Source organism: Nannobrachium achirus (assembly GCF_963921795.1).
Source record: "Nannobrachium achirus genome assembly, chromosome: 19".
Taxonomy (NCBI): Eukaryota; Metazoa; Chordata; class Actinopteri; order Myctophiformes; family Myctophidae; genus Nannobrachium; species Nannobrachium achirus.
The window spans coordinates 36371286-36443374 of NC_137826.1; the positions used below are offsets into that span (position 1 = coordinate 36371286).

The following is a 72089-nucleotide window of genomic DNA, read 5'->3' on the forward strand; positions in this document are numbered from 1 at the left end:
CGCTTGGTCCCTGGAACTAAATATTTTCCTTGACATAAAAAAGTGTGAGAAGAACCACTGACAGAGAAACATAGGTCTTTCAGAAAACTGTTAGGATCTAGAAGAGTCTTGGGCTCAATATTTAATTAGCTTCAATGCAACAATAAACAGGGTCTCTGAATGGAACGTTTGTCCGACACGAGAAACAAAACAACAGATGGAGCGTCTACTCGAGACAAACAAACAAAAACAATGGCAAAAGCAGAACTCGCCGAAAGACCGTTGGCTCCCCTGATCGAGATGGGGGAATTTGTGGGTGGTGGGGCTCCTGATAGAACATGCCACAGGGGGAGAGCGCACACACACGCCGAAAACAACTCCTGTGGTTTGTCAAGTTCTTATTGGAGACAGCATAGGCCCTGGCGTCTTGACTCTTGGTCATCCTCGGAGAGTGTATAGGCCTAAAGGCTCCCTAATCCCAACCACCAGTCATAACGGAATGGACAAGCAAACACAGAATAGCTGACGATAAAACAAAACCAGCCAGGCCTCCTAGTAGCACAAAGGGCTGAATCGCAAGCCATGTGTAGAATATAATGGGACTTGGTGTCCAATGTCCTTGAGTCGGTCCTTGTTTTCGAGTGGCCTAACATGGAGCTCACTTAGAATAATCTTTACGGCAACTCTGTGTAAAACATTTTTGTCTTGTTTTGTTTGTTTCAAATATCACAGAGAGCTCAAGCCACCCAAAAAGCTCTACCAGAGCCGCGGTCAGGCTGAGGAAAATGTGAAAGTGATAACCCGACTAAATTAACTCTAAACCACATTATTACTTGCTATTATTCGTTTTTTTTAAGCATCAAATATAGTCTTGTAGTTGATGCGTGTAGATTTCAGCAAAGACGTATTACACTGATGTAAGGTAAATGACACAGCATAACGTCTTTTCAACTAAATAAACCAGAAATCAGGATAACTGGCTTTTTATTTATATTGGTGGTTTGCTGGCCGTATATGGTAATCACCAAGTTCATGTTTTCTTTTGCCACTTTTTCATTTAGGCCCATGCACCGCCACATCGCTGCCAAATGACAGTTTTATTTACAAAGCATGTGGAAAGGGAATCAGACCAGTGCCATTGACAACAAACACAGCATAATGATAATAAAAACCAGCGCATGCCGCGCATCCTCATCAGAAAGAGCGCTTGTTAAGTTTTCTAAGCATGCAAGTGAGCTCCAAACTCCAAACAACCTGACCCGGTGCCAAGGTCAAGTGTAGGGAGTGTGGTACAGAGAAAGACGGAAAACATCCTGAACGTTTTGTTTTTTCTCTCCCCAACAAGCTGGCAGCTGCTGTGGAAACAGAGGGAGAAGACAGCTAATTGACTACTTCAGTGGTTCTCGAACCTTTACATTTTAAGGACCCCTGGAACTCTAAAAGTTACACACCCGTAAGGGTCCGTAACCCCTCAAGGAACTCTGAGGGTCCCTGGACCCCGCCTTGAACCACTTAAACCCAATATACGTCCGGGAGGTCCCCCAGGGGGCTACACTTGTTCCCGTCCTTTTTCCCCCTCAACACCAAATCTCAAATAACAGATCCTCACACAACCGACATGTTGTGAGATTGTAGCCTGCATCTGCTATTTTTGCTGATTGTTTGCCTATTGTTGCGGATGGCTCGCCTTTTGTCTGCTTATTACGTGCCCAGAATAAGGATGCTAGGGTTCATGTGGTTGAGAGTGCTGAAATGCTCTGGGCCTGATGATGCATGTGAGCAGGGGTGTCGCACCAAATTCTGGGCCCTGGGTACGTTAACAATTGAAAAATAGCAGATATACAAGCTCACAGCGCGGCACCGAGTGCTGTGCTGCAAGCTTGTAGATATGCTATTTCTGAAAAAAAATCGTGAAAATGTGTGCAAGTCTTTGAATATTTCATTTTTTTTAGTTTAAAAAAAAAACTATGCTTCTCTATGTCAGTGGTGCTCAAACTTTTTCATGTGAAGGACACCCAAAATGATATATATTTGGCCACTGACCCCCATCTCAAAATATTTAGTTCCAGGGACCCCCCAGAAGCAAAATTTGAGTTACAAATGTTCGCTTAAAAAATACATATATTCAAAGATTTGCACACATTTTCACAACTTTTCAAAAAATTGCAGATCTACAAGCTTGCAGCGCGGCACTCGGTGCTGAGCTTTATCTGCTATATTTCAATAGCTAAAGTATAAAATAATTAAGGCCCCTCCACCTTGGGCCCTAGTAACTCAGTCCCACTTTCCCCCCTCTTATGACGCCCCTGGAGTCCTTTACTCAAAATCTACAGAGGTGGTGTTTCCTGGGGTTTTCCTTTTCTTTTCTTTACACTTCTATATTGTATTTTTCTAAGAACAAAAACACATGTGGGGTCTGACACATAGCCTAACTAACTCAATCATCACAAGGGAAAGCACAGGTACCTACAATTCATAATACAGTTACATGTCTATAATGATATGATTTCATAGTCATATCCATAGCCACAAGTATTCTTTGGAGAGTGAAGAAGAGTGAAAGCCATTTTCTCCATTAAGCAAATGGAGTTGATTATGTTTATAAGATGTACAGTGTGGTTGGAGGACTCTTCTGAAGCCAATATTTGATACATTTATTTATTTGTGTCGTTATTATTATCTTCAAACGATGGGTTTCAGATTTGTTGAGATCTTTAGGAATATTTCCAAGGTAGAAAAAAAAAACAGAAATGCAAACGTTAATCAAATCTCAGTTCCAAAACTCTCCGAGATGAATAGGCCCACTCCCTTCCAGAAAGACTGAAGTCCAAATGATGTGTGCATGGTCTGCCGAAAACCCATCCACAATCCCTCCAGCAGCAAGCACTGAGACCCACTTCATTTAGATGGTTGCGGGTACTAAAGAAACAGATCAGATTTTTTCCCAGCAAAAATCTCTCCAAAATAAGAAGTAAACTGAGTTTCCCATGTCTGATGCCACAAGCTGGGTTTTACTGTTCACTGAGAGATTCACGTGGAATCTCCCTCTGAAAGAATTAAACTAAACAGTTTATTGCTGGAGCTCATGCAGAAGATCATAATGTTGTTTTAAATATGTGTATCGTCGATGTCGCGTGTAAACCAAAACCGTCCAAAACGGTTACTTTTCAGGAAATGGAAAAAAGAACCGTGTGTCCGAATGGATCCAGTGTAGTTATTATTTAGTCACAAGCTATTGTTATTTATATAACTTTTCATTGATTACATATTTGTATTATCTTTCAAAAAAAAAAAGAAGAAGAAAAGAACGAATTTAGCAGATCTACAAGCTTGCAGCATGTAACATTTCGATGCATTGCAAGCTTGTAGATCTGCTTTTTTGACACCACGCAGCGAAGTATAAAATAAGGCATTAATAATTTCTGCCTGACAGCACCGATATGAGATTGAGGATGACATGCTACCACAAGGCTACAACTCTTGCAATTTAATTTGGAAAAATAATAATAAAACGACACATTTATTCATTCACATAATTGGTATTCTTTGACATTAGGCTTGTAGAAATTTGAGGCAAGGAAGAGTATATTTGAACATTATTTTAATAAAGTTACATATTTGAAAGTATACTTTGAAAGCATACTGTAGCCTAATCTGAAGAAAATGCATGCTCTCACCTCACCCTGCAATATAGGGCAAATAACACAAAAAGGAAATGAATCAAAATCAACTCAGATCACGAGCAGTATTTGAATTAGTTGCATCACAATTACGTCTCTTTCTGACTATAAGAACTACGAGATCCATGCTGTGCTGTGAAACACATTTCACAGGTTCTGGATTTGTTTCCATGCACTACAGCTCAGTTTCAGATACTGCTCTCAGAACATAGTTTGGACCCTACCCTGCTCAGGAGGTGGTAGAACCCCTGAGTTCTGAGTTCTGGTGGTCTTTCAAACTTGTTCTAATTGTGACACGGTGTGAGCTTGTTGGATGGCTAATTTATTTTCTTTATTTTTCTACTCTTACCTTGCCCTTCAGATATGGAAGGTTTCAGGTTGTGGAAGGTTCTGGTTTACCAGTGGCGTCAGTTCAGCAAAAGCTAAGGCATGGCAACATGACTGGTGTCTTGCACGTGCGCCTTCGCGTGCGTGCAAGACACCAGTCATGTTGCCATGCCTTAGCAACAGGCATGATGAATTTATTTTAAGAAGTACATTTTATTTGTTTCCCCTGTAGCCAAGGTATGGCAGCTGCCATACCTAGCCATGCCCAATTGACGTCTCTGTGGCTTACTGTAACCCTAAATAGTTGTGAGAATTAGATGTGGATGTGATGAGTGAGCCAGGGGTCATCCAGAAAGGTGACCTTTCTGTCCCAGTCAGTCCCCATGGCTGCCCACCCTGGATGGTGGTCAGTCAGTGATGTCAAAGTGAGTTAGACTGACCTCTTGAGGAACAAAAAGGGAATTACGTGACTGCGACTTGAAGCTGGCACCCCTGGCCTGCTGACGATCAGTAAGACACGCACACCCACGGCACGCGCAAACGCACACAAACGCACACACGCACGCACGCACGCACGCACGCACGCACGCACGCACGCACGCACGCACGCACGCACGCACGCACGCACGCACGCACGCACAAACACACACACACACACACACACACACACACACACACACACACACACACACACACACACACACACACACACACACACACACACGCACACCAGCAGGCCTGGGGTCTCAACTGCCAGGCTGAGCAATGTGAATTTAAATCAATATCACAATTATTTCAAACATTTGCCTCAGTTACAATTAATGAATGAAATGAATGAAAATAGCAGATCTACAAGCGTCGCGATCGAATGCATTGTGAGCTTGTAGATTGGCTATTTTCTTTTGTATGCCACCATTTTACAACAAAGTATAATAGTGGTTCATTTTGGTTAATCTAACGAATCAATTTAAATGATTATAAAAAATCTATTTGAAGTTGTTTGTGTCAATTTGTTGATAAGACATTTCTGAACATAATATATAAAAAACCTGTTGCTCGATTATTCGATCCTACATGAGCAAGATTAAGTCGCCCTTCGCTCTAAATATGGGTTTTGATAAACTGTACATTTTTTATTAATTGCCCAGCCCTAGTTGGCAGCGTATTCAAAGACAACAAATTGGCAATGGGATTCGTTTTAAAGACGACTTAGGAAAAGAATATACTGCACACACACGGATAATCATTCCATTGAGCTGTAATCTCAGTTCTTTTGGGTGTTATTACGATAATCCCATTAGTGTTCAACTGGGTTGTGAAAGAAAATAAGTGCACGGATTCTGTACAGTAAAAGTTGAGATACTACATTGATGGATTAGTGTTCTGATTCTCCATTCATACTGTATAACGTCAATGTCCGGCAGAAACCATGTAACCAAGTTTCAAATGTGTACGTTTTTTAGTTTAATAAAGCCCTGCTTCATCATACAACGACGCACAAAACTAGTGAAAATAGATGGTATGCGCGTGACATCATCATCATACCCGGAAGTTATGCAGGAACGCCTACTGAGTGGCAAAAAACTACTTTCTGGCCTTGACATTCTGCCCATACATCCAAACAGAAAAGTCCTATCTGATTGCATTAAACAACATTAAACGACGCTAAACTCACTTTTTGCCATTCACTTTATACATGCGCATACCCTCTATAGCAGATCTACAAGCACAGTTAAAATCATTTTTACCTCTGCTTTTGACATCCCTCTTCTGAGCATACATTTTTATGGCTGGTGGGATGTTTTAGCCCTGCTTCTGGTCATTGTCTGATATGTTTGATAATTATATCACGATTTAACAATTTAATGTAATGACATTTTAAATAACTGTTTTCAATTAAAACATTGCGAAAATGGCAAATCTACAAGCTACAAGACGTTGTATATTGTTATTTTATTTTTTATTTTTTTACAAATTGAACTCTGCAATACAATCCACCATTGAATGTCCCCCAGCATCCTAAATGTTTTTTTATAGAAAAGCTTTATGTTTCTTTTAGTGGTATTGTAGGAAATGTTTTTCTTTTTCCCCCCTCCTTCTACTGTGGCATTACACAACTTTTCTCTCCATGCAACCCAGACACACACACTCTGTACACTGTACATTAAAGCAGTGGAGGACATGCGTTCGTTCATGTTTTATATAAGTCACTGTTTTTATATAACAGTCAAACTTGGATGCTGACATGTTTACAGCAACACGATGAAGCCGGTCCTGGACGAGGACAAGCCAACTGACAAGCATGTTTTTTAGTAAAACAAAGTGTCAGTATCATGGTTTTTTAAAAAGAAAAATTGAGTAAAAATTCATATGATAGTGATCATACTGTATGTTAAACAGTGTTACACATTGAAACAATGGCCTTCTTTTATATGTCTATTATGTTCTGCTGGCTTGAGGAGAAATCTCTCAACTAATACAAACATATGTTGAATCAGAAGCCACGTTATACATCATGCCACACTTTGAAAAATGATTGGTTCCCATCTGGCTCTGATCGTCGATTCACGGCTACGTTCTTCCTTTTTTCACATTCTATAGCCACGGTGGGAGATGCAGGGTATGAAATCGAAAACCCCCAGGATTTATGGGACATTTTACTACAGTTGGAACCCTAATGTATTACATACTCGCATATCATTTCTATCATGACTTCTGTCATATGAAAACCTATTGACGCCAGAAGAATTATGCCTCTTAGGCTCCTCGGCGAAGCAGCGACGAGTCGACTTTTAGATTTGTCTGCACCATCCTACATTTTCTATTACGATTTTGTATGTATTTGTTTATATTAGAAAACGGCAAAGGCAAATGTATTTTGTTTTTGTATTCAGATATTTGAATAGATTGTCTGTCTCTGAGAAGTTGAACCTAATATCTATTCTAATACCACCACTTTTTCTTCTTTCAAACTGATAAACTGTAGGAGTCACACTGCTTCTTTAGGTCACAAAGGTGATTTATAGCAGAGTTTGCCAAACATTCTTCTGCAGAACCAAACTATTCATCAAGAAACTTGATATCCTATCTATTTTATTGTTCAGAACTACTTAAAAGCTTACAAAACTTTCTATTCATCATTACAGTCAGTGCCACTTGCAATTGTCTGCAGAAAGCTTTGGCAAACAATTTCTTCATAATACATTTAAATGTAATCTATCTGGAAACCCAACCTTAAGTCCGTACTTTTTAGTGCACATTTTATTTGTTACTCTACTATTGGACTTTTGTCCGGTTTACTTCATGTGTATAGGCCTGTTGAATGTCCTTAAGAACATCTGTGACACTATATACTCAAAAACTATCAACTATCTGTTTGTTCCAATAGTACCAGAAGTTCTTTATCTCTGCCATCTGGACAGTGAGGGGTGAGTTGATGTGCTCATGAGAACTGTCAAAGGGCGATTTACATGTCATGCTGAAGCAAAATATTATCCATTGATATGAAATCTGTGCGCCGGGGCGGTTGGGCTGGATATCTGAGAAGCGCGGGGGCCCTTGTAATCTTTTCACTGTGACTCCTGGCTCCTCCGCGCGACACTGGGAAAGGCGGGGTTAATTACATTAATCCAAAACAAATAAACGTTTGGCAGACCATGAAAGGCTGCGGGAAAGGGTCGCAGATTGAACCGACTTTGGAGTCCCAAACCTCAAGCTTTTGATGGTTTTCACTCGACTCAGAGACGGAGAACGCAGATTGGGTATCCCAACTGGAGCTGAACTGGTTTCTCCTCCTCTCTTTTTTTCTCTCCCTCTTCAGTCTCTCTTTTCTGTCTTTCTTGCGTTTTTTTTATTGTTAATCTTAACTCTCACTTCTCTCTCTCTCTGTGTGTGCCTTCATGTAGCCTACATCTTTCTCACTCTGTCAGTCTTTCGCTTTCTCTCTTTCTGTTCTATCCAACTTTCTCTTTTGTTCTATGTTTCATAGACTATCTCAGTCTTTCTCACTTTCCTTTTCTGTCTCTTTCTCTTTCTTCCCTCCATGCCTGTCGTCTCTCTCTTTCCTGTGGCACACTTCATTTAAGTTGTTTTAAAGACATTAGCAGGCAGATTCAGTTTCAATTCTAGACTATTTCAGAGACGTTTGGTTGACCAAAAAAAAACAAACAAAAAAAAACAACACAAAACAAACTGGATTTTAATTCAAGAACTCCCCTTCAGCATATAATAGAACTGATGCTAGATTTGCTTGCAATGAATGGAGTTAAATGCCTCAAAATGCAGCTGATATTGATCTGGTGCATTCTTACTTGCTTATATTCCTTCCTCTATTTCTTCGAGAAATTCCTTGACAGACCATCCTCTTCAGAGGCTAAAAGCTGTTTGTTGTCAGTAGATCCAGACAGTTTGATAAGGTTGCAGTTATTTTGTTATTTATTATTTATAGAGAGACATTTTCAAGATAATTCTTCTTTTGAACCAAGTCTCACTGTTCTGAATCATTATTTTGCTTATAGCACAAATACAACACAATTGTAGACTGAAAATAAAATGTGTGAAGTTTTATGTATTAGTAAAGGATTTTTGTTAACTGGGTGCACTTGGTTGTTGTGGTAAAAAGAAAGATTCCACTTTGCTGGACATTGCTACAGAGAAAAAGAATAGATCATCTTTGATCTTCTGTTCTGGACAATGGCCTGCTTCCATCAAGAGGAAGCACACCACAAGCAATATATATCTCAGATCTCAATGGCTCGGTGATGATGATGATGATGATACAAAAGCCTTCAGAAATTACTTGTTTTAGTTATTAATAACCGTATTATTCATAACCACTACACCTAATTATCCCATATTCTGATTTTCCTTGTGTTTAAGATATTATTACATTGTCTAATTGTGAAGCATCGATATGCATCAATGCTTGGGCACTTTGTCTTAATTGTTTGTTAGGTTGTTATATGCTCACATCGGGAGTAAACAATCACGCTGTCTTGTCGAGGGTGGTTCACAGTTAACAAACCCTGTAATAGAAAAGGACAAGAGGCCAAACCGAAACCCTTACAGCCCTTGTAACCTATGATTGTGAAAGAATTCCACTCCACTATACTATAAGTGTGTGAGAACTGGCTGTGAATGGCAAGCTTCTCACAGTATATCATCCATTGCTTGTGTAGCAATCTTGGGAACAAACATTATTCTCCCAGGCCTTGTTCTAGTGTACCCTCGCACCGGATCTTGACGAGGATTTACAGTGATGGCACCATGGAAGCACTGCGTGGCCTAATTTGTACTGGTCGTCCCTGATTGGGAAGATTATAGGCCTTGCCATGGCGGCGAAAAGTGTCACTGCCACAAGCCTCGAGTCGAGCCTCTTGATTTTCACAAATAAAATAAAATACGATCGGAAACATTCGTTGATGTGTGGTAGAGATAGGGCTGATATGGTATATGGGATTTCAGTGGGATGGCGCAACGTATAGCTGGGTTCTGGGGCTCCTCCAATTGTTTGGTTTGGAACTGTTATTTGGGGGTTTTCTGCACACAAACGGCCTGGTTTTGTGAGTGACAACATTTATTTGTTTGTTAAGAGCAATTAGGGTTTGAGGTTGCCTCATCAGAAATTATGCCACAGAGATTGGGGGAAAAAGCTATTGGTCTTTTCACATTAAGTGAGCTGGAAGATTTACTGCTACAGCACAGCTAAGCAAGTTTTGACTGAATGGGGATTTGATAAACTGATTAACTGAATGATATGAACATTGACCATAACATCATCTAATGAAAACCAACATTTCACTGTGATATGTGACACTGATAGAGTTATAAATGAAGTGATGGAACAATTATTTAGTTATTAGTTTAAGGGATGTGGGAATACAGCATACCCCCTATGAGTTTGAACATCTCCAGAAACATTCACACTGTAAAGTCTTGGCTTATCTCTTTGTTAGAATCCAAAAGAATTGCTGCCATTATAGGAACAAAGTTGGATTTAGAATTTCTATCTGCAATGCTTATTCTGTGGTGTGATGTGATGTTAGGACCAACTGAACCACTTAAACTATTTAATCTAAGCAGTGGTGGAAAGTAATTAAGCACATTTATTCAATTACTGTACAATTTTGAGGTAGTTTTACTTTACTGTAGTATTTCCAATTTCCTATACTTTTACACTATATCAGGGGCAAATATTGTAATTTTTACTCCATTATTACAATTATTTGAAAACTATAGTTACTAGTTAGACTACTTTGTATATGAAGAAATCAGAAAACTGTTACCTCTTCTGAGCATAAACAATTGCTGTAGATTACTACCCGTAATTGCCGGACCATGAGCCACAGCTCTTTTTCCCATGTTTTGAACCCTGTGGCTTATACAACGGTGCGGCTTATATAAAGATGTTTACAGCTAACGGCCAGTTAGTTAATTTTACAATGGTCTTTAACAAGGATTTATATGTAGATTTCTTACAGCTAACGGCCACCAGGGGCGCTCTAGCGGGAAGCAGGAATAGTCAGGCGCTTATAGTCAGGTGCGGCTTATATACCGTATGTAAACATTTGTTTTTGGAGCTGTGTGAAGCACAGGCTCCCTATACGTGGCCGTGTGGGTCTGTGTGTGTGTGTGTCTGTATGTAGCCTGAACTTCCTAAACTTCGGCACGCTACTAGTCCCACAGTTTTGCCACCACACACTCGCGCCATATGTCAAATCGACCGGCTTACTCGGGAATAGTCGGCTAGTAACTTGCTAAGAGAAAGGTTCAATAGTTTAATTGATATTAATTTATTAGTGAATTAATTTTCCCCATTGACTTATAATGGGAATCGCAAAAACTCACATTCAATTATTTGTCTCTCGCAAACCATAGGGGCTAGAGTTTCAAGACTTGGAGAGGAGGTTCATAATGATTTCAAGGATTAAATAAAAAATAATTGTGTCATTTGGCCGCATGGTGGCGCTATAACACCCCACTTTACGTTTTGGCCTGTAACTCTTGAACCGTAGGTCGGAAAATTAAAAATATTTTTTCCCTGGATTCCTTGGGTCATGACGCATCTCCCCATATAGGCCACGCCCATTTGCGCCATGATAGATTCTCCGCCATCTTGAATTTTCTCCAAAACACACTTTTTGCTCTTTTTCCTACATATTTTCTTCAAATGTCACAAAAATCGGTACACATGATCCACACACACACACACACACACACACACACACACACACACACACACACAGCTCCACTTCACACGGGTGTGATTTTTTGTTTTAAATTTTGCTGGTGCAGCTTATATTCAGGTGCGGCTTATAGTCCAGCAATTACGGTATATTAACATTAACCACTTCAGCCCTATTGAAACTTTGGGTATTTGAAAATAGCAGATCTACAAAATTGCGACTTTTAATACATTGTATCTGATGCCTTGTGAAACGGGACATTCTGCATAATGATTACTTTTACTTTTCGTACTTTTAAGTATATTTTGATGCCAATACTTTTGATTGCTTTTACTCAAGCAAATTTTGATTACCTGGAATTTTACTTGTAATAAGAGTGTTTCTACATTCCAGTATTGATACTTTTACTAAAGAAATCGAGTACTTTTTCCACCACTGATTCTTGGTGGTCCCCAGGGCTCCATGTTTTTTTCTCTACACCAAATATATATGCAAAAAATAGCCTTTACAACCCTGCAAGTGTTCTGAGCTTGCAGATCTGTTATTTTCACTAAATCTTTGCCCAAGAATAGCGAGCTTAGTATGCATTTTCACTTCCAGAAGTTTTGCTCAATGAAAACAGGGCATTAGAGTCCTTGTGGCGGCAGCAGTGCACAAACGTCTTCAGCAATGACTCATAAATATTGATTGTCACGACCCAACCCAATGTAGTATTATTCAGTATAATTAATTTACACTTAAATGTTTGACTGTTGGCGACAGTCATGTTGTTAATAATAATAAGTAATAATAAAAAGCTAAATAAAGGGCTAAAGCTACTGTGCAACTTTTTGAGTGCAAGAAGTAAATCTTTTTGAGGCAAACAAACAAGCAACCTGCTTTGACCACCAAAGATTAGGTCTTTCACAAACTAATGTACAAATAAATATACAGTACATGTATATAAATTATGTATGTAGGCCTACAGTACAGTAGGCCTATATATAAAATACATGATAGAATGTAACACGTTGGCCTACAAGTAAACAACATTAGTTTTTCTTCTCATAAATCAGTGCTATTGAATACCCTTTACGTCTGTGTGTTGGTTAAAAAAATATTGAACCAATGGAAAGTAGTAAAGGGTGCTTCGGACAAAACCTCCTAACTCCACTGGATCCTCACACTTTCTGCCAAACCAGTTAACTCCACCTGTTTGGCCTTTTTCTTTTTCATAAATACAAAACACTCTTTACGTCTGTGTGTTGGTTAAAAAGATATTGAACCAATGGAAAGTAGTATAAAGCACTGTGGCCAAAACCTCCTCCTAACTCCAATTGAGCTCCATGTTTTCTCATTTTCTGGAAAAAGAACATTTTGGAGTTGGCTGGTTTTGGCCCGACAGCAGAGATATGATGATCAGATAATTCAGTTTGAAAAAATAACAAATATATGTTTAAAAGGGAATGTTAAACTAATGGTCTTGGCTTATTACTTTGCCATCCTGACAGTTCTGTGACCGAATAGCTATCTCCTATGACCCAAGTCTGTGTTCCCGTTTCTGTACCACTGTTGTAGGGTTTTCTGGGGTTTGAGAGGCTGTATGTACTGCTGTATGTGTGTGTGCGTGTGCGTGTGCGTGTGTGTGTGTGTGTGTGTGTGTGTGTGTGCGCGCGCGCGTGCGCGTATGTGTGTGAGGATGTGTAGACGTAAGAGATGCAGCAGTCTTCTTGGCATTTAGAATTTCCTGTCAGCGCCTCAACAAACACAGCAATTGTTTATGCTCAGTAGAGGTAACAGTTTTCTGTTGTCTGATTTCTTCACATCTTTTCCGTTGAAAGAACTTTTCCAGATCAGTTTGTGTTCATCTTACACAACAGTTAAAAGATGGCAGTGCTGATCGCAAAAAGCTGTCCGGAAAATGTCTTTTTCACCACCTCATATCTCAGCCTGCAACTGCCTTTCTTGGGCAATATAGCATGCTGTGATTTAGCAGGAAGAGAATGTTTTACAATGAATGTTGGTGTTTTGAGCATTTTCTCTACCAATATAATTCTACACAAAAAAACAAAATCTTCACACAAGGCCGTAGTATACCGTAGTACAGATTCCTAAAAACTTAGAAACACAAATATCAATGCATTTTTCATAATCAACCATTGTCATTTTCTCTTTTTGACTGTCAGAGCAAAGAGTTCTTTTGCCGTTTGGTCGTTTGGTGATGAGACAGGCTTCCAAGATTCCAAGGACTACAAAGTTACTGATTTGAAAGAAAAGAAATTATGCTTAATTGATTACTTTAAACCATGCCTGTTATTACAGTGTACTGCATAAGAGATGCAGAAGGAGACATAATGAGCAGCTCGATATATAGTGTCAATCGCCTACAATGGACATTTTGAAGTTTATCCTCTTAAACCTTATATATTTCACTGACCCAAGTCCCCCGTGGTCAGTGCTAAGCCTCTTTAATTTTCCTTCTGAGGTTCTCAAACTATGGATTGGGACTCCTAGTGGGGCCATGGGAAGATGGAGGGGGATCTCACATTGATAACTGAAAATATAAAAATGTAGTATTAAGTTTCTGGCAACATTAGTCTATGCTTCCGTTTACAAATAACTCTTAACTATGTTGATAAGACACATTATCAGCAGGAATCACAGCGTTGTACATGCTTTTTCTGATAAATACTTTCATTCAAGCAATGTATGATTTATTATTTATTTCATCCGAAATTGTAGGCTACTATAACTATATAAATCATGTGTGGGGTATTGTTCTGCATGCATTCTCTGCACAAAATCTATTCTCCGTAAATAGCAGATCTACAAGCTCGCAAGAACAATCCCAGTACAAGGACGGTATGTGGTTAACTGTGTTGTGAGTGCATACACTAGCAGAAGTATCAACATAATACGTCTGAGGTACAGCCCATTATTAACAAATGATTTCCACAGTTCAAATAAAAAAGCAAAACAACCAGCTGATTGATGGGTAGACTGCACTGCAGAATCCCTGAAACACAGAAATATATCACAAAGCAGTCTTCCATCAGATCCTGTGTACTGCTTTTACTCTTTACTCAAGCTTGGCTTTGTTCCACCCCCTCTCCCACCCAGGTGTGAGTCAAACCTACAACCTACTAAACACTTAAGTCTGAGCCCACATTTGCCAGGTAGACTCATGAAATTCAATTTCCTCGGCTGCCTCCCTGCCCGCGTCTCGAGGGCTGAGAGCCAGTGTGTTTTGTGTACAGTAGAAGAAATCATGGCCACACAGAGATACCATTCCGTCCTTTACCTCCTTTGATGTCTAGAAAAGCGCCCGAGGGGGAGTATATGAAGAATTTGTTGATTACAGGATCACATATTCAGTACACATGTTGCCGCTGGATGCAGTGAGGTGTGTGTGTGTGTCTAGCTTTGGTTGCATGTCGAGTGTGACTGTTCAGTGTTCAACAGTTGCCAGTGGAAGCGATGCCGGTGCCAAGCCTCTGCCCTCGTCGCCAAGCCTGAGGTTTCTCATGGTGATTATCAATGGCAGATGTGAATCAAAAAGGTTTTTTTCCTAATTAACTTCGCTAAATATATAGACATAATAAGTGGCATTTGGCAGATGGTTTCATCCAGAGTGCCTTACAGTGCTGCAGCATGAGTGTACGGTACATTTTAGTATGGGTGGCCCCGGTAGAAACGTGTTAATGCCATGTTCTACACAGCTATACAGCCATACACCCAACATTTACATTCAAGTCTGTTCCCATACGGAAAGTAAGTTGTATCATTATGTATGACCAGAATTGTAACCACCCTCATCTGCAGTATCCACACAATGTTATCAGAGAGCGACTGCGGCGCTGATATTTGTATCATGAAATTCGGCCATTAAAGCCATGATGATTCATTTTTCTCATCCTTTCTTTTCTTCTTTTTTTTTATCTTATTATTATTATTATTATTTTTTTTTTTACAAATGTTCAAATTACAGGTGGATTATGCACCTTAAGATTGGACATGTTGGCTGTGTCAAAAGGTTGTCCTTTCCCGCATGTTCCTCTCTTTATTACCTAAATCTAAATAAAGCAATAAAAAAAGTTTCTTATATACCATATCGTCACTGTCTGGCCAAAACCTCTTAACTCCATTTTTGAAGTTTTTGATTTTTTGGCATAAATCAGGGCTATTGAACACCCTTTACATGTGAGTGTTGGTTAAAATAATATTGAAACAATGGAAAGTAGTAAAAAGTGCTTGGGACAAAACCTCCTAACTCCAAACTTTCTGCCAAACCAGCTAACTCCACCCGATTGGCCCTCTCTTTTGCTATTGAACACCCTTTACGTCTGTGTGTTGGTTAAGATAATAATTTGAACCAATGAAAAGTAGTAAAAAGCCCTTCGGTCAAAACCTCCTAACTCCAGTTGAGCTCATTTTCCCGAAAATGAACATTTTGGAGTTAGGAGGTTTCGGCCCGACGGCAGAGATATATCATAGCCCATCATTCTATGTCTCTAATCTAAAGTTACTGTCCCATTCAAATGGAGTTTTGAGGAGGAAAGGTTTGGGGATTTTATTCTCTAACCACACCAGTAATTACTATCCACACAATTTAGCATCAACAAGCCACGTACCATAATACTCTGGATAAGCAATCAGCAATCAAAATAAATATGGGTAACAGGAGCCATCTCAAATGTATTACCCTGTCGATTCAACATCTTCTTTTCTACAGCCATACTCCCATACATAACGTAAACAATCAATGAACATGTGCATAAGCCAGCAGAGACCAACAGTATACAGTACAGATGCATAAAGTGCAATTAATAGTCATAACAATTATACAACAAATAATACATTATATGCATTATATAACCATCATCATTTCATTACATATAAACTATTTATTCAAATCTGAATGTTTGAACCGATATTACCACATATGTAAAATATACTATGGCTATACACCATACTTATGTCAGCTTAAATAGGTGGATAAACTGCTTCCCAGACGGTTAGGGTCAGGGTTGGGAGGGTCCATTTTACTCTGATACAATTTACAATTTGGGCATTTAGCAGACGCTCTTAATCCAGAGCGACTTGCAATAACCAAGGACAGCAAAGGGTAATACATTAAAGATAAACAAATGCTCAGGATTTCGTTGCATAGATCAGTTTAAGCCTCTCTGCAAGCTTGGCTATTGGGCAATACAGTTTCCACAGATCACCTCAGTTTCCAAAGAACAAGCTGTGCCTCGAACCCACTGGCAGCAGGTGCTCAAGGTACATTTGCTCAAGTACTGTACTTAAGTACAGCTTTGAGGCACTTTGAGTATAATTTTTTCCCCCCAATATTTATACTTCTACTCAGAAGCCAATATTATACTTTTTACTCCACTACAAACTTTCCTCTTCCACCCCGGATATGAATCCGTTTTCCTGTTCAAGGGCTATGAATTGAATCTTGGCCATCAGGTCAAACTTTGTGTCAGATCCTGTGTCTATAGGTGAGACACGACCTTTGATACGATCTAAATGTCTCAATAGAAGAGCAGGGAGGAGACAAAATACAGCCACCCCAAAAGAATAAGTTATATTGTATTAACATAAAATAAAGTTACATAGTGCTGCTTGAAGTCTTTTGTAGGCTACTTTTAAGTACATTGTGGAATACAGTATCTTTACAGTATGTTTTCTACTGTTTGGCATTGATACTTTTACTGAAGTAAAAGTAACAATAGCTCTTCCTCCACAGCTGGAAACAGGTGGCAGGGGGTTATCAGCAAAACATCTCCCCCTTGGCAGATACTGAGAAAATGACTGTTAACTAGGTTTACGCTGCATTTCCTTGGACGCCACTGTACATATATACGTGAGATAACGATCTCTGACTCTCACATGCTTGTAGTACAGCGCGCTACATGACACGACTACCCGTGCTCTGTCTTTGTCTTGGTACTCCCACCCATCACCCACGTGCAAAAATACAAACCCATCCTCTACAGTGTACAAATACCGCACGCAGACGCACACAGACACATGCACACACGCACACGCACACACACACACACACACACACACACACACACACACACACACACACACACACACACACACACACACACACACACACACACACACACACACTGGCAGACACGCCGAGTGAGTCACTGCCTGTCGACTGTGTGTATATGTGAGAAGACAGCAGTCTTCTGACCACAGTCAAAACTTGACATTTTCTCATGCCTCCATCTAATTTATCAAAGTTCAGACAAAAAAGGGCCCATGGGCTTTGCTTTTTCTGCAATCTCGTCTTGCGTTTGATGCCCCGAGACACAAAAGGCCCAGCACAAACAAACATTTGACATGGTCATTCATTCTGCGTGGCCATTTGAAATGTGAAAACAAAAAAACAAAAGCTTGATTCATTTTTATTTATTCACTCTTATTTACGTTTCCTAGGGAGCTTGCGTCTTGACAATTAGGCTATTCCGCTGCACATAAATGAAATGGAGGAACCCGTTCAATTTAAAGCTATAACACCCTCTCTTTTGGCCTATCCCAGGATAGTGGCTTACATCAGTGCGTCTCAAACCTTTTCCAGGCAAGGACCCCCAAAATGTAAATGTATTTGGCTGCGGAGCCCATCTGAAAATGTTTTGTGCCAGGGACCCCCAGAGGAGAAGATTTATGTAATATGAACTTAAATCTAATATCTTTTTTAAAGATTTCCCTGGAATTTCCCCCAATATCACAACTGATGAATATAGTGGGGACGACAAGTTGTGCTTTTATCTGCCTTAATGCCTAATTGGGTGGGTATTCAAGGCAAATGGTACAAGAAGAGCTAATACAGTCAGGTATGTTCAGAAAATTACATCACTTTACTATACTGTATGCAGGCTTTAGAACCAGGAAAATACACTTATTCCATATTACAATGTTACAATGTACAAAATCCCAGATGATATCTATATCCTCATACATTGATATCATCATTTCAAGGCCGAGCCTATAACAGAATGATTAGAGAAAGATTTAAGTTTAATCCTCAGAATGTTGCTTCATGTGTTTCAACATTGTGTCACACCTTGTGTTATATTTCCATTTCATTATATTGCTGTAGCTGGTATCTACTTTAAATATTATCGATATATCATCTGTGATTTTGGATATTGTACTAGTCTATCATGATATGACACAAGTGTTGTCCGATCCTGGTTTAAAGGCTACATTACAGTAATGAGATGTCATAGGCTGAACTTACCTGACTGTTCTATTCTTACTTGCCTTTGCCCACTTAGTTTATTACATAGACATACTGATGATTACTTATCATTGTGTAACTATTTTAATTCATCCCATCAAAACCGTCACACTATCAAATCAAGGTTTGATTTCGATTACCCTTTTGTCCATATTGCCCAGCCATAAAGACAAGGCAGTATTTGTACTGCTACGCCCTTAGTCCTGTAAATTGCGCTCAACATTCCCGTCTTCCAACCTGTATGCGTATCATTTGAACAAAGTTCACCACACGCCGCACATGAACTGAATTGCCCCTTCGTTAATGGTTTTCAGTTTGATACTCTTGGATGGATGTCTCTTGGGAGTGATTTCATTCAACCTTTCCGATCTGTCATTCCCATTGCCACACCATTTAATCACAGAAATCCTGCCAAATTTGAGGGAGTGGAAACTCCAAACCTAGGCTATAGGCTCAGGGGCGTCAATTGGGTATGGCAGGGGTATGCAGCTGCCATACCCTGGGTCCAGAGGGGAAAATAAAAGTTACTTTTAAATATAAATCCATGAATATCTCTTTGTCTATCTGTGCTGGTTATTATGTTATCATGAATATCTCTTTGTCAATCTGTGCTGGTTATTATGTTGTTAAATTACAGTAAAATAACTACAAATGCAAAATGTAACAAAATGGTCACTTTAACAAGGTATCATAATTATATTCTCCACAACTGTATTCTCCCCATCTTGACAGAATAGTATATTCCCAGGTTCCGCAGGTCAGCTGCACAGGTGCAATTAATTATTGTTAATTGTGGCACGTTTACGCCCGGTTTAGCCACAGTTGAACAACTGTTCCAGGCCAAGAAACCATATAAATATTTGGGGGAAAAAATAGAATGTACTTCTTAAAATAAATGTATCATGCCTGTTGCTAAGGTATGGCAACATGACTGGTGTCTTGCACGCGCGCGAAGACACCAGTCATGTTGCCATACCTTACCTTTTTCTGAACTGACGCCACTGTATAGGCTACATCTTTTAAAACGCTCCTTTTTCTTCTACTACTACTTTTTTTTTAGTTTAAACCATAATCAGTTTTAGCTGGTTCTACAGAACCTGAAGGTAAAAATGTCTTTGGTCTCGGGCTGTTTGAATAAGGGAACATGAGCAATATGATTTATATCCCCATATTAACCCAACTTCCACTCCATGCTGGAAAAAGTGGCAGCATGCAGTGAAGTCATTGACTCAGTGACTCCTAAGAAGATTTTGGGATGGATGGATGGCTGGATGGATGGATGGATGGATAGGATGGAAGGGAGGATGGAGGGCTTTGGACCCTGATTGAACCGCAAAATAAATAGAAATAAAAAAAAGAAGCAAAGAAAAGAAAAAAAGATGACATAGTGCTTTATTTACCCATATGTTGTAAATTATGGCATCTGTTTACAATTTCTTTTATTTACTCTGTAGATGCGGGCTCCGGGTTGATTAACATTTTCTGTTATGTTTGTCGTCTTCGGGAAGAGGTCGTGATTGGCAGTTGGTGACGGCTGTTTGATGTGAGCGTATAGGGTTGGCTTTGAAGCGCGGGGATGAAAGGACGACATCCAGATATGACTTGAGGATAACCTAAAAAATGAAATTTGGCTGCGCCGGGGAGGCGACCGACAGGCGACAAAGATGTTACCAGTTGTTGATGAAATGTTATTGGAGATACGATGATGCAAGAACCCATAAAAAGATGGAGATGGAAACTTCCCACCGCTCATCAGGAAATTGAATGCGTTTAATGACATCAAGCTGCGGATATTGGTGGAGAATGGTGTAGCCATATCTGTTCTTCTCAGCCCCATGATGTGATCTGTTTTATAATTGTATCTATGTTTAAATCAATTTAATTGCACATATTAAATATAGTTAATTGCTCTCTCCAGTGTGGTTGGTTTCAGTTGTTCTTGATAAACATTAAATCCATCAAAGAAGTAGTAGAGGCTATGCCCATAATAGGGGCCTAATATGGGCCTATAGCCTATATGTCATCCTAATGACACAGCCTATAAAATGGGTTTGAGCTGAGGGGGACAAAATCTGATTAACCAATCATGAGACATAGATGGAAAGAACAGGCTATACTGTATGCATTGAAGGATAATATTAAAGTATTTAGGCTTTAATCCATAATTAGATGGGACCACCTGTCCATTTGCGCTGGCATGTAGGCAGGCAGGCAGACAGGCAGGCAGGCAGGCAGGCACACAGGCAGGCAGACAGGCAGGCAGGCACACAGGCAGGCAGGCAGGCAGGCAGGCAGGCAGGCAGGCAGGCAGGCGGGCAGGAAGAAAGCTGATTCTCAGCAAAAAAAATGCAGCAGTTCAGCTTTTAAAGTCTGATTTATTTGTCGTATGAAGGCAAAAACTATTTATAGCAGCGAGCGATATCGGCATGCCGGGTTCAATTGCAATAGTTGTTTTCTCCTTTTAGAGAAAGTGATTACAACTTCATGCAATTGCTTTTTAAAATATAAATGTAGGAATAGATTATGTGTGCTTCTGTATTCATTTATAATTTGTATATAATTATACAAATATAATTTTGCTCGTAGTGCAGTAAACAAAACTAAACCCCAAAATTTGAAGAACTCAAAGTGAAAATAGCCTATGGAATATGGAAACACATATCCCTTATTCAGAAAACAGGAAGAACTATATGACATATATAGAATATAATGTTATCGTCATTGTTTGATTTCTTTTCACTTTATGGACTATAGTGTGTTTTGTTCGTTTTCAGCAGGAGAAATGGCCAATAGAAATAGAAATCTAGATATGTTGAACAATTATTTACAAATAATGTGGCATTTATGTACAGTTTAAAATGGCTTAGGCATAAATTAGACCATTAAATGTGTAAAGCTGTGAAGCAGGAACTCAAGGAGTGAATTTTGTCACTGGGAAACTGAGGAAACAATAAATCAATTAGGCTTTAATGTACTGTGTATAGCCTATATCACTAGTTATAGGAGTAATAAATTAAAATATTTAACAGATTTTTAAATGCTCCACAGCTCAAAACGATTAAAGTTGTATCAACTTAAAAAGAGAATATTTTCTATTATGGTCCATAATAAAACTGCTAATGGGAGACCGATTGTGACCAGATCCCCCATCCCTAACAACACTGACATCTAGTGGCCGAAACCGCTCAAGACAATGAAGACATCTCTCAGATGGATGCCTTTATCAAAAAACTTTATCATGGCTGCCTAAAGCGTTCAAATTTCTTGAGAAAAAAGAAATTAAATTCATGAGAAAAACTATGCAACTAGTCTGTAGCTGCAATTTTTTCCAATGCACACTGAGACACAATTTAAAAAGTCGTTTTGACAAATTGGCCAATGAGGGAGGGGACAGGCAACTTGAAAATGTTCACAACAAATTCAATGTATCTACTGTATATTGTAAACAAACTGGAACCGTGTACAAATAGCATGTGATTAAAAATACATTGTCTAAAAGTCAGGACCTGCCTCATTTTGAGCTGAAGCTAATACCAAGCCCTATTTTATTTTGTGACAAAAGTACGCTGTGAAGTGCCTTGTTTTGAGTAGCTTGTTGTCAGCTGCACTTGCAAGGGAAACCATACAGTATCTAGACCTACTTTGAGGGTTTGGCAAGGTTCCATCCACTGAACCACATCCCTGTATTTCTGTGAAAAAACAAACCTGCATGCACAAAACTTTACCTAACCAAGGACATAATATCCTCACCTGTGAAACTGAACTCAATTAATCTTAATGTTACACTACTAGACTGGTGCCCGTTGGGCAGAATAGTCACCATTGACATCCAGTCGTGCAATCCATGTTGTATCCGTCCGTCCGTCCGTCCGTCCGTCCGTCCGTCCGTCCGTCCGTCCGTCCGTCCGTCCGTCCGTCCGTCTGTCTGTGTCCCTTTCATGCCCATAAATTATATGGAGATCTCTTATCTCTGTCTGCTGGCTGTCTTGTATGCCCATATATGGTGTTCTGTGTCCAGGGCCAGTCTGTGACGTCAGTACTATGACGTCAGAGTACAGACAGTCAGTCAGACAGTGGGTCAGACAGACAGACAGACAGACAGACAGACAGACAGACAGACAGACAGACAGACAGACATTTGGTAAATGAATAGTTATATAGATTAGATTGTTCGGTAAATTAATAGTTAGATTAGATGTGACACATTGACACATTGTGGATAATAGTCTGAAATAAATATTGAGGGATTTAGTTCTTGGACAGCTGGCAGAATGTAAAGGTAGCTCTCCAAAATAGACTGCTACAGCTTGGGAGGCAGTGGCTCAGGGGTAGAGTGGGCGTCTTAGAACACGGAGGGTTCCCGAAGGGTCCCAGTTCAATCCCGGGCTCCCCCAGAGTTAGTGTCGAAGTGTCTTTACTTCAGTCTCACATGTCACAAATAACAACTTCCTTGTCTCAGTGAGTGCTCTTCACGTAACGTCAGCGTTCCCATCTCCCAATTGGGATCGATCTCTTAAGGGTACCGTAACCACTACAGTATAGCAACGCACAGCATACCCCATGTATCACAGTGTGACCCATGTTATTAGAACATAACAGTAATGGTCTTAAGAACCGTCCCTGGACAGACAAACAGACAACACAAAGACAAGGACAAAAACATAAATAATCCGCCCTCTGCCTTCAGCCTGGTGGAGACCAGGCCTGTTTGATATGAATGCCTCACTTTCACATAGTGTGGTTTCATCTGTCAGCATCACTTGCGATGTCATCATGACAATGATAATGATATCATCACCAGTGTCCACTGTTCAGTGTCCACTGACAATCTGTTTGGTTATCAGTTGTGATGTCATCGTGACATCTCAAGTGATAATGATATCATCACCAGTGTCTATACTGACCGTCTGTCCAGTCATATAACACAGTGGGTTTCATAGGCGGAGCACAGTGGTGGAGAAGGGGACCTGAGCGCAGTTAAGAAATGGCAGGACAACAGTTCCAATATGATGACAGTGGCAATATATATTACTATTTCCTAGCCTCGCTTGTTGGACTTATTGTGGTCCCAGCCACATATTACCTCTGGCCCCGAGATCAGGACGCCGAACAACTGTACCTGAAGAGCCTGAGCAGGGTCCATGGCAGGTGTCTGTGGTACCAACTCAGGCTGAAGACACAGCAGAGCATCGTTCCTAGGCTAAAGAAAGCAGCCTTGTTATTTGGCTGGCTTGTGTTTTTGCTGCTAGCCTACAAGGTGTCTACACTAGATGGAGAGCGCCACCAGCCGTATAATCCATATGATGTCCTCAACCTGGGACAGGGTTCATCGCTGTTAGAGATTAAGAAGGCATACCACATGCTCTCACTGAAGTACCACCCTGACAAAGGTGGTGATGAGGCCAGCTTCATAGAGATTGCCAGGGCCTACGCTGCTCTGACTGATGCACAATCAAGACAGAACTGGGAACGGTATGGCAATCCAGATGGTCCAGGACAGATCCGTTTTGGCATTGCCCTGCCCGCTTGGATTGTGGACAAGAACAACAGTATGCTGGTGCTGCTGGGATATGGACTAGCATTCGTGATCATCATTCCGGCTATTGTGGGACAATGGTGGTACCGCTCAATCTGCTACAACGGAGACATCCTGATCAACACCACTCAGCTCTTCATGCACTTCATGTACAAGACACCCAACATGAACCTGAAGCGGCTAGCCATGGTGCTGACGGCAGCCTGTGAGTTTGACCCGAACCATTCAGAAGCCACAATAAGACCAACAGACAACACCGAAGTGCCAGAGTTGATGCGTAAGTTGGGGAACCTTGATGTTAAGAAAAAGGAGCCTCCGTTCTATTGCCCATACAGCCTGAAGGCCAGGGTCCTGGTACTGGCCCACCTGGCACGTATGAAGGTGTCTGAGGACTTAGACGAAGACCAAAGGTTTGTGGTAAGGAAGTGCCCAGCGCTCCTTCAGGAGATGGTCATTGGGGGCTCTCGACTTAACGCCATGGCCAGTCGCCTAGGTGTCAAATCACCCTGGCTGGTGTCCATTGAGAATTTCATGAAGCTGTCTCAGATGATAGTACAGGGTCTGCAAGAGACCAAGTCACCTCTGCTCCAGTTGCCCCACATTGAGGAGGAGCACCTCCGCTTTTGCGTCTCCAAGAAGTATAAGGTGCAGACACTGCAAGACCTGGTGGGTCTGAGACACGCCAACAGACGCAGCATGCTGCGCTTCCTGGGAGAGGAGGAATACGATGAGGTCATGGCTGTCCTGGGGAGCTTCCCGCATCTCACCATGGAAACCAAGCTGCAGGTCCTTGATGATGAAGACAGCAATAACATCACAGCTGGCTCTGTTGTCACAGTCACTGTCACTTTGACCAGAAGGAAAATGGCAGATATGTTTGAGCAAGACCAGGAGGCAAAGTGTTGCCCAGGAGAAGAGGTCGCCGACATAGACGATGGGCAGGCAGACTTAAACAAGAACAAGACAAAAGTTGGGCAGAAGGACAAAAAGAACAAGTCCAAAAAGACGAAACAGCCCATGAAGAAGAGTACTCCCGCACCGGCCTCTAAGGCCAAGCAGGCCAATGGCAACATGGCAGGAAATAAGGTGGTGGTAGTGCGAGATGTTAGTGGATTGAAGGTGGACAATGAGGAGGCTTCAGATGAGGGCGAGGCCAACAAAGACTCTCCCAGTGAGAGGGACGAGGAGAGCAACAAACAGAGAAACACTGAGGTGGACAAGATGGCAGGTGACGAAGGAGAGGAGTGGGAGGCTTTGCAGCAGAGCATCCAGAGGCGGAAGCGCGCTCTGCTGGACACCAAGTCCAAGGTCACCCACGCAGTCTACAGCCTCTGCTTCCCAGAAGAGAAGCAAGAGTGGTGGTGGCTGTACATTGCTGACTGCCAGGAGCAGACCCTGGTCTCCATACCCCACCATGTCTGTACACTCCAAGACACAGAGGAGGTGGAGCTGCAGTTCCTGGCCCCGCCCAAAACAGGAAACTATCAGTATTCTGTTGTCCTGCGGTCCGACTCCTACATGGGACTGGACCAAATCAAACCACTGAAGCTGGAGGTCCACAAGGCCAAGGCCGTGCCAGACAACGAGCCCCAGTGGGACATACCAGAGACGGACGAAGAGGGTGAAGAGCTGGAGGACAACGACATGAAGGGCAGCAAAGAGTACGAGGACAATGATTGAACACATGTACATGCGCGTGCACGCACACCACACACACCACCACCACGGTCCACCATACACCAAAGCTCCGCACCTACACCGCAATTTCTCCCCTTACAATGACACAGACTGTGACGACTCCACACGTTTCTATAGAGATTATGAGACGTATTATACTGTAGTTCTGTTCACTTGTGATAGAAATGTGAATGCAGCAAAGGTAAAAGGTGTGGTCGCAAAAATTGTCGGTAAAAAGGAGAAACAAAATTAAAGAAAAACAAAGAAAAACTAGACAGCCTCCATTTTTAAATACATTTATAAATTGTTGTTTTGCTTGAGCCCCTGTTTGGTAGAAATGACAAAAACATTATATGGTGTTGGTGTTGATGCCATTGTAGTGCATGGGAGTTGTGAGATTCCTTTTTTTTGTATAGTTGGACAATGCCTTATAAATACAACCAAACAATACCCCAATCATACTTTTATGGCGGTCCTTATGTGCTATATGTTTCGAAAGCATGGAGTGTGTTCTAATTGTAATTTGAATTTCCTAATTTCTTACAACTTTTTAACATTCATGTCAGACAGTTTCAATACTAAGATATTCTCTTCATAGTAACAGATTTTAAAACCCATAATACATCATGCTTCTCCAAACAAACAAACAAACAAACAAACAAAACCTCTAATCCCCACATGGGCAACATATAGCCTGTGGCGAATCAATCTCAATCCAGCCTGTGAGGGGTGCTATTTATGGATTAATTTTATTAAGCATCCCGCGAAGCTTGGCCAATGTGACCCTGGCCATACAGATACCAATGCCAATGACAGTCCGGACAGACACGGGACAAACAGACAAAGCCAGATGTAGGAATGGTTATAAATGAGTACAGTATATTCAATACAATACTTTGAGTACAGTCCTTAAATGGTAATTAAATGTTTATAATTATGATTTGTGAAACAGTCAGCCATGTGATATATAATAGACCTATGTGTTTCCAGTTACCTATGGTTGTGCATATCATGCAGCTGGCAAGATATATATTACAAGGCTAATTAAGTGCATTGAAGTGGACTGTTTTATAAGTCAAATAGCCTATTGTAACACAATATGTCATGTCTACAAAATTCAAGTTTTAACATAATTCAGCATAATTAAGCATGTCTTTCAAATTTAAATTCAGTTGTCTAGTATGTAGCCTCAGTATGGTCTTCTGGAATATTGATTGTCCACAAAATATTTATTTTATTACTTTAGGCCTATATTTTAGTGTACTTTATGCTAGTGTGGGGTGGAAGGGAGGGAATCTGCTATCTGAGTGCATGCTCCCCCAACACACAAAACACAAAAAATACTCTTCTGTAATTATTTTCAAAGAATGTGTAGACCAATCGAACAGGTAAATATTGTAATAAGTAGCCTACTAAAACCTGCGATCAAACTGTGACAGACTTTGTCTGTATATGTACGTACGTTGGTATGTCCTGCGTCTTTATGTACTGTATGTCCCTTTCCATCCCACATAGGCCAAGCTTCGTGGGACGCTTAATGAAATGAACTCACAAATAGCACCGCTCACTTCACATATTGGTGTGATTTTTATCCCTCTACAATAGAATGTATGACCAGTGGTTTTAAGCTATCAAGTTTTAAAACCTTTAATCTAAATTGCAGTATTGATACTTTTACTGAAGAAAAAAATACTTTTTCCACCATTGGCCTGTCAACTAGAGGTCAACTATGGGCCATTGGGAGAAGATTAGTTGTAAGCAGACATAGTCTATGTCTGCTTACTGTTACAACTAATCTTCTTTGCAGTCCTGACTCCTGATGCCACATGAGATGCTTTGTCATATTGTAGCGTAGGGAACAGCTTTATTCACAATAAATAGGTTATCTACCATATAGGCCTACTGCAAGTTTATATACAACCCTACACAACTATTTGTTTAGACATATAATTTTGTATCCAATAATATATATATATATATATATATATACAATACACACACACACACACACACACACACACACACACACACACACACACACACACACACACACACACACACACACACACACACATATATATATATATATATATATATATATATATATATATAATATATAATACATATATATATATATATATATATATATATATATATATATATATATATATATATATATATATATATATTCTTAAGTAAATTCCTAAGTAAAATGAAGTATACGTATACATTATCATTACACATGCTTTACACATTTGACAATAAGGTCTAATATTTCTACAGTTGCTACAAATTGCTACAAAACCTGTATAGGCCAATCCGTCATTTTAGGGCATAATGAACAAGAAGGATAAAGTTGAAGGATAAAATTAATATGACAATGATGATATACCAGGACAACTGAACAGTTAAAGAGAAGGCAAGGATCTCAATGGAAATAAGCTTTGCCTTTAATAGACCTACCTGAGTTTCCTTTTAGTTGACCTTGTATCAGTGAACTGTACTGTCATGAAACTGTGCCTTTTCCTTTCCTGTTTAAAACTTCTAATAAATACTTAAATCAATCAATCAATCAATCATGCTCATTTGCTCTAACCTCGCCCACCAGGCTTTCATTTGCTCCCTGCCTTGACGCGCTCTTGCGTCGTGACTTCTAGCGTGTGACGCAGTGACGGACCTGACGGCCTGACGCTGCACCGGCGCACCTCCTCCTTTCTCTCTCTCCACTCCGCCCTTTTGTGCAGCCGCTGCTGTCTGACAGAGACAGGAATCCATCTACGGGCAGGACTGGAAGCCACACTGATAGAAAGGTATGTTTTTAATAGAAAACCGGACATTTTAAACCGTCTTCTTGGTGACCGCACTGCAGCAGCAGCAGCCTGCGATACACCGTGACCTTCCCAGACAGTAGTGAGCCAAGCCGGCTGGATGATCCGCTGATCGAGGCAGCATTGAGGCTTCATCAGTCAGAGGACAGTGGAGGGATGCTCCATCCAAGGCCTGTAGCTCGTTAGCTAGCTAGCTAGTAACGGTCATTTGGGCTGGTTTAACTGTCATTTGTGGCTGCTGTCTTTTTTTTAACTGTCATTTTGGCTGTTTTAAAACTGTCACTTGAACGTGGCTCCTGTTTTTAACGGTAATGTAACCGTTTTAAGCCAGCCATAATTGCTGAGCACACACTGACACACACCACCTCTGCGGTGGTGTCTCTGTGCTCAGCAGTTATTCTGTTGGCTTACAGAGAGGTATGTCCAGCCTAATGTTCACAACCTCTATCCCTGTGTGTCTGTGTGCGACAGCCTGTCTGTCCTGTCCTACTGATACTCCATGTGTGACAGTGACAGCAGGAGGCTAAGGTTAATCTGTTGGCTAAGCTAAAGGGCAGTTACAGCCAACCAAACTGCCACCCTTTTTAACTTTTAACTAACCAGTTAAAACAACCTGGAAGAGTGGCCTCCGTTGGCAGCACTGCCAGAGGCTTGACATTGAGAGAAACAGCGTTATTTTATCACGACCCCCCTCCAAAAAAATTAAAAAAAAAGAAAAACTTGAACCCTACCAGTTATTGGCCTTTGCAGCCTAATATAATAATTTACATAGAGTGTGCATTCACCCTGTGATTAAGGTTATTGGTAGATCACAGGTTTGTGTGCAAAGGGAGAGGCATAGCTTGTGCATCTCCATCTAAATACAATAAGCTGGTTAATGATTTGCAGGCCTGTGTGTGTGTGTGTGTGTGTGTGTGTGTGTGTGTGTGTGTGTTTCCTGTTCCATCTCTTTAGTAAGAGGTCAAACGACAGAAGAATGTCCTGTTGTCTGACTTTCAACCACACCAGACTCTCTTGTTTTGTCCAATAAATTTGCCTCCACATTGACAGGGTTGTAGTGGATGCTGGTGTTTTGAAGGATTGCAGTCAGAGGCCTTTATAATGATAAACTCCAGACATGTGCTGCTAACTGACTGGCCTTCTGCCTGTGGCCAATGTACAGAAACCAAAGTCATTGGTTGTCAGCAGGAGGTCTTTGGCTGATCATTACTAGTGTGTGTACGTGCATGCACAAGCATACCATGTGTTTGTGTAAAGCTGAGAGAGTGACACATGGGGTGAATGGCTTAGCGCGTGTGTGTGTGTGTGTGTGTGTGTGTGTGTGTGTGTGTGTGATTTCCTGTCCCAAGTAAGTTCCTTGGGAGAGGTTGAAGCCCATTTGGTCTCTGGAGGGACATGACCCTCACCCTATACATTCCATTTCGTCAGGGTCAGCTATTATGTTCAGCCAGAACCACGCAACAAAAGAGTCTGTTGAAATCATTTGGTGTCCACCCCTGGCTCAACGTGTTGGGCGAACATGTTTTAAGTTGGTGGGTGGGGACAGTTGTTTAAACAAGTAAAATTAGGTGGTGGTGCTAGGGTAGCATAGTTGGTTCTATCCACCTCTGTAAGTACAGTTTGTTGTAATAATCTAACAAACAAAACAGTGAATTGGCTTCTACACATCTAATTAACCAATATGTTTGGCAGTGGTTCTCAACCTGTGCATCTGGACCCCCAGGGGGGTCCCCGACTCCCTGTGTGTTTGGGGAGGAGGAAAGAAATAATATTAGAAAGAGGATAGATCTACAAGCTCGTAATGGGAGGCGTTGTGAACTCGTAAATCTGCTATTATGACAATATATTCATGGGTTGCATTTGTAGTCCTAAACGGCCATGTTGAGGACCAACACATGTGTTTCAATGTGTCTGATTGGCATAGAACTGATGTTCTACGCCAATCAGAACTCCTGTGTTGGTCCTCCTCAACATGGCCGGCCCATGAATTCATCAAAATGTCAAACAAAATGTAATGCCTCAACTGGGTGGGGGGTCCCCAGTTCAAATATGATTATTTTGGGGGGTCACGGCCTGAATAGTTTGAGAACCACTGCTGTTAGGGAGAAGTACAGGTGGTAGAGGTAGAGCATATTTCCATCAGATGATCATGGCAGCCAGTGACCTGTCCTGAATCAGTCTGTGGTCTTAGTTTGAGAAACCCTGATATACAACCAGAGATTAGTTCAAGTAGTTACAATTCCAGCGATATCTGTTATCAGTGGGTGCATGTCCGTGAACAATAGGCTGTCTTTACGACACAATCCCTATGTTTCTGTGCTCTATGGGAAATGATTTGATATCCGATTAGAATCTGTCCCTGGTGATGAAATAGGCATGCCCTTGCACAACAGACGCAACCATGTAAAAGGAAGGACACGTAACGCAGTAGTAACTGGAGTTGTAGTTTCAAAATATTCATTCGTTTTTAATTTGGTTCAATTTACGAGTGCATGGGTTAGTTTTAGTGTTAGTTTTTATGTTCCTCTGTCTTAGTTATCCAGGTATTATGGGGAAAGCTGTGATATATTCATGTAGAATTAGTTTAATTTGTTTTGCATGGTTCATTTTATTTTTTTATTTCTATTTTTTATTGCTTCCCCTTTAGTTTTTGTTAACTATGATAACCCTTTAAATAACATTATACTGCTGTGCTGCCTCTAGGCAACTGATTTTCCCCCTTGGGACAATAAAGGTATCTATCTATCTATCTATCTATCTATCTATCTATCTATCTAACCCTGGCATATAACTAACATGTGCACAAATGCAGCCAATACTGAGGTCAACATTTTTTTTGTCAGCCCTAGAGTCACTGCACTGGACTGGTACACGTGCTGGTGTAGGCAAATCAGGAATCCAGGCCCTGTGTGTGTACTGTACTGTACTATACTGTATGTACTGTACTGCACTGCACTGCACTGTGTGACCGTACAGTGATACCTTGCCAGCCCATCTGTCAATGACCTTCAATTACTCCCGTCTTCCGCCTCCACTAACTTTCTCTTAGACACACGCACGCACGCACGCACGCACGCACGCATACTCTGTAGTTTTTCCCTGCTCAAGGTCAGGGCTGCAATTATTGATTCGTTTCTTATCAATTATTCTATTGTTAAATGTGTCAAATAATCAGTAAGCGTGTTTTTATACATGGCAAATCTACAAGCTCACAATGCCTCGCATCGCAACCCGCTGTGAGCTTGTAGAATGTAGATCGTCTATTTTAACTACTTTAGCAACGTGTGTACAATTCTTTTGAAGCTTTTTGCCTATAATAATCACATGCCCAAAGTAGATTAAATGATTGATTGTCAAAATTATTGACAATCAACTTGCACATCTACTCATGGTCCTACGAGTCACACCCATAACCCTCTTTTACTCTTGTCTTCTATTGCAGATAATGGCCATACCTCCCACCTACGTTGACCTTGGAAAGCCTGCCAAGGATGTTTTCACCAAGGGATATGGTGAGAACTGAACTCTAACCCAATTAAACCAAGTAGTCCATCTACCAGGGAGTGGGTAGTTGTTGTAATAACAATAAACCAGATTGATGAAGTTTTCAGGATACCTGAAGTGGTTATACAAGACTAAAATAAATCGTTTTTTAGTCTCAAAACAAAACAAGTTGTTAGTGAGCGAATTTTAAAATCCCCTGAACTTCTAATTCAGATCAGCTCCTCCATCACCACTGGTGACTCCTCAATGTCTTCATAGTCACATGGTTGTAAAAAAAACAGAAACCTGATTTTCAGTGGAAGTTCTTGGGCGTGGCTGGGTTAGTAAATACATTGACAGTATGCCTGCATTCTATGAGACCTAGTGATTCTCTTGGGGTTTCACTGGTTGGGCAATGGGCCTTGACTAATGACCAGCTTTTAACTGTTCTGCTGCCCTTGACGACGCTCACCGTCAGTGAAAGGGTTAATACCATGGCGCCGTTGACGGCGAGGACTGTCAATCTTACTGTATATACAGTAAAGATATTATTACTTACTGTACGTCGCTCCGGTCCCGCCCGCATCGGTAATGTCCGCGATTTGTTTACAACGCACGTCGGGCGTGCACGCGAAATTAACGTCCTCCATAGTAAATCCATTGAGAGGCCCATAAAGAGACTTCATTTTCTCCAAAAGGGACATTCTTATACAAAGGATGGTCTCCACTCTCCATACTGTACACAAAAGCTGGGCGCAGCCATGTTCTCTTCTGGGCTCACACTGTCATGTGACTAGATGACGTAATCGTTGCCGTCAAGTGATAATCCAAAAAAACAAAAACAACCCCCTTCCGGCCCTTCAAAATAATAGCGGCGGCCTATGGAGGAAACGGCGTGGCACCGAGGCACCAAGCAAACCTTCAGATTAAGAGGCAGTAGTTGTGTTAAAGACATATAGTCCATGGGCCAGACGGGTTGTCGGTATCAAAAAGGTGGCAAAGGTTACCATGCATTTTTGAAAAGCTCTATATCTGTAGATTATATTTTGGTATGATAACCCTTTCTTAGACCCAGCTAAATTGGTGTTATCAGCCGCTAGAGTTGGTCCCATTAACTTTACATTACAGGGAAAAAAAGCAAAAAATTAATCAGCTTTAAGTAGCATAAGAGGGGTCAAACTAGGGGGTTTTCATGATGCTGAATCCATTGCAAGCATCTGTTTAGCACGAAAAACATTCCTGGGGCTAAAACAGCCCCCACAAAAGTGATGACTCATCACTTTTCATCACTAAACCATAGTCTTTTTAGCCCAAGGAATGTTGTTTGTGCAAAACAGATGCTTGCAATGGATTCAGCATCATGACAAACCCCTAGTTTGACCCCTGACACCCCTCTTATGCTACTAAAAGCAGATTATTTTTTTGCTTATTTTCCCTGTAATGTAAAGTTAATGGGACACCAACTCCAGCGGCTGATAACACCAATTTAGCTGGGTCTAAGAAAGGGTTATCATACCAAAATATAATCTACAGATATAGAGCTTTTCAAAAATGCCTGGTAACCTTTGCCACCTTTTTGATACCGACAACCCGTCTGGCCCATGGACTAATACTGTATGTCATCGTAATAGTGAAAGCTTTTCTTTTTTTTTTCTTTTTTTAAACTAGTTTCAAAACTAGTTTCTTTATATTTAGATAGGAGAGAGAGGGACAGGTCCCTGCCTAGAATCAAACAGCAGAGGATATTGCGATCATGTGGTGGATGCATCTCTGATAGTGAAAGTTAACTATGAACAGCAACAAGCCACGGTAGGACAACTGGCCCTTGGTTGTTTGAAGCAAAGACATTATAATGAAAGTGCCAAAAATCCCCAAAGTAAGGTGTGTTTTTTTTCCCCCCTTTTTTTACACTACCCAACCAATAGCCCATATTTTGCTACCGTGTCACAGTATACCCAGGGGGCAAATGAAGGTGTGCTGCATTTGCCCCGACATACAAAGTTGTCCACCAGAAATATTATCTATGACCCAGTAGGATCACAACCTATATGGACAACCCGGTCAATTTGTACAACAAAGTCCAATATGGCCGCCTTTAGTTTTAATGGGGGGTGAATAGGGCAACATTTTAAACTGAGGGATATTTCCACGAAACTTCACAGGTTGATCAATGGTATACATATGAACATTTTTTGTATTGCAAGTTTCCATGAAATCCAATATGGCCGCCACAATATGGCCGCCATAATGTAAGGACCCAGAAAATAGGTTTTGCCTAACTTCTGAACCAGATGGGCTAGAAACGCAAACTTGGTGTCTATTTCATGGTGTCTGACCATGGGAGACTCAATGGAATAGCTAATTTTATTATTGGGTGTGTCTGGACCTTTATTGTGCATATTTGCAAGATGGTGGACTCCCAAAATAGAGCTTTAACATAATTTCTACCATGATTGTTGACTGCTTTTACAAATACAAGCAATATGAATCCATTTGCTAAGATTTATGGCACAGAAGGGACTTATACCTGTATTATTCTTGAGTTTGCATGTCAAAATGGCTGTAAACGAGATATTATATTTCCTGTCCGATTCTACTGTATGTAGTTGTAGCAATGACTTCAGATAAAATCAGAGACCAAAACAATGTATCTTAGAAATAATGTTTTAATTTAAAAAAAAAGAAAAAAAGAGAGAGATTATCTCAATGAAATGAATGCAACTGCCTTTTTGGGTCTTTCACACATAGACATGCACATGCTTTCCAACAACTTCAGCTTCAGGGAAATTATAATGAACACATGATTAAAACAGGCTGCATTATAATGCAAATAATTGCTAGTCACTATCACTGTCATATGTACCTATCCTGCTGCATCTTGTCTCCAGTCCTTGGCAACGACACCCCAAGTAGCATGCAATTCCCTTCTTCGCACATGAACAATTTTTCTGGCAGCCTTTGATACAGCTACATGATATTGCCTTGTCCATTGATATAGGCCAGGCTGGCTCTGTAGATGGACAGGGGACTGCCTTCCCATCACTGAGAGACCATCCATATTCAGTGAAGCAAGGGATGTCTGGCTTCGCGATGTGTGCAGTTTTATCTATTATGGCTGCTAGAGCAGCTCTTTTCAGGTGCAGGCCAAAGGCATTTTCTGTAGGTGGCAGTAGCTTCAACAGGGTTGATCGGTTATTTAGGAACTTGTACACTCTCAGCTTTGCCAGGTCAAAGTCCTCCGAATGGTCAGCTTTTGATGCATATACAGGTCTCTAGCCTGATTCTTGACATCCTCTGAGAGGGAATAAGAGGAATTTTCACCAAACTCCTGAAGTGCAGGGAGATCTAGACCCATGCTGGTCTTGAACCATGCCTTCTTTCCAGTGAAAAAGGGATAGCTGGTGGTATCTCTGCCACTCAGGCTGTGAATAAAGGGCAGGGCACGACACTGTGCGAGTCCAAGGGCTGAGACCATGTGATGGATAGGAAGATATGCATCCTGCTCTGTTCTCACCCACAGCTCTGGAAGGTCATGCTGCCACCCACCTCGGTGGCAGCATGATATAGGCACATGATGATGATGTCTGTGTCATTAGCATGGATGACAACTCTGTCAACTTTGTGAGCCTGGACACTGTAGATGGTGTGTAGAATTACCCTTGTGTCGGCCTCCTGTTGTGTTGACTCTAGTGCAGGGACATCAACAACACACCCCTCCTTGATCACCACACCCCTTGTCTCTTCTTTAAATCCTCCACTCAGGTAAAGATGGGTTGTACCAAGAGCAGACTTAAGTGTTTCATTTTGACACCATTCTTCACAGAGGAATCTTAGAAGGTTTGCTTTGTTTTCAGAGACAGCAAAAAACTCTTGAGGATCAGGAGCTGTATATTGTGCAGAGACTTCATTTTCTTTTGCAGGTTTTGAATGGACATACCTGTGTTCCTGCTCAGCTGTCTTAAGACTGGGTCCACTGTACCGGTCACAGCAAAAGTGTATGATGTCTGTGTTCTTTACCAGGCTCACAAAGTTGACAGAGTTGTCATCCATGCTAATGACACAGACATCATCATCGTGTGCCTATATCATGCTGCCACCCACCTCCTAGACCTTCCAGAGCTGTGGGTGAGAACAGAGCAGGATGCATATCTTCCTATCCATCACATGGTCTCAGCCCTTGGACTCGCACAGTGTCGTGCCCTGCCCTTTATTCACAGCCTGAGTGGCAGAGATACCACCAGCTATCCCTTTTTCACTGGAAAGAAGGCATGGTTCAAGACCAGCATGGGTCTAGATCTCCCTGCACTTCAGGAGTTTGGTGAAAATTCCTCTTATTCCCTCTCAGAGGATGTCAAGAATCAGGCTAGAGACCTCACAATAGCTGTATATGCATCAAAAGCTGACCATTCGGAGGACTTTGACCTGGCAAAGCTGAGAGTGTACAAGTTCCTAAATAACCGATCAACCCTGTTGAAGCTGCTGCCACCTACAGAAAATGCCTTTGGCCTGCACCTGAAAAGAGCTGCTCTAGCAGCCATAATAGATAAAACTGCACACATCGCGAAGCCAGACATCCCTTGCTTCACTGAATATGGATGGTCTCTCAGTGATGGGAAGGCAGTCCCCTGTCCATCTACAGAGCCAGCCTGGCCTATATCAATGGACAAGGCAATATCATGTAGCTGTATCAAAGGCTGCCAGAAAAATTGTTCATGTGCGAAGAAGGGAATTGCATGCTACTTGGGGTGTCGTTGCCAAGGACTGGAGACAAGATGCAGCAGGATAGGTACACATGACAGTGATAGTGACTAGCAATTATTTGCATTATAATGCAGCCTGTTTTAATCATGTGTTCATTATAATTTCCCTGAAGCTGAAGTTGTTGGAAAGCATGTGCATGTCTATGTGTGAAAGACCCAAAAAGGCAGTTGCATTCATTTCATTGAGATAATCTCTCTCTTTTTTTCTTTTTTTTTTAATTAAAACATTATTTCTAAGATACATTGTTTTGGTCTCTGATTTTATCTGAAGTAATTGCTACAACTACATACAGTAGAATCGGACAGGAAATATAATATCTCGTTTACAGCCATTTTGACAACATGCAAACTCAAGAATAATACAGGTATAATACAGGCAATAACACAGAAGGGACACAGAAGTCCCTTCTGTGCCATAAATCTTAGCAAATGGATTCATATTGCTTGTATTTGTAAAAGCAGTCAACAATCATGGTAGAAATTATGTTAAAGCTCTATTTTGGGAGTCCACCATCTTGCAAATATGCACAATAAAGGTCCAGACACACCCAATAATAGAATTAGCTATTCCATTGAGTCTCCCATGGTCAGACACCATGAAATAGACACCAAGTTTGCGTTTCTAGCTCATCTGGTTCAGAAGTTAGGCAAAACCTATTTTCTGGGTCCTTACATTATGGCGGCCATATTGTGGTGGCCATATTGGATTTCATGGAAACTTGCAATACAAAAAATGTTCATATGTATACCATTGATCAACCTGTGAAGTTTCGTGGAAATATCCCTCAGTTTAAAATGTTGCCCTATTCACCCCCAATTAAAACTAAAGGCGGCCATATTGGACTTTGTTGTACAAATTGACCGGGTTGTCCATATAGGTTGTGATCCTACTGGGTCATAGATAATATTTCTGGTGGACAACTTTGTATGTCGGGGCAAATGCAGGTTTCCTAAAAAAAGGCTGGTTTGCCCCCTGGGTAGTATCAGGAATCCAAGGCTGAGTCATGGTTATTCTAACATCATCTCTGCTGTCCCCCAGGCCAAGGTTGAGCTGTTCCTTCCGCTTTGGGAATCAGAGAATGATGAGAACCACACATCAATTTAAAGCTCACTCAGTGACTTAACCACATGATCCCTAGCCTCCTTATTCTGGACATGTCACAAATTCGAGCATTGTGCCGAAATATGCAAACATTTGGCAAAAATGATTGCCCCCACCCCCACCCCTACCCCCCAAAAAAGAACCAACCCCTTGTGCAGAAATTATAGATGGAGGACGGAGAGTGGGGATTTAACACTTACCGGTAAATACTTACAACCTGGTGTCCTTAGTTTTAGCATTGAATTTTGGTGAATATCGTCAAAAAAGATCTAAAAAAGAAACGTAGATCTACAAACAATGTGATGCGTTGTGAGCTTGTAGATCAGCTATTTTCACTATTCATTGTATGACAAAGTATGTAAGGCTTAAGTGGTTTAGGATTACAGTATGTGGAAGTGCATATGTGCTCTTTCCTTTTATCACCAAATAAATAAACTCATTCATTGAAAAAAGCTAGAAGATGGGGACTGGTATATGTGGTGTTGAATGGGGTTGGCCTGTTAACTCATTTAATGCCACCCTTTCACCACTAGAGGGGGCCAAGTGTGCCACAGACAATCCCATAGAGATATGCTGGTATATGCAGAAGCCCTGCAGCCATGACTTGCCTAAACACTTTCCTTTGTGCATGTACAGGAAGAGGATGAAGTTAGCTTGAAGTTAGCTATTGGCTACCAAGCATTTTAAAAGCCTTATTTTTGTCAACTTAGCCATGATTAAACCTTGCACACCTCATGCATGGGAAAAAAACAGAGAAGAATGAGCTCTAAAAAATCCAATGCAATCCTGGATTGCATTGTTGTGGGTTTGTGCAGTTTGTTCACAGCTTTCAAACAAAAAAATCCGATTGGAAATCCGTTCAGGCATTCTTGAGATAATAGCCATTATGTTTTACACTGTTGTGAGCTTGGAGGTCTGCTACCTGAGTTGTATGGGGGTTGTATGGGGGTTAAACATGCAAAATCGCGATTGAAATCATGTTCACTAGTTTTGATGGGGTCCAAAAAAACATTTTCAAAAAAAAAATTTCAAATTTTTTTTTTTTTTTTTTTTTTAATCACGTGTATACACGTGATTGGCACTGTGGGATGCGCTAATATATCACGTGTATACACGTGATTGGCACAGAATGAGTTAATGGATGGGTGTATGGGTAAATGTTTGGAGGAGACCTGTCCAAATTGATGAATGGATCAATGTTAAAGCGGCTTGCTGGTTGAATGGATGCATGTATGTGAGAATGAAGCTGAGATGGATATATTGATGGGCGGTGGAATGGAAGTTATAATTATGATGGATGGGTGGATAGATAGAACGCAGACTTGATGCAGGAATGGTCCAATGAATCACCAAGCTGTTAGTCATGCCTCACAGGACCAATGCTCTTATGGAAACCACGTCAAATCAATATGCACATCTCGATAATGACCTATAAATGCCTATTTAAATAGGTGCACGGGACTGACAAATCAATATTTCTCTGACACACAACAATGGTTTGATTCAATGTGTTAACGTGAGTGTGTGCGTATTTGCAAAGCATGGGCTTTGTTTTCTTAGCAGAAATAATTCCATCAGAAATCACTTAAACCAAAAGGCATAAATTAGATATAATTTTTGTAACAAAACGTTTTAATGTGTTTTCCAGGCTTTGGCCTCATCAAGCTGGACTTGAAAACAAAGTCTGAGAATGGACTGGTGAGTAGTCATTATTAACAGAGCTGCCTCTGGAGACTTCAGCCATTTACTCTGATCCAAGCTCTGGACTTCAGGGTGCTGTTTGAATAGAAACCAAGTGGTGTGGGGGAGCAATAGTAATAGATTATATTGAACTTGATTAAATTAAAATAATAGATTTTGGAGGAATCTTCTGTCAAACGTGTTCAAAAATACAGAAAACAAGCTCACATCTTGTTGTGAGCTTGTGGATCGTTTTGTTTTTCTGATAAAAATGTTTTTGTGTTGATATATCAATATATAAAAAAAAAATGTGTTTCTCGATTTATAGAAAAAGTAATCGATAGAATAATCGCTATGAAAATAATTGGTGGCGTACTGTCCTCAACTAGATCAGTGAACTTTTTAATTTCAAGGACCCCCAGTGTGATATGCATTAGGCCACGGACCCCCATTTGACGCTCAGGCTTCACTTAACTTTCAACTCTGGTACCCCAATCTAGTCTGTATAAATCTCAGACTGTACACTCTCAATTAATTAGGTTCCTAGACCCTAGGTTGATGACCAGCATAGTTTAGTTTATTAAAAGTTGTATTTGTAGGAGCCCGCTGGCCTACCGGTCCCGGCGCATACCACATGGGCTCTGATGCCTGACAGCGTATCGTGGGTTCGAGTCCCGGTCCCGGCGGCCTTTGCTGCGTCTCTCTCCCCATTTCTGTCTATCAATAGGCATAAAAGCCCCAAAACAAATCTTTAAAAAAAGGTTGTATTCGTAGAAAATATTTATATAAAAAAACTGTATGAATTGCAGGAATATATTCCTCGAACAGGCCCTTGAATATGTGAATGGTGTTTTTATCGGAGACATAAGATGTTTCAAAACATGATTCTTCCACTTCTTTCTGCTCCCGTTAATGTGTCTACGTGTCCATCATCCCCTTCACCTGTGCAGGAGTTCAGCAGCGGGGGCTCCGCCAACACAGAGACCAGCAAGGTGGCCGGGTGTCTGGAGACCAAATACAAGTGGGCTGAACATGGCCTGACCTTCACGGAGAAGTGGAACACAGACAACACACTGAGCACCGAGATCACCGTAGAAGACCAGGTACTGCAGACCTGTGCTTCTCACCCTTTTTCATGTCACAGAACCCCCAAACCCTAAGAGAGGATTGGTAAACATCAGCATAAGAAAAATAGCAGACTGCTAATAGTGCTAATAGTGCAGTGTTTTATTACCTCATTAATCGTATTGACCGCTTGTTTCTGATGGTAATACACTTTTAACACTCAGCGAAGACTATATATATGAGTATAATGCAGTGGTACATGATTTGACCATCATTTCTGTCTTTTCACTCGCTGAATAATCTTCCAAGTTCACACGTTGAATGAATTGAGAAATCCATGGATTTATTAATTATTTTACTTAATTTCTGTCTTCGGTAGACTGTTACATGTCACCAATGATATCCTTATCCTTGCTTTCTCTACAGATTGCCAAGGGCCTGAAGATGACGTTTGATTCGTCGTTCTCTCCAAACACTGGGTGAGTTTCATCACAGCCCCCTTTTAATCTTTCCTAGAATTCTTTAACGTCTTGATTCTTTTCTGTATTGATTTTGCATTTCGATCACATTTCTAGATCCGTGAATTAACTCCGAGCGCATTCACTTCTATGTTACGCAATAACCACGTGGCTTGCATTCTGTTTCGCTATGGAAAATGGAGGGCTGTTATTTTTTCTCGCTTACCATGAGTGGATACTAGAGCGAACGCGATCGGTGAACCATCACGCACGAGATGCGCGCACGCGCCCACGTTAAAGGTAGGCAAAATCCTGGCAGTGTGCGAACGCGATCGGTGAACCATCACTAACGAGATGCGCGCACGCGCCCACGTTAAAGGTAGGCAAAATCCTGGCAGTGTGGAACATTAGAAGCAATGTTCCCTCTAAGCTGCGCGCATGCGCGCCTGCGCACTACTCAGGACGCTGTCGCGCACGACAAATCTTTGTAGCGCATGGCAGATTTAACGCTGATAGATTTGTGAAAGGTAGTTGATTATTTTGTGGTACTCAGTCTCTGTCTGCCTGCATATGCTTAACATAGACAGCGCTAGGTCTCTCTCTCTCTCTCTCTCTCTCTCTCTCTCTCTCTCTCTCTCTCTCTCTCTCTCTCTCTCTCTCTCTGTGCCTCCCCCCTCTCGCTCTCGCTGACTCCGCGTCTCTCGTCTCGACTCGATTCTCGCTCGCCTCCTCCGCCCCCCCTCTCTCTCTCTCTCACACACACACGCACGCAAGCACGTGTGGTAAACAGAGACTTCTTCGGACTACTTTTATTGTTTTATTGCCGTCATAAAACTTTCTCACATCTTCTATGTGTGCATTAACGTTAGCAACAGCGTGGCTGTAGGGCAGGCTACCAAAACAAAACAAACGCATGTGCTTTGCATTGCGTATCAGTCAGAAGCTCAAAGGACCATGGTTGCTAATGTGCAGTTTCATAAAGACGTCCCCCGCCTGTGCACAGCGGAGATTAGACCTACAGTATACACACTACTCCTCCATCCAGCATCCAGGTATGAACTATATAAACTGCAATGTTTCTCTGGAGCTGACGATCGAGCTTGGCGTCTCACCTTCACGACCAGTTAACAAAAATAACTCCAGTCCTGTAATGCATTGGTCTCAAAGTGGGTCCGGGGACCCCCAGGGATCCCCAGCAAAAGTTAGGAACCAAATGGACCCTTATGTAACTCAGAGTGTACACATGGAACCACACACTCAGAGTTAAATTAACTTGATTTTATAACAAATATAAATTGGGGTCTCAGTGATAGAAATGCCATTAAATGGAGGTCCATAGCCTAATGCATGTGAAATAGGGGGTCTTTATCATTAAAAAGGGAATCACTGCTAAAGCCATACAAATATTATCTTATGGGGGTCCCTGGGATAGCTTTTGCTATAATGCTATAATGCTTTGGACTGTATTTTATTCATAATAATGACACTTCTTAGCGATGGCTAACCTTCTTTAGACGTGTCAATGTCAATATGTCAATGTATTGTTATTTTGTAGACTCATATTTAGGCCCATTGTTTGTATTGTATTTACACAACATGTTGTCAACATGTGTATACTATATAAGATAGATAGATACCTTTATTATCCCAAGGGGGAAAATCAATCTGTAGGCTTAATGAATAATAATGGATATAAAACCCTTTTCCCCCCGTCTTTTTAAATGATTTTAAATGTAACAGTCCTATAGTAGCCTACAGTTTCTTAACAGTAGTCGAACCGCTATTACTTATTCTGTAATTAAATTTGAATAAGCTATAACTTGACATAACTTGACATGACTTGACGCAGTAGGCTATACCTACTATATATCGTGCACTCGACATATGTTGCTCATCAGTGCTCAAGTTGTGCTCAGAAGGTTGGAGTGTTTGCTCAGACCGAAAAAAAAATTAGAGGGAACATTGATTAGAAGGGTTTTAAAATAGAAGTAAATGAGTTAATAGAGGCAGAAGTTTGATATAATCCTGAAGCGCTACCATGAAAAAGATTCAGATGAAGTGCAGTGTCTGGGGTGAGAGGTTATTTTCCATCCTCATGCAATGAGTGTACTGCAAAAACACCACAAACTCATGGAAGATGTTTATTTGCAGATGCTGTTATTATCTGAATAATGCCCAGTGTTATGTCATTCATTTCTATGCCTTTCCATTGCCCCTATATTGTTTCTATAGTTAATATCTGTTGCCATTCACTGCGATGCTAGCTTCACCAAGAAGCTAAAGAAATCCTTGTATGTATGCAAATATAGCCTTTTCAGATTTATGAATACCATATCCAGTGCTTGCCTGCAGTGTGACTCATTGCTTGCCTCTGTTAGAGTCAAGGTCTTATACACAGAAATCGAAACATAAATTAAATGCTTTGTCTGTGACAGGGCTCGGTAGCAGGGAGGAGACGGGACGACCAAAGGATTCTTGGTTTAACAAGCTCTTTATTTTCCAGTGCATTACAGAAACATACAATCATGCTGCTTGCCATGCTGTGGTATAAACTGATAAAATATAAACTGTCTAAAGCTGGAGCAGGTGCGCTTCCTCTGTTCGTTCCTTCCTTGGCTCTGATGAAGGCCACGTGCCGAAACGCGTCAGATTGAAAATGGTTAACTGAATCTTGCATCTTTATTTTGGATTGTCACTTTTTTCCCACTTTGGTGGATTCTCTTTACTAATGTTTTGTATGAAACAAATTTCTACAAGGTAGAGCTGAGCATGCAGATGTAATGTACTGTCAGATTAGAGGCTCTCCCTGTGTGTGGAGATGGCTGATTCATTCCATTATCCATGCACACCGGGTGTGTTGTCGCACTTGGCTCAGTGTGTCACTATTAGCTTGACTCAAGCCAGGTGTGACTACTTAAATCGGCCATCACCCACCCTAGATTATAATATTTGTACAACACAAATTCTATTCACATTGTGCCCCCTCCAGAATACATACAGTGTTAAATCATAGAAATTAATATAGCATTAACATTTCTCTCAACCCTAGTAAGTTAAAGATTTTGACGGTGAAGAAGATTCTGAAAGACTTTGGATGTTGTTCTCCAACAGAACAGCTCCCTGCCATGAACCAAACTTTGTGGTCATAAATATTTATCTACTGCCCAAAAACTTTACTGTAATCCAAATAAAGGCAACACATTAATTTATATATTCAAGCATTTTCTTTAACGTGGCTTGGCGTACTGAAAATATTAGCCGACATAGGGGGCTAATATTTGTCATCTCACTTCTCCTTACCGCTCATTAACCATCCAAACAGTGTTTCTAGGTTGTTGTGGTACAGTATGTGAAGTGAGGTTTTAAAAGTACCTTTCAATCTTCTGTCTTTCCATTTAAACGTAGTCAGTACTGCTGGCTTCACCCTGATATTTCCAGACCCAAGGATGTAGCGATGTCTGATAATAGCGACTTTAAGCTCGATGATTTTCAGGACGGCAACGCCAGGCGGACTACGGCTGCTATGACGTAATCGCCGTAGCGGTCAAAATGGTTAAGCAAAGCCTCGGTGGCGACGGGTTCCCACCCCTTTCACTGAACGCTTTGGTTCCCATGGCGACGCGTACACGCAGCAGACGGAGTAGGCCAGGGGTATTCAACAAAATTGTCCAGGGGGCCACATTGACAGAAACCCAAGGGGCCGAGGGCCGCACTAACGTATCCACCCCCCACCCCCCCAGCTATTAATCTAATGAACACTTGAAACAACGGGCACGACCACATTTTCACTACTACATTTTCACAAACAAGCACATTTTCATCTAACTACATTGCAAAGCAGAATACTTTTCAAGTAGAATACTTTTCATGTTAATGTGCTTAATTTATGTTCAAGTTGACAACTGTACAGTGTACACATGCTTTCTTGTTACTTAGTGCTAACTACATCACACTAGTGATGGCCAACCTGGCTTTGATGCTATCTTAGAGTAGATGTTGACCTTATTGACAGTGCACACACAATTGCCTTCTTTGATGCTTTAACGATGCTCAACGAGGATCAGGTGGGTCGCAGACACACACTCCACTCTGCTGCAGTGCTCTGACTGGAGTCTCTTCACTTGAATATGATGGAAGATGATTAGGGATTACTGTGATTATGGTAAAATGAAGCTCACGTTCCATATCGCGCAAACCATACCTATAACGTCCATTAGTCTCCACGAAAAAAAATCTTTTTTTTTTTTTTTTTTTTCAAAATTGCTCCAGGGGCCACAAGGAAGGTCCCCGCGGGCCGCATTTGGCCCGCGGGCCGCCAGTTGAATACCCCTGGAGTAGGCGCTACGTGGGAAGGAACCTTCTGCCGTAGTAGAGACAGCTGCGGCGACGGCAGGTTTATCTATCGAGCGCGGATCATTTCCGGTTACCGTTGTCATCTGCCGTTGGCCGTAGCGTTGCTAATATCGCGCCAAGTGGGACATCACAATAAAAGTAGGCATAATTTGTTCATTTCACAGCAGGAGATATGTGATGTTGTCTGACAAAAGCCTGAATACCGGTACTTTGTTGTTTGATTTTGATTTTGGAATCAGAAATGAAGAGTTGGATAATGGGATATCGGCAAAAGTATTGAACAGTACAGAGACAAACCTGAAACAAACCTGCGCAGCCATGACGCGCCTGAACACTTTCCTTTGTGTCATGAACAGGGACAGGATGAAGTTAGCTTGAAGTTAGCTATTGGCTACCAAGCATTTTAGAAGCCCTATTTTCGGCGATTTAGCCATGATTAAACCTTGCACACCTCATGGATATGCATGGAACAGAGAAAATGAGCTCTAAAGATCCTGGATTGCATTGGAGTGGATGGTAAATATCGGCGGCGCTACGCTCTCGCGGGCCGTGTAAACAGATGACGGCCGGCGGCCCGGCTCGAAAAAAAAAAAAAAAAAAGAATTTACAATTTTTTTTTTTTTTTAAAAGCCGAACTAGTTCGGGATCGGCACCCTGATAAGGTCCAAATAAAGCCGAACTAGTTCGGGATTGGCACAGTAAGAGTTAATAGTGAGACTAATCCTCCTGTCTTTGATCTCTCCCCTGGTTTCCTGCAGCAAGAAAAGTGGCAAGATCAAGACGGGGTACAAGCGGGAGCTCATCAACCTCGGCTGCGACGTGGACTATGACATCAACGGCACAACCATCCATGGCCACGCGGTAGTGGGCTACGAGGGCTGGCTGGCCGGCTACCAGACCACCTTCGAGGCCGGCAGGAACAGGATCACTCAGAGCAACTTTACCGTTGGCTTCATGACCGACGAATTCCAACTCCACACGAATGTGTAAGAGCACAAAATGAGATGCATTTTATGTTGAATGTGTTTTTATAACTTCAGTAAACTTTAGTTGGGCTGTGAGAGTATCTTAGCCTACTTTTAATTATCTGCATATTCACAGTGGGTTACACACAAATCACAGCGTACACCTACGACCAGTAAGTTGTTTTCATGCGACACCTCAGCAACGCATTGCAGTCATAGAGCTTTTAAAAGCCCCTGGAAAACAAAATGAAACCGGTTTGACTTGCGAGAGTTGACAGTCAATAAGCTACTCAATTCTCACTGCAGCACTGTCCTCCCACACCCATGAGTCCCAACAAATCTGATCTGTCCAGGTTTCTATGCACAAACGAGGGCACATCACATGCTGCAACAACTGTACAAAGTAGTCGTATACCTGTAGTGGTGCGGTTGCCAATGAGCCACACAGGACATGAGTTTGTTGGGATTCGGGTTTAAACCAGAAAGCCTGAGTGAGGTTGGATGACTAGATATTGTCTGTTTTTCAAATAGTTCAGTGGAGGTCTCTTGTGAGAGACTGAAACCTCACAAAAACATTGTTGCTCACCTCTGGTATACAGTATATGTACTGTCCAATCACTCGCCATCCTAGTAATAATAACATTTAAGACATTGTCTCTGCTCCAGAAACGACGGCACTGAGTTCGGTGGCTCCATCTATCAGAAGGTGAATGACCAGTTGGAGACGGCGGTCAACCTCGCTTGGACCGCTGGAAACAGCAACACCCGCTTTGGTATCGCTGCAAAGTACCAGATCGATGCCGATGCAGCCTTCTCTGTGAGTAGTGCTGCATCTTCGTATGAGTTTTACCAAGCGTGTTTGAAGTGGGTATGGCTGTGTCACCACCATGAAATGTTACTTCACGATTAATTGTCACTTAAATAATTGATGTTACTGATTCAGTTGTGTTTTTGGCATTGAACATTTGGACAAAGATTGCACATGACACTTTGACAAATAACAAAGAAATTACTAACAATGATCGATACCAATAATCTAAACACATACAGTGTACTATGGCTATATTTTATCAGTCAGTGATTTTTCAAAGCTGAATGTGATCTTTATCTTTAGATCTTACGTACAGGTACTTCATAATCATATTTGTTTGGACTTGTGGGTTGACATTTTTCTATTAAGAGATTAATTGAACCAATACTGATGTTCGTTTTTATTTCCTACACAGGCCAAGGTGAACAACTCCAGCCTTGTGGGCCTGGGATACTCTCAGACTCTGAAGCCGGGTGAGTTCTCTATAGCCAGCTATAAACCGTTCTTATGTCATCTTGGCCCTTCATAAGACACAGTTCAAATCTTTCATTACTCCATTGTGAACATCAAAGCATCGTCCAATGAGCAACTTGTTCACTGCGAGGCTGTGAGGGATTGTGAACAGTGTGGTGGGGTGGTGTTAGTGGTGGAGGAGGTGTCCTGTTTATTGTTGATAACAAAATACTATATCTGGATCTCTTTCACAGTTTGTATATATGTCTATCCACAGTTTTGTTATGTCACATCCTGGCCCTTCATAAGACGAATGATGCTTGGATGTCCACAATGGAGTAATGAAAGATTTTAACTACAATAAGCAACTTGTGAACTGTAGGCCAGCTCTGTTAAACTGTGAGGGATTCTGAACAGCAACAGGGGCAGCATCGTTTGAAAGGCCCTACTCCTTACCCTCTGAATGGAGGAAGGGCTTTCTTTTTGTTGTCTTTGGCATTGCGTATTTGATAGAAATTACATTTTTGCTTTCCTTTTGGCTTTGTAAGCAGAAATTGCGCTAAATAGTGTAAATATACAAAGGCTATTACTGAAATATGTGAAGGAAATGACAACAGCAGCTACCAAAGAAATACCAACAGTAAAAAATACTGTACTGCATCCATTCTGGCCTAAACAGGCCGTATCCTAAATAATCTTATACTTAGTGAAAACCGTAACTATAGGTTGAAAAGTAGTTAAAAGAGACTGGTGATAATGATGGAAATATGACATCCAGTTGTTTTTATTCAGATGGATGATTCTAACACTAATGCAAAATAAAATGTGTGATTAATTCGAATTATTGCGATCAGGCAATTGGGACAGGCCTGCTTGTGAATGTGGATGTCAGAATAATTTTAGGAAGTGGTTCAGGTAACGGTGCAGCCATGGTGACTTGTGTTGTCGATGTGTTTGCAGGCGTCAAGATGACCCTCTCTGCTCTCCTGGATGGCAAGAACATCAATGCTGGAGGCCACAAGCTGGGCCTGGGCCTTGAGTTCCAGTTATAGAAACATGAGGCATTCCTTCGGCGCCCCCCCACTCTACACACAATCACACCCCCCATTGAAAGAAGATCCAAATACTTTATTGAATAGCTAACCCTCACAACTCTCCGTGTCCCTTTTACGTGTACTGTGATTGACACGAGGCAACGCCGGTCAAATAATTCAGCCGCTGCAAGGGAACATAAAAATACTGGGGCCCACTTTGAGAACAAATGTAACATAAAAATTACCGGGGCCCACTCGAGAAGAACAAATCTAACGGATGTGCAAAACAAAGTTGTTACGGTGGAAAAGTAGCGTTTAGTTGGTCTCGCTCATTTTCATTTTGCTACAAACCTTTTCAAAATAAATGCTTTAATTTATTTCCCTCTCCGCCGCTTTCTGATATAAATAAAGGGAGGGAGATCTTAACAACATGGGTCAGGATTGGGAAGCCACGATAGGGCTCAATGCAGTAAGCATGTAGTTAAAGTAGTTGACCACCATGTGGCGCCAGTGCGTGGCTCCCGTCATTCCACCTCCATTCCAGCACTCTGTGGCCAGCCAGCCGTCTTCTACACTCCAGAGTTACTTCATTCTGTCCTAGCTTTTCTGCGTTAGGGATGTGTCTGTCTTAAGATATTATGTGATGGGAATGGGTTATGTGTTCTTGACGTAAGCGGCTGTTTGTACTGCCGAGACGAGAGAGTCACTAAACCCCACTACTGTGTACATTCTGTGTTTTTTGTTTGTTTTTTTTGGTCACGTTTGTCCTTTTGTCTGTGCATTTGATGTTAATCACTTATTTTGTTACATATAGCTGAAACAAATATTATTTTACTGATGGTAGGTCTGGTATTATAGTTTGACCCAACTGCGAAGACTTAAGGAAGCAAAGACCTGTCATCATGAGTATGTATGAGTGAGTGATAACCCTCTTGAATCTTGACCTGTCAATATTGTTCTTGGTCTAGAAAGGTTACTGAATAAAACATGCTATGGAGGAGAAAACAATCTGATAAATTTGACAGAAAATGGAAGTCTTCCGGTTTTGATCATTGGATTGAAACCTGGTGTACTTGACAATATTGTCACTCCCCTGAGTTCAAATAAAGAACATCTGAAAACATGTATTTTTATTGTGGCTGTGCTGTTATTTGTACCATCTGGGATGATCAAATGTAAACGATACTAAAATGTTTTATAGGGTCAATAAAAGAGAAAAATGTAGTCTGTCCACAGCACACTGGTAGCTTTGTCAATTATTTTTAAACTGCCAATTTACCTAGTAGTGGCATTGCATAATTTAATAGAATCTTTGGATATGCAAAGACCACATTGGAATTCAGCCAATAATTGACAAACTATGAGAGAAATGTAGAGAGATGATTGAGGGCTTTGATGTAGGTCAACATGACTGACATGTCAGCAGTTCCCCAAGACAACGCTATTTCCTGCAAAAGCTTTCCCTGCACAATATGGATGTTGGGGCTGGGGTTGAATGATAACCTGTTGACCATTAGGCAGTGGTGGAAAAAGTACTACATTTTTTACTTAAGTAAAAGTGTCAATACTACAATGTAGAAATAATCTGTAAGTAAAAGTCCGGAATTAAAAACCTGAGTAAAAGTACAAAAGTTTTGGTATCAAAATGTAGGCTACCAAAAGTAGAAAATACTCATTATGCTGAATGTCCCGTTTCACAAGTTTTCAAATATAAAAATCTTTAATAGACGATCTACAAGCTCACAACATTGTGAGCTTGTAGATCAGCCATTTTCAAATGGCTGAAATGTACAGTATATAGGGCTGAAGTGGTTATTGTAGGCCTATGTTTTGTAATAATCAAAATCTAAAAGTAACTAGTAACTACTAAAGTTTTCAAATAAATGTAGTGGAGTAAAAGTACAATATTTGGATCTGAGACGTAGTGGAGTAGAAGTAAAAGTATTGGAAATTGTAAATACTTTAGTAAAGTACAAATAATCAAACTTAAGTACAGTACTTAACAATGTACTTAGTTACTTTCCACCACTGACATTAGGTCAATGTTAGATTTCAAAGTATGACATATCGATCAGTCAGTCAGTCAGTCAGTCAGTCAGACAGACAGACAGACAGACAGACAGACAGACAGACAGACAGACAGACAGACAGACAGACAGACAGACAATCAATCAATCAACCTTTATTTGAAAACACTCTTTTCTACTGGTACAGAGACCACAAGTTGGGAGAAAAAGCTAATTAAACAACATGAACTACATCTAAAATGATTGAAATAAACACATAGTTTGAAAGCAATTACATCACATAATTTATCAACATCAAACACATTAATTAAAACAGGTGCAATGAAAATTAACCAGAGTTGATATTTGAAAGGTTACATTCTGTCTTTTCTTCTTCTTTTTTGGGGGGGTTAGAGTGGCCTGGTCTGGTAATCAGAAGGTTACGGGTTCACCTCCTGTCCCATTCCTGACACCGAGACGCGTGACATCTTCTGTTTTTCTTATATGGTCGCAGACCGGTGAAACATTTGTCCGTTTGAGTTTTCAGATGAGAAGTGTATTAAAGCCCTTTGGTGAAACACACAGCCTTATGCAGTTGTCAACTCAAAGACTCAAACTGACAAAACACACATTCATCTTGGTAAAACATGTTAATAGTTTTAGGTTTTGTGTGTTATTATCAGTGTGCATTATCAGAATCAGTGTGTGTTATTGTCAGTAAAAGTGTATGTCTTCAGCAGAGAATGTTAGAGAGGCAGGGGCTGAAATTTCTAAAAGGGCCTTTTGGTGGAAATATTGAAAATAGCAGACCTCCAAGCTCCAAGCTTGGAGGTCGGCTATTTTTGGTGCTTGATCCCACACAGAACTAAGCAATCAAGTGAATACAGGAGATGTGGTGTAAAGGCATGGATTTCTACACAGTGAGGGCAATTCTGTCAATATAAGATGCTGCATTCAAGGCAATTCTCTTGAATGCTACCTTAGGGTATGGTACGGAAAGAGGGCATTTGCATTTCTTTCACCATAGTGAAAACTGCATTCATGGTCTGGAGAGGGCACTTTTCACAGATGGATAAAAGGGCAGGGGCTCAAGCCCCCTTTGATGTCTATGTGTGCACGTGCTTGGTCTTCAGAGCTCTCAGGATGTAATTCTCTCTCTCCAGCTGAGCGTTTCTGTCCTGAAGTGCTTTAACCTTGTCTCTGAGCACATCCACCTCTTCTCTCACTGTCAACATGAGATGTGTCTTCGCCAGGTCCTGTGAGAATACATTTAACATGACATTTATCAATACTGTATACATGTCAATATGTTACTTATATGACATTCATCACTATGTTATTACGACCTTTATCAGCATATTGATTGATTGACTGACAATTTTAATGTCAGGCATGCTCAACTATGGAGTCCAGGCCAGTCTATGACGTTGGTACCATGACGTCATAATCAGGACATCAGGGTACTCCATATATGGGGATTTGTGGTTTTATAGATATTTTTGGAGATCCGCTGATCTGACTGACTTCCCGCTTGGTGCATTGCTCCCTCTGGTCCTCTGTGATGCATGTACCGAGATTGAAGTAAAGATGGGCATGCCCATATATGGACATAGGGGTCGGCTTGGAGATTCTGGTCAATTGGATCTCCATATGCTTACGTGTATATCAGTGGGATTGTGGATTTAAGCCTCTGACTGTGCCCAATGTTGGATACACCTTTGCTGACCCACGCAGGCCTGCATTCATAAACCAAGCTAAGAATGATTCCTGACTCCTGCCTATTTGTTATCAGAACCTGTCCACTAATAAGTATAAAACATTCAAACTAAATCATAGTATGATGTAACAGCACAAAGTCTTACCATTGCCTGTTCAATCCTTTTGTCAATAACCATGCTGTTGCTGGGACCACTGTAAAAAAAACACACACACACACACACACACACACACACGCACACGCACACGCACACGCACACGCACAAACACACACACACACACACACACACACACACACACACACACACACACACACACACACACACACACACCTCTGTAAAATGTCAAGCACTAAAAGGGAAGAGTGAGGATAAGGTGTTACTCAATGTAATGACGTAATATGCTCCGCCCCTTGTTAACATTACCTCTGACAGAAGATCAGCAGTGATAGGAGGGTTGTCTCAGAGCCCCGCCCAGTGGGAGGGACTTTGACATGCAACGGCATATGGGGGTGAGGTTTGATGGGTAATGCACCATTCAGAGACGGAGACAGCGAAGGCAGGGCTAATGGAGGAGGGTGCTGTTTGGGGCCAGTCGTTAAAGCGGGCGGCGGGACTTGGGTTTTAAAATCTTGAATAGAAACAGTCAAGTTTTGTTGAGGTATCAAGTTAGGTTGAGCTGTCATTTTAGGTTGAGCTGTCATGTTATTCAGGTTATGTTGAGGTGTCATGTAAGATTGAGGTGTCATGTTATTGAAGTTAGGTTGAGGTGTCACGTTAAGTTGTGGTGTTGTGTTATTGATGTTAGGTTGATGTGCCATGTTAGGTTGAGGTGCCATGTTATTAATGTTAGGTTGAGGTGCCATGTTATTAATGTTAGGTTGAGAATGAGATTTAATATTAGGTTGAGGTGTCATGTTAGGATGAGGTGTAATGATGTTGCTAGGTTGAGGCGTAATGTTTTTAATGTTAGGTTGAGGTGTCATGTTAGGTTGAGGTGTAATGTTTTTAATGTTAGGTTGAGGTGTCGTGTTATTAATGTTAGGTACATGTAGACGTTTACTTTTAGGTTGAGGTGTCGTGTTAGGTCGAGGTGTCTTGCTGTTAATGTTAGGTAGAGGATGGATGTCTGTGATTGGCGGAAGTTGTTTGAGGGGCGTCAACGAGGCTTTGGTAGACTTCCTGTCTGTGGCACTGGGCCACGACATCCTGACCCCGGCCTGACCTCTGACCTTTCTGTGACCCTGTCTCTCCCTCCCTCCCCCTGATGACATGGTGGCGAGATGCAAATGGCGGAGAGGGAGGGGAGGTGTATGTGGGGGGCGGGTGTTAGGAGGTGGAGGAGACACAGGAAGTGAAGAGGGAGGAGGGACGGGGAGAGGAGGTGAGGATAGAGGGGCAACGGAGAGAGGAGGTGAAGACAGAGGTCTGGATTTTCTTCTTTTCTCGAAAACGGCAACAATCTTCTTCATGTTGTCAAACGCCAAGAACGTCCAATCAGATCCACTGTCAGATTCGGCAGACCAATCGGAACCACTTACAAATATTACCGACCAATTAGATCCACTGTCCAATACGATGACCAATTTGGTCCACTGTCCAATATGATGGCCAATCAGATCTGCTGTCCAATATGAGCAATAAGATGATCACAGGACACAGGTTTCCGTCCACAGCAGTGGGCTAATACAGCAGCGGTATTGTAGTAGTAGTAGTAGTAGTCTCTGCAAGACCACAGTAGTCCAGAGAATATGAAGTCTCTATTGAATTAGTGCACAGGAATCTTTTGGTTTTCTCAACTAAACACTGCTGGTCTCAGAGTGATATACCATAGCCAATAGTACTAGTGCAAGACTCTGAGGCTGGATTGGAGGGTGTGGAGGGCAGCAAGCCAGGATTCCCAAGTTGGTGTTGGCCAAGTCCGCACGCTCACATCGCGCTGCTGTACTTCCGTAGTAACTCCCTTAGGAAGATGTTGGAAGTAAAATCCATCCGCTGTGTCGTCAGTTCTGTGATTGGATCAGTTGATAATCCACCAGCAGACCATGCAAACCACATGTGTTGACCTGTGACCTCTGACCTGATCCTGACCTCTAATATTTAAGCATGACCTCTGAAATGTAACCCTGGCCTCTAACACTTAAACTATGAACTAGTCTAGTCTAGTTATTAACTAACATGTTCTGTTTAAACCAATTAACTTCCCTCTCCTCTGTCATGCGTTGTAGCTACTAAACAAATGACCCAAATAACTAATTTGAAAAGTAACTGACTGACTGTTAAACTGTTCTTTTGAGCTTCTCTCTCTCTCTGTTTCTCTCTCTCCCCACACACATTCTCTTTTTGTATTCTGATTGGTTCAAGAACAACAGCCCTTTACTTCATCCCCACTTTGCCCACTCATGGTCTCAGCCAGTAGGACCGCTGTTCCTGCATTCTCTTCCCACCCACTCTGTCATCCACACAGCTCCTGGAAGCTCCAGTATTCTTGTGAATGCAGCAGCATCAGAAACAACCAACCAACACCATTCTGTCCTGTCCTTGTATGGGGGCTCACGGTACGGTTTGTAAAATATTCGACACTGACAATTGGCATTTCCCATATACTTTGTACATACAGTACAACAGATAGAGAAAATAGCAGATCTACAAGCTCACAAAGCTCTGTTTAAATAATAAATAAATAAATCAAGAGCGCTGCAAGTTGGAGTACTCGCTGTCTGTCTGTCTGTCTGTCTGTCTGTCTGTCTGTCTGTCTGTCTGCCTGTCTGGCATCCATCCATCCATCCATGTATGAATGTATGGATGGTGTCAAAGCAGTGTAGTCAACAACAGGGGGGAAAAACAGAAACCTAATAATTGTGTTATGGCTATCCAATATTGACGTTCTGAAACAAACATTAATGAAATACTAGACCGGTGCCGATGGGCAGAATAGTCACCATTGACGTCCAGTTGTGCAATACCCGTTGTATCTGTCTGTTTGTCTGTGTCCCTTTCATCCCCATAGATTACAGTATATGGAGAACTCTTATCTCTGTCTGTCTGGCTCTCTTTTATGCGTGTGGTGGATTGGTGGTCCGTGTCCAGGCCAGTCTGTGACGTCAGAGTACTGACAGACATCAGAGAGACAGACAGACATTTGGTAAATTAATAGTTATACTCGGACCTTGCCCGGGGGGTGTGCACAGTATATGAGGGATTGAATGTAGGAGTCTCAGAAGTAATGTTGGAGGACCCAGACGTATCAGTGATGTCAGTCCTCTCCAAATTTGGGCATTGTTTTGGCATGCAGATCTTACCATGGCGGAGACGCATGCGCAGTACAGGCGGTATCAGTGATGTCATTCTATTCTGATTGAAAAACTCAAAGCTATTGGTCTTGATAGCACAGCAGTGAGATGGATGCACTCTTACTTGGTGGGGAGGGAACAGATGGTGGAAGTCAACGGAACCCTGTCCCCCCCCCTCCCAGTAAACTGTGGAGTACCTCAAGGGAGTATACTAGGACCACTGTTGTTTTTAATATACGTAAACGACATGTCATCTGCTTGTGACTGCAATCTGTTTCTGTTCGCGGATGACTCGGCTCTCCTAGTCTCCGGCAGAGACTTATTGCAGGTTGAAAAGGCCCTTAACTGTGAACTTAACAAGATCTGCACCTGGCTCAATGACAACAGACTCTCAATTCACCTAGGCAAAACGGAATGTATCCTCTTTGGATCTAGTCAGAAACTTAGCCTAGTTGAGAACTTCACAATTAAAGTAGGTGACACTGTGATAGAAAGAAAAAACTACATCTGCTACCTGGGTTGCATCCTGGAGGCTAACCTATCCAGTGAAAAAATTACCACCAAGGTAATCAATAAAGTCAACCAACGAATTCGCTTCTTGCAAAGGGTTGCCCCGCTGATCAATACTAAATCCCGAAAGACACTAGGAGGAGCTCTTATTGGGCCCCTCATTGATTACGGAGTCCTTGTCTGGTATCGCGACGCCCCAGCAGCCTTAAAGTTAAAGCTTCAAACAGCCCAAAACAAACTAATTAGGGTTGTGCTTGGTCTCCCTCCTCTGACCCACCTTACCGATCATCACCACGAAAGCGTGGGATGGCTCAAAGTAGCTGACAGAGTACAGCATCTTGCAATGGGCCTGGTGTACAAGATACACTACACCTCCAAGATTCCCATGTACCTGACAAACTACTTCTTAAAGGTCAAGGATGTTCACGACCACAACACCAGAGGCAGCTCCACTAATCATCATCAACGTAGATTTAACACTAAACAAGGCTCTAACTCGTTCTCCTGCTACACCATCAACATGTGGAACGCCCTTCCTCAAGCCCTAAAGGAGAGCAAATCCCTAGCCTCCTTCAAAATTGGTATGAAAAGTCACCTTCAGACAGCTGCTACCCGTGACTTGTAAATAGACTAAGCCCCCATGCCCCCCCCCCTTTTATTATTCTTTTTTCTGCCTTTGTATTTGATGTTATGCTTTTGAAACTGATATTATCCTAGATAAAGTACTATGTTCTATCCGTCTGTCTTTCAATGTTATATGAGATACTTAAAGTGTGGTTCCTGTGGAAATAAGCCTCGGCTTTCTAGAATCTCCTTTTAGTTGACCTTGTACCAGTGATTTGTACTGTCATGAAACTGTACTTTTTTGGAGCTGTGTGGAGCTCCCTATACGTGGCCGTGTGTGTGGGTATGTCTGTCTGCGTGTCTGTAGCCTGCAGTAACCTTTTCTGACGACACATGTTAAGGGAGGGGCGCTGTTGCACACACACACACACACACACACACACACACACACACACACACACACACACACACACACACACACACACACACACACACACACACACACACACACTGCTCCTATGCCCATATATGGTGTTCCGTGTCCTGGCCAGTATGTGACTTCAGTACTGTGAGGTCAGTACGTCAGAGTACTGTAGACAGACAGACCGCGGACAGACATTCCAATAAATTGTTTAATTAATAGTTAGATACTGTATAGATAGTTACAATGTTGCAAAACATATTTGATAAGCACAATGTTGTCTCTTGTTGCATGCTGTGCTGCTATAGTGTTAAAATCTCTCCTAGACATAGCTGAATCAACTCATCATGTGTTGCTGTCAGAAGATGGGACTCTGGCATCAAGTTCACTAAAACAAGGCCTTTCTGAGGGGCTGTTATCTGGAGAAAGGAAGAAAGTGCTGTTCAATTTCTATTTGTCCTGATTCACACTGTCAACATAATTCTCTCCTCTCTGGGTTAGTCATTCCTGTGGTCTCCTGACTCAACGTGCTTCTAAAAACCATTGGTCTGCCCGCACCCAAACTCTCAGACATGAACGATGATGACACACTCACACTGATCACCCCATCCATCACCACTCCACATCTGGATGGAGATTGATTGAGGGTCTTAAAATGGAGGAGAGCTTGCTTTAGCAGGATTGCAGCATTGAACAAACTGCCTTGCTGACAAGGATCGGATGTATGAATGTATCTATTGGAGATTCTATGAATTGTGTGTTTAGTGTGCAGCTATGTGTTAATGGTATGTTTTGACAAATCTTCAATATACTGTAGTTGTCTCCACCAGCCGAAGGCTGAGGGAGAGTATGTTTTCCCCTCCGTCCGTCCGTCCGTCCGTCCGTGCGTGCGTCCGTCCGTCCGTGCGTGCGTGCGTCCGTGCGTCCTCGCAGTTTGTGAGCAGCTAATCTCAGTCACCGTTGGCCCGATCGCTGCCAAACTGAGCACACACACTCCCTGGATGCCAATCTAGAACCTCTGCCCCACATTTTTCAAATCAGCCTCATGGTGGCGCTATAACAGGCCGATTTGTGTGGCCTGGTTGTTACCAGCTAATCTCCGGCGCCGTTGGCCCGATCGCTGCCAAACTGAGCACACACACTCCCTGGATGCTAATTCAGAACCTCTGCCCCACATTTTTTAAATCAGCCTCATGGTGGCGCTATAACAGGCCGATTTGTGTGGCCTGGTGGAGACCTGTGCTCGGAAGAGCACTGCTTCTAGTTTAATATAAGTTTAGTTTAGTTTGAAAGGATTGGAGGGTGTGGATTTGGTTGTGGATTCTTTGACACATTTCAGAGGGTCAGTTACTGATAAATGCTCTCTGCTGGTAAGCCTCAATTTCAGACCAAAACCCAAATATGATTTTTGCTTATATGATTGGAATCAGGTCTCTCCGATTGAAATCCGAATGCAAAAAAGAAAAAAGAAAAAGAAATCTTAGGTGGTTTGAAATATGATTACAATCTGGAAAATGAAGGAGGATTTTACTCACATTGTGAGCTTGTACATGGACAGTCAGCCCTGACAATCATATTTGAGAAATTGGATTTGCCTACAGTCTCAACAAAGTCAGGCTCAGCTTTTGCTGAATGAGCCTGGAATTGAATTATGGCCTTTTCTAATTATTTAGAGGGACAGAGGGAATGTAGAAAGCTCTGCCCTACAGCCGTGGTTTGGGCAATGCAACACTCCAGGCTTGCATCCTATCATACACTATAAGCAATAATTGTGTGTATAGCTGCGATGTACAGATTAGTGATGCTTTGATTTTATTGAACATAGGTTCTTGGTTTACCTATGTTTTTAGTTTACTACTTCTATGCATTTGATGTATTAACTTGTACTGTCCCTGCTTATTGTAAATCACCCTGGATTAAGAGCATCTGCTAAATTGTAAATAGTTAAATACCGTAAGTAGAGTGCAAAGAGAACAATGTAGTGCCTCAACAATAGGATACTAGGTAAATATTAAGCCCTATAGCATCTGTCTAAACAAGATGCTATCTAAATCACATTCTTAACATTTGTGGTCAAGAGAAAATAAAGTTGAAATAACAAAACGTGAACGAAAAACGATATACGTAAATGATATGTCAATCTGCATAGTAAACTATAGCATTGAAAACGTGGGAAGAAGTGATACATGCCAATGGCATGTATCACTTCTTCCCACCTTTTCAATGCTGTATACTGTAGATGCCAAGGAGATATGTGTGCCAGCCAGAGGGTGAGTTCTTCAGACTGAGGCAGAACATTATATTGGGAGTGAGTTTATTCCACAGTTTGGCCAGGAGGAAAAGAGTCCAGGAAGTTTGGAGCATCGGCCTGGGTGTTTTAGGGAAGGCTCCAACAGCCTTCCGGTGCTAGCTGATCTAATTGAGAGATACATTCTGATCTAATTAAATAATGGGCCCCATATCTCAATTACATACATAAAAAACATTTGTTGAATCACATTACTGAGGATTTCTAGACACATTTTAAATGGAGTATTGAATTTATATTGTGACTTCCTGATGCAATATGCCCTGCGAGAATTTATAGCCTTAAGATGTCAGATGCAGTGATTTGTATACCTAAATAATGATATTCCGTTGTGTGCTGCAATATGATTTCTTCTAGATTAAACTGGTGTCTGGATTCCTGACTCGACAGAGCAAGAAGCCTACTCAAAGTGAGGAAAGTGTTGCATGGAGGACTCTGAATGGCATGGCCAGTGTGTGGAGCTCTGTTATTCCTCTGTGACTGTAGTCTGTTCTCCTATTCATGGGTTGCATTTGTAGTCCTAAACCAGCCATATGACCAACACACGTGTTGTCTGATTGGCATAGAACCAATGTTCTACGTTACTCAAAACACCTATGTTGGTCCTCAAAATGGCTGGTGTAGGACGACAAATGCAACCCATGAATACAATACAGCTGTGAATGCTAGATGCTGAAGCCTGCCCCTGGAAAGGTGCAACACCAGAATGCTGCAAGCAGTTCTAAACATCAATGAAAACGATCACATTGCCAACAAACATCTGGGGGGCTACCAAGGGTGAGCAGGACGATAGCAGCCATTGGCCGGTTACTGCCACAAACACTGGGGGCTCCCAGACAGAAAACGTGTGGTATGGGTGCCAAGTGCCAACACCCATGTTGGCACCCGAATATATAGTTCGGTTAAGGTTGCTGTCCAATAGTTTTGTCCAAGTGAGAGGCTGATTGATTTATTATTTGTAAACAACAACACCTTCTTATTCCCATATGAGATACAATAATCCATCACACAGAAATAAGACAGGAGAGTGATCAGAGTGAGAATGGTATGTTTACTATGGAGAGAGAGTATTCAAGACAGGTACAGTACAGAATAATCAATGGTTCGTGCTCTCTCTGACATATTATGTTTTGACATGAGTATAAGTATGGTCATTTCATCAGTCAGTGGATGACGTTTCAACAGTTAATAGGATATGTTTCTTGTCCACACATCACAAGACTAAGAGTCCACAGGGTTCCTGGGGGGAGAGGTGTCCTTGCTGGTGTCTAGATGACACCAAATGTTCCAGGCCGAGCCTTAGAATACCAAAACAATTCTCATTGTTTTCGGAACAGGCTCCATGGCAGTAGATAAGGTCTGATTTCTACCAGACGGAGACCTTGTGGGTACTGTAGTGTACATGACCTTATATGACACAGTCACTGTGCCATCAATATGTATTGATAAAAAGATGATATGAACCATAACAAAATACCTATCAATATCCACCGGCTGGTTAATATTGATCTTTTTATCAAATAGATCAACAAAAGAAAACAAAATAGGCAAACAGTGGGATGAAAGATGGTTAGGGTTAGGGTTAAAACATTTCTTCAATAGCTTCAATAGCAAAAGGAACTGTAATTATCGTTAGGGTTAGAGTTGACATAAAGGCATGACATTAATGACAAAATGTTATCATGTTTACACATAAATGAAATAACCCCTTGTAGTCTTCCCCTGCAACCTGTTCAAAAGAAAAAGGACAGAATAAAAATAAAAAGGGGTCCATAAGTCCATAAGTCCTCGATATGATGAGGGCTAGAGACAGAGCAAAGTCCAGGGATCGAGTTGAGGTTTTGTTGGAGATGGGTTGTAGATGGGCGGAGACGGGTCGGAGATGGGTTGTAGAAGGGCGGAGACGGGTCGGAGATGGGTTGTAGAAGGGCGGAGACGGGTCGGAGATGGGTTGTAGAAGGGCGGAGACGGGTCGGAGATTGGAAGAGGGTTCTTTAGGTGGGTTTCAGACAGCTCCTATGGACAGAAGCTTGCGGCAGTTCACTAATATCGATACAATGGATTCTTCAGTCATAATTATAGCGGCTTAATTCTTCGACAGTGCGATTTCAGAATACTCACAGGCCCGGGAGGCTGCAATAGCCCCCCGCTGTGATGATGGCGCGTTCGCACTGCCCTCTGGCCTCTGGTGGTTCCTTGGCACCGCCTGGCGTCCATCGGGCCTAGAGGATGACAGTGCTTGGCGGCAGATCACTTGTATTTCAACAATTTACAATCATAATTTCTCCACCTAAATGTTTTTCTTCACAGTGCATTTCCGTTACCCACCGACAACCAGAGCATAGCTCTGGTCCTGCGGTTGATTGGCTCGTGCACTGGTGACCCATCGTCTGTTGGTGGTGCCCCTTTTCACTCTCCGCCCTCTGTATTTTTTTCTCCGCTGTGGTGTTGTCATGGTTAGCCCTTATAGGTGTTGAGTGGCTGTAAGCCGTTCTGATAGTCTGTTTGTGTTGGGCAGAAGGATTAATGCACACAACACAAACATACTCAAAACATACAAAGTTTTAAAATCAAAAGTTTCAAAATCAAAATTAAACGTTAAACAATGAAAATCAAAGCCTAATCCAAACAATCAAGCATACTCCCCCCTCTTGACACAAGGTGTGGCAAAAATGATGTTGTTGATGTTTGGGGCTAAATGGTTAAAATAATAAAAATAAAAATACATTTTCAGACCACAGATTTATAATCTGTTCACAGTTCTTCAATTATTCAAAACTTTCAAAACAAATTAAAAATGACTTAAAATCATAAAATAGTTAAATCAGTGTCAAATGTTTCTTAATAGGCCTACCAGTAAGTCACCCAAAGAGGACCTGGGAACAGGAAGTTCCACAATCAGAATGTTGATGAAATCAGTAGAAAGGAAGACAAAACATATCTAACACTTTCTCACACATACCCGCCATGGCCATGGCACACAGTCACACGCACGCTCACGCACGCAGAGGCAGAGAGGGAGTAAAGTGTCCGAGCCTCTTCTGTAACATAGGCACTGTATGAACAGGGCCCCTTTGACATCAGAACACAGACAGAAGGTTTAAATACAAATAAAAGATAATAATAACAAAATAAATAAAATATAATTAAATGGACACCAGCCCCTAGGGAAGCAAAAAACAAAATGAACGGCTCCACCGGACATGGTGCCCCTTTCTCAACAAGACAGGAGGACAGAGAAAAACGGACAAAATCAAATGTAAATAAAACATGAGGTCAAATCCGTCCAGTCCAACCAAAATAAATAAACCTGTCATAAACCTGGAAAAACAAAACAAAATTAAATGAACAGTTGACATGAATTTATATAGTTACTGTAAGACATGATGTAATATCATGTCAAGTGGTCACCTCATGGGCTGGGTTGACCTTAATCAGTGGACAGAACACAACTGAGTTGTTGACATGATGGTGAATCTTGTTGTTGACAGCTCTTGCCGTCACCCCATGAGGATAAAGATTGTTTACTGAAATATGGTTTACCAGTGAAATATCAGACACTTGTTGCAGTGTCAAGGCTGTCGGAATCACAATGTTAGAATACCAGGATGTGTTATTAAGGAACATAGAGTGGCAAACATCCCTTTTAGGAGAAACACATAGAAACAGATTCACACAATAAGACCCATTTTGAGAGAAACAGTATGTAACAAGTCACTTGAAGTTTATAACGATCCCCACAGTTTCTCCAAATAAAATAAAACATAGGCAGAGCTAGCGCAAGCAGCAAGCGTTAAGCAGCAAGCCTAAATGCGAGCCAGCGACTCACACATACCGTACAGTACTGCACGGCCGGACAAACACACATGCACCACTGCTCATGTTCATACTGGGTTTGATTTTTCCCTTTTCTTTCACAAGGTTATCACCAGGGGAGAAAAATAGGATTAAAACACACATACATACAGTACATGTATCCATGTAGACAATTTCTCATACATTTACACACATGGGTCAGTCAGTTTAGAGGTCATCATTCAGAAGGGGGCTTCTTAGTTCTCAACACCTCAGCTGGCCTGAGATGGAATTAAAAATAATAATAAGACTAAAACAAAGACATGTAAGCATAAAGCATGAAGATTTCCGTCAGAACGTTCTGTTCTGGAACATAAAGGAAATCTACCAATTAAAATACACTTAAGTCCTTCGGACCTCCCATAAGGCGCAGTCCCGGGCAGACCCCTTTCCACTCGAGGTCTGCGCCCAGGCAACCCTGGACAGAGAGGTCAAGTTCTCCTGCTTCCCGGTGTCTTCTTTTCAAAGCCCACCGATCACAGGAGACACAGCTCGCCTACTGACGCATTCGCTTTTGGCTTACTGTGGCTAGACTCTACATTAAGCCCCACACGACGGCTCCATAGAGTCTTACTGTCATCTGTGATGGGACCGACCGGTGACCGAGTCGTTAGCGACCCCTGACCCCGTAGTGATGATTGGTCACCCAGGGAGGAAGCCGACGGTCTGATCCCGACCCCACTTGGCTATGGGAATCAAAGCTTTAACCGTTTTCACCAGTCTTGCCTGTTCACAGAGGTCGTCCCAAAAACCGCACCCTCTGCTAGGTGTGGACTGTCATCCACGTACCACGTGTTGCCTGACACACTGCCTCACAGGGTCTCACGATGTGCGACAATCACGCCGACTAGACGGTACCACGGCAGGGTGTGAACTCACCCTTCACTAGACACGGGGGCCTTCAGTCACTCCCCAGCACTATAGAAAGTATTTATCGTGCCCTCGGAACCTTGCGATTCCGCCGCCGCCTGTTAGTGGCTAGGTTCGGGGTGCCCAATCCCCTCCCTAACCACGCTATTTCTTATGTGATTAAGTAGCTGGAAACAGCTATTATTAATAAAATAACCACGCGATTTGTTATGTGATTAAGTGGCTGGGTTATGCACTGGCCAAGAGATTCTCCCTTCAGAACAATTGCTTTTGTTCTGGGTACACTAAACGAAATCTTGTAAAGATTTCCTTCAGGACAGAAATAACTTTCGTCCTGGCAACACTAAACTGGAGTCTCGTGCTAAATAACACCAACTAATAATATGGACAAGCATGAATCTGTGACCAACAGTCTGCTATGTCCTCAGAACAGGAAACCGCAGTCCCTATTCTGTTACTCAAACGTGCAACGAAAAGCGATAAAACAATAGACTACAAAACATTAAACAATAAAAACGCAGCTGTGTTAAGAGCTAGCTAGACTCTTAAGACAGCAGGTATAAATCTTTAAGTACTGGACACCTCTGTGATTTACAGTCCAAAAAGGCATGAATAGCCTACAATGAAAACTGAGAAATAGATTTAGAAAGTTAAGGTGTACAAAACCAACTTCAAAGACTTAAGAAGAATAACGCGACCGATTTAATGTCTGTTTTTAACAGGGCCGCAGATAAAAAGTAATTTGTAAGGCAAACCGGAACGACGAAACAACGGAATTTGGAACACATTATTTAGGACACAGGGGCCTCATGGACAAGGTTAAATCATGGATAAAAAATACGATTTATAACAACTTAAGCAAGTTTTTGTCTCATAACTATCGAAGGAAGGGTTATGAGTGTAATGAGAGACATACAGGTTTTCTTTAGTGGACAAAGGCCTGTAGTAGTAGTGAGAGCAGAGAGACTGATAAGAGATAGATTCAGGCTACTCAAGGCAATCTGTTCTGTAGCAAGTTGGATTATTTTGAAAATATTCTAGACAAAGTGTGTGAATTGGGGTTCCTTGTAAATTGATTTAGTGTCTTTATTATTGTGATAATCAATAATGTATAATAATCTAGTATAGTTCACCGGCTGTTATTTCCACTAAATTATTAGACTTTGAGACTACATTATATGAGCTTGTAGAGCTGCTATTTTCTTTCACATGGCGAGAGAGAGGGAGATAGAGAAAGACAGGAAGTAACAATATTGATTTATTTTAGGTTAATTGAGAGACAGAGAGCATATTAGAGAAAGAGAAGAGTATAAATGTTGAATTGTATAAATTCAACATTTATACAAGTTTTTGTCTCTGAGCAGTGTGTGAGTTGTATTAGGGTACCTGGGTGGTGAATCTTGTTGGCTCTGCTGTCGGCTTGCCCCTTTGCCAATTTGAGTGACATGTATGATAAAACAGTGAGCTCACGTGCCATGGTGGGGAGAAAAAAAATCCTGGGGGTTCCACCGACAGCAGGTCCAATCGTCCAATCGGTCCACTCCTTGAGAAAGTGGAGAAGGAGACATTTTAGTTCTGTCTTAACTTAAATTGTCAGATACATTTTAAACATTTGAATATTATTAGAGGCCTTCATGCCAATTATTTTACCAGAACAGAAATGGTCAAAATACGGTCTAAAAAATAACATATAGCTTCTCACTCTGCTTCGCGACGGCAAGCGAGGGGGTGAGAGGCGCAGAGTAAACGGAGCGAATTCGGTACCAAAACAGACAGATAACAAAATAATACTGGACAATTATTGATAAAAATAACATCAACCGTGACCACCGGCGGCTATGTCCAAATTCTTTAGAACCAGGCAAACCCTCTGATTCTGGTAAACAATGTGCAACAAAAAGCAACAAAAAGGTACCGAGAGAAAAAAATAGTTTCTGTGAAGTTTGAAAATCACAGAAATAACGACCGATAAAATGACCATCTACTGTTATCAGATAAGGGTTAATTTACGACGCGTGTCAAACCAGAACATAATTAGGAGATTTCCGGCTCCTCGACGGAGGGAGAACAATAATTCATCATTAATTCAAAATTCAAAGACACGACACATAATGTTACAGGGGCCAACCGTAAACTATAAAGGATTAATAAGTAATTACAAATGTTATAATTTAAAAGAATGTTATAATGAATGGTGTCTCCTGTCCTACTGTATTTCCCCTATGTTGGGCTGGCGGGGACAATAGCCTATGATAGGATGTGTCCGAGCAATTTATGTGTTAAAACAAGTGAAGGTAAAATAGACTGAGCGATACTAAAACATTATTTAGCCTTGTCCGACTCCCTGAAATATCAAAAATCAAAACAATAATTCAAACTGAGAAGCGACTCATCGCGCACAGATAACTGAAGAAAACAGTATACTTATCTTAAAATATTATTCCGGTCACCAGTGGTGCATAAAGATCCGTCCTCGGACCGTGGAGCATGCAATCAGAAAACCATGTGTCCAGCGGTCCAGTGGCGGATGTCCAAGCAGGGAATGTTATAAAATAAATTGTACTGTTGTCAAAATAATAACCTTGTCTGAAAACACAGTAAACTTCCAAACTCACAGCTGGTTCTTTTATACGTGTTGTAAAACCGACCCACCGGGGGAGAGAAAGTGCACCCACGGTCACTTGTCCATCCATCGGTCGGCCAAGATTACATCTGTATGCGGCGACGTAGGACCATTTTGATTGATTTATTATTTGTAAACAACAACACCTTCTTATTCCCATATGAGATACAATAATCCATCACACAGAAATAAGACAGGAGAGTGATCAGAGTGAGAATGGTATGTTTACTATGGAGAGAGAGTATTCAAGACAGGTACAGTACAGAATAATCAATGGTTCGTGCTCTCTCTGACATATTATGTTTTGACATGAGTATAAGTATGGTCATTTCATCAGTCAGTGGATGACGTTTCAACAGTTAATAGGATATGTTTCTTGTCCACACATCACAAGACTAAGAGTCCACAGGGTTCCTGGGGGGAGAGGTGTCCTTGCTGGTGTCTAGATGACACCAAATGTTCCAGGCCGAGCCTTAGAATACCAAAACAATTCTCATTGTTTTCGGAACAGGCTCCATGGCAGTAGATAAGGTCTGATTTCTACCAGACGGAGACCTTGTGGGTACTGTAGTGTACATGACCTTATATGACACAGTCACTGTGCCATCAATATGTATTGATAAAAAGATGATATGAACCATAACAAAATACCTATCAGAGGCTTTGCTACAAGCCATGTTGCGTAGAGGACAGTAATATTACATCTAGATAGGAGTTTTGTAACTAGACCTTTTCTGCAGCCATATTTTCCATTATTTAGTTCTTATTCTCTTGTACTTGTTGAACTGCAAACATGAAAGAGTTTCACCACAATTTTACCTGTAACTGTGTTGTGACAATAACATTTGTAGGGTAAACACAGACATTGAGAAGAGCCAACATGAGTGAGCCAATATGCACAATAGTAGCACCCTGACTCTGTTTGACCTGAATGGAATGGAATCTTAATTAAACTGGTTATTAATTGGTAACAACTGTGCTAACTGCTAACCCTGCTATTATCTTTTGTTTCGGTCACACCCACGCCCCATTCCACAGATCCACATGTCCATTGTATTAAGTACTGCTGCCTGTCCCCTTCTTAGCCCTTCTTGTGGCTAATTCTACTACAATTATATTGTCTTCACTCCATTGTTTTCCCATAGTTTCAGTTCACCTCAGGCAGTATTGATTCATTAGTGTCAGTATTGCATGGTTCCACCCGTGTTTCAGCCATCTAGGGCAGCATTTGTCTCTATATTGCTATGTCTGTATACAGTATGTCTCCAAACCCTAGCTCCCCTAATTAACCCTTGCTCAAATATGGAGTATGCATGTTTGTAGGCCTATGTATGTCCCAGAAATATAAAAATATGGAGTTCCAAAACTTCCAATTAGGCCCTACTCATTGGAAATACCGGGCTCCAGGCCAAGGAGTTTGTAGATTGTCTATTTTAGTTATCAAAAATAATAAAACATTAAATAAATAAATTGTGTATGCCTATATGGAACATATGTAAACGGACATGTAACATTGCTATTAAATATGAACACTTTGGATAGGTCATACTGCAGGCTAAAGATAACTTAAGTTTTTACATTGTAAAATGACAGTTTCCCCCCCAATGTGTTCAAAGGCATATCTGCTCTGTTTGTGTGAAGATAAAGTCTATGTACCAAGTCAACCAAGATCAGTACAGCTTTATGATGTCTTTAATACCATATTACACCTCAATACTTATATTATGCAACTGCTGTATTCAGCCAGCAGATATGGGAGTTTGGTTTTTTGTTCAGATTTTTTCTTAATAGGCCTACTAACTGTCTGTTCACAAATAACTTTGGGATGTTAGTAATCTGTGGGAAATCTCTCTCTCTCTCTCTCTCTCTCTCTCTCTCTCTCTCTCTCTCTCTCTCTCTACTGTGGGAAATATCTCTCTCTCTCTCTCTCTTTCTCTGTATGTCTGTCTGTCTGTCTGTCTGTCTGTCTGTCTGTCTGTCTGTCTGTCTGTCTGTCTGTCTGTCTGTCAGATATGTGAGTTTTTTTCTTTTCTTTTTTTACTGTTTTTGTTATAGGCGTCATGTTTACAAATGATTTTGGGGTGCTTTGTAATCTGTGGGAAATCTCTCTCTCTCTCTCTCTCTCTCTCTCTCTCTCTCCCCCCCCCCCCCATAGCCCCCTCCCCTCTCATTATATAACAGAGCCAGTGTGTGTATATCTTCCTCACTATAGCCCCGCCTCTACAGTCACTTCTCACAGCAAGATGGCGGCGTGCACAACGATGGGACGCAGCAGGAGCAACATCACAGCTCTTTCTGCTTTTATTCTGCTTCAGCTGCTCCTCGGCGGCTGTATGTCAGCTCCGACCGGTGACGGGACAGGTCTGTACCATTTATACACTGATAATACGGCACTGACACTTGTTTTTTTTGGCCGAAGTCGATTGCTATAGCTAGCTTTGGTAGACTACCTCACAACAGACAGACAAGAGACAACACACAACACAAAACAACGTTTAATATACCATTTCTAAACTGTAATTAACACATAGCTAGAATAGATCGTGAGTTATTATTAGAAAAACATATGCTTCATGATGGTGAAGTTGAATGACGACACAGTTCTCTCTCTCTCTCTCTCTCTCTCTCTCTCTCTCCCACATTTGAGACTCGGTGCCTAGGGGCGTCGTGTGTGTGTGTGTGTGTGTGTGTGTGTGTGCGTGCGCGCGTGCGTGCCCCCCAGATGTCCATGTCATATATCTGAGCTACTAATAATTACCCTGTCAAAGATAAGTAGGCTCGGCCCTCATTAAAAAGACCCTTTGAAGCTGACCTGTGGAGCAGTGGACCTCTGGAATACAGGAACTATGTTAGACCTGTTAGTTAGGGTGAGGGTCTTCCTGAATGAGTCTCTACTGAAACCTAACCTCGCCTCACCAGGCTTTCCTGAGAAACTGAAACCTATAAAGCACTGGCCTCGGGCCAGAGTCTGCTGCCCTGTTGGAGGAAATCCTAGATAAGTGGTTCTCAAAGTGGGGTCCAGGGGAACCCTCCCTCAGGCTTCACTGACGGATGGACTGGGGTTCCAAATGGTCCCTTTTACAGCCGGTCTGTAGCTCCTCCTGAGAGTGTACAAATGGAACCAAATGGACCCCGGCAGGCAGCTATGAGGTCCTTGTAATGAAAAGGTTTCCAGTTCTGAAAAGGTTTCCAGTTTCCAGTTTCCAGTTCTAGATTGTTGTTGAGCACTTTTGATTTTGATTGATTGATTGAATAGTGAATACTTTATTATTAGAAGTTCGCATAGGAAAAGCACAGCACAGTACAGTTCAGATACACGGTCAGCTAATAGGATTCTAAACCCAAGAAAGCACAATGGCTTGTTTACATTGGGGTCCTTTTGTAATCAATTTCATAGTCACTCATAGCACTCGTAGTACTCTATTCTACTTACAGTAGATGCTGCATTGTGTTACACAGACAGAACGACTTGTACTAAAGATAGACTAAGACAACCTCTGGATAACTTATCAAATTGCAACATGTCTGTCTCGGCTGGGATTGACTGAAAAGTTGGCCTCTCTCCTCTTCATAACAGTGATGCATACTTACTGTACCACTACCAGCATCACACTGGCCTCATTGTAAGTGGCTAGCATACGCTTGTGTAAATGGGAATAAATTATGTAAGTATACTGTTTAATAATACACTGAATACCAATCTATAATGAATGTGTTACAATTTAGGCATTTAGCAGACACTCTTAATCCAGAGCGATTTACAATAAGCAAGGCAATAAATACATCAATACATCAAATGCATAGGAAATAGTAATCTAAAAAAAACAACTATAGAAATAGCCTAGTAATCTAGTGTTATGCTGAACAATGTTGAAGTAGGCCTTCATTTGGCATTATTTTTGATCAAACATGTTGACTTGAGTTATATATCCTGTTTGACTTCAGTTATATCCTGATACGCATGCTGTCCTTTTTTATGTGTGGAAAAATAGCAGAACATCAAGTCATGTTGACGTTACAGCATGTCTGCAGCATTGGGACATGTTGGCCTCTTTTCCTGTTCACAACCAGGATGGTTACAGCACCAACACTGACCTCATTGTAGGTGGCGACTGGATAGCATAGCACTGGGTTTATATATCCAATACCACTAGATAGCATAGCACTGGGTTTATAATATCCAATACCACTAGATAGCATAGCACTGGGTTTATAATATCCAATACCACTAGATAGCATGATAGCACTGGGTTTATAATATCCAATACCACTAGATAGCATGATAGCACTGGGTTTATAATATCCAATACCACTAGATAGCATAGCACTGGGTTTATAATATCCAATACCACTAGATAGATAGCATAGCACTCGACTGGGTTTAGAATATCCAATACCAATCTGATCTGTCTCTAATGCTGAACAATGTTATGTAGACTAGCATTGTTTCCCAAACACTGGGTCGGGAGTCTAGAGCGGGTGGAGCAAAGATTTTCAGGAAGAAAATTCATCATTTTTCAAGAGAAATCCATTAAGCGTTGTAAGCTTGTAGATCTGCTATTTTCAGTAGTTTGGGTACCAGAGATCATTCTTTAGATTATCAGTAATGTTTTGTTATAGCCTTAATGTCTTTCTGTCTGTACCACATGTTGTTTACATTTGTTGGGTTAGATATCCTTTCCCATCAGAGAGACGTACTACAGTATGTGTGGAAAAATAGCAGAGAATCAGGTCATATTGCTGTGTCTTCTGACACACATGTCGCTATCTGATTTTGAGCCACTATGAAGTTCTTGGAAAATTCCCAATATCCAGTAGAACCTTTTTGAGTAACATCCTTTTCTTCTCAAATGACCGAAGTTGAGATAAATGGAAAAAGATAACATTAAAGTGTTACAGTGTGCTCGCTATCAGGTTTAGGGTCGGTAATGAAGCCCTGACGTACGGAACATGTTTCCCCTTTACATTCATTGTGTGCAAGCCACTGTAGACTTTGTTCTGTTTTTAGTTACACAGGGTGGGGTAGGTATAGCTGCATAGTTGTCACATAATCCATCATCTATAGGCACAACTTAAGTGACTCCCGACTAGTCTGATGGGTTTAACCACTTTTCAGCATTTTACCCCTATTTTGGGATTAGCCTCGTTCCCATCCTTACTCCTCTGCGAAGAGAAAAGCCTGGTCATGACCCAAAGCAGTGATAGAGGTGGGACTTCCGTCGTATGCATTTCCCCCGTAAACTATCTTTTTCAACCAATCACAACACTCGTTTCAGTCACAGAGAATGAATTTGTAAAGCGCC

At 41.5% G+C, this 72089-nt stretch overlaps 3 protein-coding genes across 3 annotated transcripts in view; all 3 read left to right on the forward strand.

The window, feature by feature from the left end:
• Positions 1–23400: 23400 nt before the first annotated feature.
• LOC308304802 (translocation protein SEC63 homolog) lies at positions 23401–25632 on the forward strand (the record flags this gene model as incomplete). The annotated part of the gene is made up of 1 exon (XM_080749432.1): positions 23401–25632. The coding sequence occupies one exon, from the start codon at positions 23401–23403 to the stop codon at positions 25630–25632; it is 2232 nt and encodes a 743-aa protein (XP_080605558.1).
• A 2744-nt stretch (positions 25633–28376) lies between these two features.
• vdac1 (voltage-dependent anion channel 1) lies at positions 28377–49748 on the forward strand. The gene is made up of 9 exons (XM_080748920.1): positions 28377–28439; positions 31900–31969; positions 39451–39500; positions 40433–40585; positions 40974–41026; positions 46117–46344; positions 46990–47140; positions 47550–47607; positions 48548–49748. The coding sequence occupies exons 2-9, from the start codon at positions 31903–31905 to the stop codon at positions 48637–48639; spliced, it is 852 nt and encodes a 283-aa protein (XP_080605046.1). The 5' UTR covers positions 28377–28439; positions 31900–31902; the 3' UTR covers positions 48640–49748.
• Positions 49749–69015: 19267 nt separating this feature from the next.
• The window catches only part of cUnh5orf15 (chromosome Un C5orf15 homolog), an 11140-nt gene continuing 8066 nt past the window's right edge, over positions 69016–72089 (forward strand). The window contains exon 1 of the mRNA XM_080749034.1: positions 69016–69147. Within this exon, the coding sequence (XP_080605160.1) occupies positions 69030–69147 (118 nt within the window). The 5' untranslated portion in view covers positions 69016–69029. The remainder of the gene's footprint in view (positions 69148–72089) is intronic.

Bases quoted from the DNA above. Each gene is read 5' to 3' on its own strand.
- vdac1 (XM_080748920.1), top strand. From the start codon at position 31,903: ATGGCCATACCTCCCACCTACGTTGACCTTGGAAAGCCTGCCAAGGAT. The intron at 39,501-40,432 runs GTGAGTAGTCAT...TCACCTGTGCAG, and splicing joins CAAAGTCTGAGAATGGACTG to GAGTTCAGCAGCGGGGGCTC. The intron at 47,608-48,547 runs GTGAGTTCTCTA...ATGTGTTTGCAG, and splicing joins CTCTCAGACTCTGAAGCCGG to GCGTCAAGATGACCCTCTCT.